This window comes from Pongo pygmaeus, chromosome 6 (genome assembly GCF_028885625.2).
Source record: "Pongo pygmaeus isolate AG05252 chromosome 6, NHGRI_mPonPyg2-v2.0_pri, whole genome shotgun sequence".
NCBI lineage: Eukaryota > Metazoa > Chordata > Mammalia > Primates > Hominidae > Pongo > Pongo pygmaeus.
This window is the reverse complement of record NC_072379.2, coordinates 151,716,827-151,788,915: the sequence shown is the minus strand read 5'-3', so window position 1 is coordinate 151,788,915 and position 72,089 is coordinate 151,716,827. Positions and strand designations below refer to the sequence as shown.

General features: G+C 43.6%; 1 protein-coding gene across 2 annotated transcripts; it reads left to right on the top strand.

Moving 5' to 3' along the window:
- The first annotated feature begins 35,718 nt into the window (after positions 1 to 35,718).
- XRCC2 (X-ray repair cross complementing 2) lies at positions 35,719 to 68,637 on the top strand. 2 transcript variants are annotated; one of them, XR_010127018.1, is made up of 4 exons: positions 35,825 to 35,879; positions 55,433 to 55,514; positions 63,784 to 64,044; positions 67,162 to 67,297. XR_010127018.1 is itself a non-coding variant. In XM_054495271.2 (3 exons), the coding sequence occupies exons 1-3, from the start codon at positions 35,841 to 35,843 to the stop codon at positions 67,881 to 67,883; spliced, it is 843 nt and encodes a 280-aa protein (XP_054351246.1). In that variant the 5' UTR covers positions 35,719 to 35,840; the 3' UTR covers positions 67,884 to 68,637. The 2 variants fall into 2 exon arrangements, 1 of the variants encoding a protein (XP_054351246.1); XM_054495271.2 differs by lacking the exon at positions 63,784 to 64,044 and having other exon boundaries at positions 35,719 to 35,879; positions 67,162 to 68,637.
- The last annotated feature ends 3,452 nt before the right edge of the window (positions 68,638 to 72,089 follow it).

Below are 72,089 nucleotides of genomic sequence, written 5' to 3'. Positions count from 1 at the left end.
CACAAACTCCTCTGGAGTTGGGAGGCAAAAGATGGGACAGATTTCTGTTACCATTGCCAAGACTCTTCTGTTTTTCTGGGTAAGGTTTAGGGCATAGCACCAAACCAAAAACACAGACAATGGGCAGGAAATAGGCAGAAGAGAACGGAAACAAAGGTGGCAAATTCTGTTACATCCGAGACCCGCCACATAATTCACAGTTCCCTGTGCAAAATGAAGATGCATGTCCCCTGGTCAGAAAGCATTCAGAATTTCAAGATAGCAACTGAAGTCTTGAACCAAGTGTGGGACTCCTAAGCATGGGGCCTGTTTGTAAGGGTCACATACCCACGAAGCCAATGGAGGTTATGAGAGCCCATGTCACCTATCGTGCTGTGGCACACACTGGGGAAAACAAGTATCTCATGTTCGCAAACTCAGTAGCAGAGTTCACTAGGTTTGGCAACTTCTTAGAGTTAACAAGAAGCTCCAAGAGAAAGAAAATCTCTTTTCTCCTATTTAAAATCCTTTAAATGTAAACTTGCGCCTTAGTGATGTGGTCCTCAGAAATGTTTCTGGGCTCACACGACGTTTTAAAAATTGAGGAAACTGAGCACCTTCACACGGGGCATGGCTTTGCCACTCCTGGGATGCCACTTCCACCTGCCAGGCTCACGAAGGCGTGTGAGTGTGTAGACCTGGTATGAATCTGGTCACAAAAAGTCAAAAGTTCCTTGCTTGGGATCCATTTTATAATTACACTTTTTTTTTTTTTTTGAGAGAGAGTTTCGCTCTTGTTGCCCAGGCTGAAGCGCAATGGCGCAATCTCGGCTCACTGCAACCTCTGCCTCCCAGGGTTCAAGTGATTCTCCTTCCTCAGCCTCCCGAGTAACTGGGATTACAGGTGTGTGTCACCACGCCTGGCTAATTTTTGTATTTTTAGTAGAGATGGGGTTTCACTATGTTGGCCAGGCTGGTCTCGAACTCCTGACCTCAGGTGATCCACCAACCTCTGCCTCCAAACTGCTGGGATTACAGGCGTGAGCCACCATGCCCGGCCATGATTAAACTTTTTAATCCATTGCTTGTGCTGGCCAGTTAATAGATATTCACATATACTGCAAAACCTCCCCTCCAACAAACCACAGCTTCACATCCAAATCCCTCAGGCAGTGTCTACCTTAGACACTAGGAGGCAGCGTTGGCTAGTTGTCTGTTTGCAAGGACTCAAGGAATTTTTTTTTTTTCTCTCTCCGTCCCACTTGCTGTGATCCCTTATTGTAAAAAGGTGAAGGGCCATGCTTAATTGTCTATCTCACAACCATTTAAATATATTAGCTTTAGGGACGACTGTAAAAGAAAAATGCAAAGGGACTTTTGACTGCCATGATTAATTTGGTTGCCTAAACCATTCAACCTAAACCCACTGCGTCAAATTCTAGTTTCAAGACTGGATGAAAGAGATTCTAAGGAATGACTGTATAAATACGGAATAAGAGCTCAAAAATTTTTTTCCAGGTAAACTTGCAATGCAACGAAGCCCAAGGCACTAGCTTTGCCTAAAAGGAGGGACATTTCCATTTGATTCCTATGGCCAGAGGCTTAACAGCTTTCTTTTGTTAGCAAAGCAAAGTAGAAGTGATACTGAAAGAAGCTAGTAATAGTCTAGCTTCCACTGCTATTTGCCCGAGCTTCCTTGATTCCACCCCCTCAGGGGCCACACCTCCCTACAGGTCCCATTTCTGGGAAAAGCTAGCAATCCATGTCTTTTGGAAATAATCCCTGAGCTCCCAAAATGGGTTTGGAAAGAGCTATACACAGCTTTCTATACATTGGTCTCTATCTTCTTATAGGATAATAAAGGAGATAATTCATGCACACAAATAACTATATGTAATATTACATTTAGGGAAATACAATAATTTCACTGTCCTTGCCTTAGGATTTCCATTTAGGTAGGCAGAGATCCCTGTGGACAGGAATAATCTGGTTTCACAAAAGGGTGACACGTGGCTGGGGGCCATGGCTCATGCCTGTCATCCCAGCACTTTGGGAGACTGAGGCAGGTGGATCACCTGAGGTCAGGAGTTTGAGACCGGCCTGGCCAATATGGTGAAACTCCATCTCTACTAAAAATACAAAAATTAGCCAGGCATGGTGGCAGGTGCCTGTAATCCCAGCTACTCAGGAGGCTGAGGCAGGAGAATTGCTTGAACCTGGGAGGCAGAGGTTGCAGTGAACCGAGATCATGCCACTGCACTCCCGTCTGGGTGACAAGAATGAAACTCTGCTTAAAAACAAAAACAAAAACAAAAAACAAACAAAAAAAACCCAAGTGTGGTGGCTCACGTCTGTAATCCCAGCACTTTGGGAGGCTGAGGAGGGCAGATCACGAGGTCAGGAGTTTGAGACCAGCCTGGCCAACATGGTGAAATCCTGTCTCTACTAAAAATACAAAATTAGCCGGGTGTGGTGGCTCATGCCTGTAGTCCCAGCTACTCGGGAGGCTGAGACTGGAGAATCGCTTGAACCCCCCAGGCGGAGGCTGCAGTGAGCCAAGATTACGCCACTGCACTCCAGCCTGGGCAAGACAGAGCAAGACTCCGTCTCAAAAAAAAAAAAAAAAAAGAGTAGGGGGGCAGGTGACACCTGAGAGGCTTTTCAGTAAGTTCAATTGACAGCACGTAAATCTCTAGGAGCTGTGTCTCCAAAGATGAATTGGAGCACATTATAAAAGGCCTTGAATGTCAGGTTAAAAAATGTGAAGTTTAACATAGGCAAATCAAAAGCTAGTTACAGTTTTTAGAAGAGAATCATCTGAGAAGTATCTTGAAAGAAGACCTGGCTGACTGTGTAAGGTAGAATAGATTGAAGGATGTACAAACAAGAAGGAACTTTACAAAAAAGTATACCAGAATTACCTCTGGAACGGGAGAGGCAAGGCTCAGGCTATTTGCATATGAATTTCAACTCTCTCTCAGGGTTGAGTGTCCATGGGCAAGCTGGTTAACCCCTCTGAGCCTGTTTCTCATCTGTAAAACAAGGTTAATAAAGGCATGAACCTCATAGGGTTGATGTGTAGATTACATAGATCATCTCTGTAAAGCACTTAGTACAGTGACTGGCATATAGTAAATGCTCACTAAATAGTTAATGATGATGATGACATTATGAGGAAACTGCAGTTCAAACACATTAAAAACTAAAAGAGGCAAATCTGGGACACAATCCCAAGTCTTCTGATTCAAATACAGTGTTTTTTACCCTTTGTTAGAAATGCAAAATGCTTATTCCTCGGTGCCACAAAGATATAGCACTCGAACATAAATTTAATTTTCTCAGCAAGGCAATTTTTACTTTCTGCAGAAAGGTTGCTTCTTGTAGATGGAACAACGGCAAGAACACATCTGGACAGGGGAGGGGCAGGAGTTCTTATTCCTGAAGCAGGTAGCCCCTACTGCTGTGTCATTCCCCTACTGGCTTGGGTTGGACCACACAGTCTAAGCTAATTCTGATTGGCTGTTTTAAAGAGAGCAGGAATACAAGCTGGAGTGGCAGGGTGAGTACTTTGGCAGGAAGGATGGTTAGGAACACGTAACCAAAGGTGACTGAGGTCAGAGCAGGTGACCAGGGTGACTTAGGTAAAAGCAGGTGACCAGGGGACAGCTGTGAACTACTGGTTAGGACTGGTGGGAAAGTTGTTTACTGAAAGTAGAAGCAAGGAGGTGAAGAGAACCAGGAAGTTAAACTTTAAAATGGAGAATCAAAGAATAAGAGAGCTGAACATACTGACATACTGATTCTTTGAAGAGAAACTGGGGTTCACTATATTTAACACCCTTGCTCATGCATTTTAAGAATTTAGGGAAGATGGCTGAATAGGAACAGCTCCGGTCTACAGCTCCCAGCATGAGTGACGCAGAAGACGGGTGATTTCTGCATTTCCATCTGAGGTACCGGGTTCATCTCACTAGGGAGTGCCAGACAGTGGGCGCAGGTCAGTGGGTGCGTGCACCGTGCATGAGCCGAAGAAGGGCGAGGCATTGCCTCACTTGGGAAGCGCAAGGGGTCAGGGAGTTCCCTTTCCTAGTCAAAGAAAGGGGTGACAGACGGCACCTGGAAAATCGGGTCACTCCCACTCGAATACTGTGCTTTTCTGATGGGCTTAAAAAATGGCGCACCGGAGATTGTATCCCGCACCTGGCTCAGAGGGTCCTATGCCCACGGAGTCTCGCTGATTGCTAGCACAGCAGTCTGAGATCAAACTGCAAGGCAGCAGCGAGGCTGGGGGAGGGGTGCCCGCCATTGCCCAGGCTTGCTTAGGTAAACAAAGCAGCTGGGAAGCTCGAACTGGGTGGAGCCCACCACAACTCAAGGAGGCCTGCCTGCCTCTGTAGGCTCCACCTCTGGGGGCAGGGCACAGACAAACAAAAAGACAGCAGTAACCTCTGCAGACTTAAATGTCCCTGTCTGACAGCTTTGAAGAGAGCAGTGGTTCTCCCAGCATGCAGCTGGAGATCTGAGAACGGGCAGACTGCCTCCTCAAGTGGGTCCCTGACCCCTGACCCCCGAGCAGCCTAACTGGGAGGCACCCCTCAGCAGGGGCAGACTGACACCTCACACGGCCGGCCAGGTACTCCAACAGACCTGCAGCTGAGGGTCCTGTCTGTTAGAAGGAAAACTAACAAACAGAAAGGACATCCACACCAAAAACCCATCTGTACATCACCATCATCAAAGACCAAAAGTAGATAAAACCACAAAGATGGGGAAAAAACAGAGCAGAAAAACTGGAAACTCTAAAAAGCAGAGCGCCTCTCCTCCTCCAAAGGAACGCAGTTCCTCACCAGCAACGGATCAAAGCTGGATGGAGAATGACCTTGACGAGCTGAGAGAAGAAGGCTTCAGACGATCAAATTACTCTGAGCTACAGGAGGATATTCAAACCAAAGGCAAAGAAGTTGAAAACTTTGAAAAAAATTTAGAAGAATGTATAACTAGAATAACCAGTACAGAGAAGTGCTTAAAGGAGCTGATGGAGCTGAAAACCAAGGCTCGAGAACTACGTGAAGAATGCAGAAGCCTCAGGAGCCGATGTGATCAAATGGAAGAAAGGATATCAGCGATGGAAGATGAAATGAATGAAATGAAGCAAGAAGGGAAGTTTAGAGAAAAAAGAATAAAAAGAAACGAGCAAAGCCTCCAAGAAATATGGGACTATGTGAAAAGACCTAATCTACGTCTGATTGGTGTACCTGAAAGTGACGGGGAGAATGGAACCAAGTTGGAAAACACTCTGCAGGATATTATCCAGGAGAACTTCCCCAATCTAGCAAGGCAGGCCAACATTCAGATTCAGGAAATACAGAGAACGCCACAAAGATACTCCTCGAGAAGAGCAACTCCAAGACACATAATTGTCAGATTCACCAAAGTTGAAATGAAGGAAAAAATGTTAAGGGCAGCCAGAGAGAAAGGTCGGGTTACCCTCAAAGGGAAGCCCATCAGACTAACAGCGGATCTCTTGGCAGAAACTCTACAAGCCAGAAGAGAGTGGGGGCCAATATTCAACATTCTTAAAGAAAAGAATTTTCAACCCAGAATTTCATATCCAGCCAAACTAAGCTTCATAAGTGAAGGAGAAATAAAACACTTTACAGACAAGCAAATGCTGAGAGATTTTGTCACCACCAGGCCTGCCCTAAAAGAGCTCCTGAAGGAAGCACTAAACATGGAAAGGCACAACCAGTACCAGCCGCTGCAAAATCATGCCAAAATGTAAAGACCATCAAGACTAGGAAGAGACTGCATCAACTAACGAGCAAAATAACCAGCTAACATCATAATGACAGGATCAAATTCACACATAACAATATTAACTTTAAATGTAAATGGATTAATGCTCCAATTAAAAAACACAGACTGGCAAATTGGATAAAGAGTCAAGACCCATCAGTGTGCTGTATTCAGGAAACCCATCTCATGTGCAGAGACACACATAGGCTCAAAATAAAAGGATGGAGGAAGATCTACCAAGCAAATGGAAAACAAAAAAAAGGCAGGGGTTGCAATCCTTGTCTCTGATAAAACAGACTTTAAACCAACAAAGATCAAAAGAGACAAAGAAGGCCATTACATAATGGTAAAGGGATCAATTCAACAAGAAGAGCTAACTATCCTAAATATATATGCACCCAATACAGGAGCACCCAGATTCATAAAGCAAGTCCCTAGAGACCTACAAAGAGACTTAGACTCCCACATATTAATAATGGGAGACTTTAACACCCCACTGTCAACATTAGACAGATCAACAAGACAGAAAGTCAACAAGGATACCCAGGAATTGAACTCAGCTCTGCACCAAGTGGACCTAATAGACATCTACAGAACTCTCCACCCCAAATCAACAGAATATACATTTTTTTTCAGCACCACACCACACCTATTCCAAAACTGACCACATATTTGGAAGTAAAGCTCTCCTCAGTAAATGTAAAAGAACAGAAATTATAACAAACTATCTCTCAGATCACAGTGCAATCAAGCTAGAACTCAGGATTAAGAATCTCACTCAAAACCGCTCAACTACATGGAAACTGAACAACATGCTCCTGAATGACTACTGGGTACATAATGAAATGAAGGCAGAAATAAAGATGTTCTTTGAAACCAACGAGAACCAAGACACAACATACCAGAATCTCTGGGATGCATTCACAGCAGTGTGTAGAGGGAAATTTATAGCACTAAATGCCCACAAGAGAAAGCAGGAAAGATCCAAAATTGACACCCTAACATCACAATTAAAAGAACTAGAAAAGCAAGAGCAAACACATTCAAAAGCTAGCAGAAGGCAAGAAATAACTAAAATCAGAGCAGAACTGAAGGAAATAGAGACACAAAAAACCCTTCAAAAAATTAATGAATCCAGGAGCTGATTTTTTGAAAGGATCAACAAAATTGATAGACCGCTAGCAAGATTAATAAAGAAAAAAAGAGAGAAGAATCAAATAGATGCAATAAAAAATGATAAAGGGGATATCACCACCAATCCCACAGAAATACAAACTACCGTCAGAGAATACTACAAACACCTCTAAGCAAATAAACTAGAAAATCTAGAAGAAATGGATAAATTCCTCGACACAAACACTCTCCCAAGACTAAACCAGGAAGAAGTTGAATCTCTGAATAGACCAATAACCGGAGCTGAAATTGTGGCCATAATCAATAGCTTACCAACCAAAAAAAGTCCAGGACCAGATGGATTCACAGCCAAATTCTACCAGAGGTACAAGGAGGAACTGGTACCATTCCTTCTGAAACTATTCCAATCAATAGAAAAAGAGGGAATCCTCCCTAACTCATTTTATGAGGCAGCATCATCCTGATACCAAAGCCTGGCAGAGACACAACCAAAAAAGAGAATTTTAGACCAATATCCTTGATGAACATTGATGCAAAAATCCTCAATAAAATACTGGCAAATCGAATCCAGCAGCACATCAAAAAGCTTATCCACCATGATCAAGTGGGCTTCATCCCTGGGATGCAAGGCTGGTTCAATATAAGCAAATCAAGAAATGTAATCCAGCATATAAACAGAACCAAAGACAAAAACCACATGATTATCTCAATAGATGCAGAAAAGGCCTTTGACAAAATTCAATAACCCTTCATGCTAAAAACTCTCAATAAATTAGGTATTGATGGGACGTATCTCAAAATAATAAGAGCTGTCTATGACAAACCCACAGCCAATATCATACTGAATGGGCAAAAACTGGAAGCATTCCCTTTGAAAACTGGCACAAGACAGGGATGCCCTCTCTCACCACTCCTATTCAATATAGTGTTGGAAGTTCTGGCCAGGGCAATTAGGCAGGAGAAGGAAATAAAGGGTATTCAATTAGGAAAAGAGGAAGTCAAATTGTCCCTGTTTGCAGACGACATGATTGTATATCTAGAAAACCCCATCATCTCAGCCCAAAATCTCCTTAAGCTGATAAGCAACTTCAGCAAAGTCTCAGGATACAAAATCAGTGTACAAAAATCACAAGCATTCTTATACACCAACAACAGACAAACAGAGAGCCAAATCATGAGTGAACTCCCATTCACAATTGCTTCAAAGAGAATAAAATACCTAGGAATCCAACTTACAAGGGACATGAAGGACCTCTTCAAGGAGAACTACAAACCACTGCTCAAGGAAATAAAAGAGGATACAAACAAATGGAAGAACATTCCATGCTCATGGGTAGGAAGAATCAATATCGTGAAAATGGCCATACTGCCCAAGGTAATTTACAGATTCAATGCCATCCTCATCAAGCTACCAATGACTTTCTTCACAGAATTGGAAAAAACTACTTCAAAGTTCATATGGAACCAAAAAAGAGCCCGCATTGCCAAGTCAATCCTAAGCCAAAAGAACAAAGCTGGAGGCATCACACTACCTGACTTCAAACTATACTACAAGGCTACAGTAACCAAAACAGCATGGTACTGGTACCAAAACAGCATGGTACTGGTACCAAAACAGAGAAATAGATCAATGGAACAGAACAGAGCCCTCAGAAATAACGCTGTATATCTACAACTATCTGATCTTTGACAAACCTGAGAAAAACAAGCAATGGGGAAAGGATTCCCTATTTAATAAATGGTGCTGGGAAAACTGGCTAGCCATATGTAGAAAGCTGAAACTGGATCCCTTCCTTACACCTTATACAAAAATCAATTCAAGATGGATTAAAGACTTAAACGTTAGACCTAAAACCATAAAAACCCTAGAAGGAAACCTAGGCATTACCATTCAGGACATAGGCATGGGCAAGGACTTCATGTCTAAAACACCAAAAGCAATGGCAACAAAAGCCAAAATTGACAAATGGGATCTAATTAAACCAAAGAGCTTCTGCACAGCAAAAGAAACTACCATCAGAGGGAACAGGCAACCTACAGAATGGGAGAAACTTTTCACAACCTACTCATCTGACAAAGGGCTAATATCCAGGATCTACAATGAACTCAAACAAATTTACAAGAAAAAAACAAACAACCCCATCAAAAAGTGGGCGAAGGACATGAACAGACACTTCTCAAAAGAAGACATTTATGCAGCCAAAAAACACATGAAAAAATGCTCACCATCACTGGCCATCAGAGAAATGCAAATCAAAACCACAATGAGATACCATCTCACACCAGTTAGAATGGCAATCATTAAAAAGTCAGGAAACAACAGGTGCTGGAGAGGATGTGGAGTAATAGGAACACTTTTACACTGTTGGTGGGACTGTAAACTAGTTCAACCCTTGTGGAAGTCAGTGTGGCGATTCCTCAGGGATCTAGAACTAGAAATTCCATTTGACCCAGCCATCCCATTACTGTAAAGGACTGTAAATCATGCTGTTATAAAGACACATGCACACGTATGTTTATTGTGGCATTATTCACAATAGCAAAGACTTGGAACCAACGCAAATGTCCAACAACGATAGACTGGATTAAGAAAATGTGGCACATATACACCATGGAATACTATGCAGCCATAAAAAATGATGAGTTCATGTCCTTTGTAGGGACATGGATGAAATTGGAAATCATCATTCTCAGTAAACTATCGCAAGAACAAAAAACCAAAAACCGCATATTCTCACTCACAGGTGGGAATTGAACAATGAGAACACATGGACACAGGAAGGGGATCATCACACTCTGGGGACTGTTGTGGGGTGGGGGGAGGGGGGAGGGATAGCATTGGGAGATATACCTAATGCTAGATGACGAGTTAGTGGGTGCAGCGCACCAGCTTGGCACATGTATACATATTTAACTAACCTGCACATTGCGCACATGTACCCTAAAACCTAAAGTATAATAATAATTAATTAATTAATTAAAAAAAAAAGAATTTAGGAAATTCCACCTGTCCTGAAATATCTCCTGCAATTTTGTGTCTTGATCTTTATGTCAAAGCACAAATTCTTTGATAAATACAAATCTTGAAGTAGCTCCACTTGCATAACTCTGAGGAAGAAAGCCTAATTTATTGATTGTTATTATTATTATTATTATTTTGAGATGGAGACTTGCTCTGTTGCTCAGGCTGGAGTACAGTGGCACGATCTTGGCTCACTACAACCTCCGTCTCCCAGGTTCCAGCGATTCTCCTGACTCAGTCTCCTGAGTATCTGGGATGACAGGCACCCACCACCATGCCTGGCTAATTTTTGTATATTTAGTAGAGACGGGGTTTCACCATGTTGGCCAGGCTGGTCTCGAACTCCCGATCTCAAGTGATCCACCCACCTCGGCCTCCCAAAGTGCTGGGATTACAGGCATGAGCCACTGCACCCAACAAATTTATTGATTATTATAGTTAGCCAATTTCAGGTTAATGGAGAGTTTATATAGCTGGGGATATATATTTTCTTTTCATTTAGTCCATGTATTTTCTTTTCAATTAGTAAATTTGATACTATCTATAAACATGCCATACCATAAAATGTATTGAAACTTTTTTCAATTTAGAAGGTGTACTCTATATATTTTTTAAGTTGGCCAGGTGCAGTGGCTCGTGCTTGTAATCCTAGCACTTTGGGAGGCTGAGGCGAGTAGATCACTAAGGTCAGGAGTTCAAGATCAGCCTGGCCAACATGGTGAAACCCCATCTCTACTAAAAATACAAAAAATTAGCCAGGTGTGGTGGCGGCGCTTGTAATCCCAGCTATTTGGGAGGCTGAGGTAGGAGAATCGCTTTAACCCGGGGGTCAGATGTTTCAGTGAGCCAAGATCACGCCACTTCACTCCAACCTGGGAAAAAGAGCAGAACTCAAAACTGTCAAAAAAAAAAGTTATCTTGATTTTTAAAGTTTACTTTTCCAGCTGAAAAAAAAAAATCACATGAGTATCTGATTATCTTATTTACACAGGCGAAATACAGATAATTCAGATATGGAAAGTCTTCACTCTATAACCTAGTGTTGTGGCATAATATATGCTATATAATAGCATAATGATGCTATAATAGCAAAAACAAACAAACAAACCTTTCACCAAAAGTAATTAACTTGTTTTATCTAACTCAAAGCAAACTTCCTATTCTGAATGTTATTCTTTGGCAAGAAATACATATAATTATTTCAATTCCACAATGCCACAGGAGGAATAGTTAAAAAAAAAAAAAACTGGAAATATTTTGGCTGGCAATGAATCATGTGGTACAGGGATGGGAGAGAGAGAAGTAGACGTTAGAGGAGAAAAGCAATCGCTGTCTTAAAATTTTGCAGAGCCATGACTGCATAGAAGAGCTCCACTCATTCTATGATGTTCTGGAAGCCAAAACAAAGACTAACCACTTGAAATCCACCAAGATTTTAGTTCAATTTTATTTATTTATTTACTTATTTGTGTATTTATTTATTTATTTATTTATTTATTTATTTTTGAGACGGAGTCTCACTCTGTTGCCCAGGCTGGAGTGCAGTGGCGTGATCTCAGCTCCCAGGTTCATGCCATTCTCCTGCCTCAGCCTCCCAAGTAGCTGGGACTACAGGCACCCGCCACCATGCCCGGCTAATTTTTTGTATTTTTAGTAGAGATGGGGTTTCACTGTGTTAGCCAGGATGGTCTCGATTTCCTGACCTTGTGATCCACCCGCCTCGGCCTCCCAAAGTGCTGGAATTACAGACGTGAGCCACTGTGCCTGGCCAGTTCAATTTTAGGTACAACTTTCTGTCAATTTGAGTGCTCAAAATGAAATTTAATACTAGCCTGGGCAACATGATGAAACCCTCTCTCTATAAAAAAATACAAAAATTAGCTGGGCATGGTGGCACACACCTGCAGTCCCAGCTACTCAGGAAGCTGAGATGGAAGGATCACCTGAGGCTGGGGAGGTTGAGGCTGCAGTGAGTTGAGACCACTGCACTCCAGCCTGGGTGACAGAGTGAGACCTTATCTCAAAAGAAAAAAAAATGGAATTTGATCCACAATTATGTTGTCATTTTTGTTGTTGTTGTTGTTGTTTGAGACAGGGTCTCGAACTGTCACCCAGGCTGGAGGGCAGTGGTGTGATCATAGCTCACGGCAGCCTTGAACTCCTGGGCTGAAGCCATCCTCAGTCTCCTGGATAGCTGGGACTACAGATGCGTGACACCATGCCTAGCTAATTTATTTTATTTTTTGTAGAGATGAGGTCTTGCTATGTTGCCCAGGCTGGTATGATCTCCTGGCCTCAAGTGATCCTCCCTCCTTGGCCTCCTGAAGTACTGTGTTAGCCACCATGCCCAGCCTGTTGTCATTGTGTATAAAAATACATGTGTGGTGCTGGTTGAAGGAAGTATGTTTTATCATATTCCACGTGTACAAAACCCTCCTATTAAAAACACATAGAGGCCGGGCGCAGTGGCTCACGCCTGTAATCCCAGCACTTTGGGAGGCCGTGGCAGGCGGATCTCGAGGTCGGGAGATTGAGACCATCCTGGCTAACACGGTGAAACTCCGTCTCTACTAAAAAAATACAAAAAATTAGCCGGGCGTGGTGGCGGGCGCCTGTAGTCCCAGCTACTCGGGAGGCTGAGGCAGGAGAATGGCGGGAACCTAGGAGGTGGAGCTTGCAGTGAGCCGAGATCATGCCACTGCACTCCAGCCTGGGCAACAGAGTGAGACTCCATCTCAAAAACACACACACATACACACACACACACACACACACACAGAGAAACGTGACAATGGTTCCCACAGGGAGACTGAAGAAGGGTGGGGAATGGCCTGCCCAGCACACTCTTTTGTTCTGCATGTATTTTATTTTATTTTACATATATATTTCTTCTTTTTTCTTTTTCTTTTTTTTTTTTTTTTTTTTTTTTTTGAGAGGGAGTCTTGCCCTGTCGCCCAGGCTGGAGTGCAGTGGCATGATCTCGGCTCACTGCAAGCTCCGCCTCCCAGGTTCACGCCATTCTCCTGCCTCAGCCTCCCGAGTAGCTGGGACTACAGGTGCCCACCACCACGCCCGGCTAATTTTTTGTATGTTTTAGTAGAGACGGGGTTTCACCGTGTTAGCCAGGATGGTTTCGATCTCCTGACCTCATGATCCGCCCGCCTCGGACTCCCAAAGTGCTGGGATTACAGGCATGAGCCACCGCGCCCAGCCCAGGAGATGCAAATTTTTAAAAGGAATTCCTACTTTGAGTAAGGATGGGGTCCTGATGGTATCACTAAGTTCCCTATTAATTTAGAGATGCTATTCGTAGGTTATTAGGTGGACGTAGAAGAGGCGAGAGACGCAGGGGAAGTGAGGTTGTCTTGTTCTGCCCCGTTTCCTTCCAGAAGAGGGTAGCAAGGGGCCTTTGCCTCTCAGGAGCACAGCAATGCTGGATGAGCAGTGCTTGTCGGACAGAGGCAGGAGAGAAGGCTGCGACCCTGTGTTGGTTTTTTCCTTATGCTTTTCTGCTTGTGCATTTAATCCCTTTTTCAGTTTCAAATCAGCACCACAGCAGATCTTATCAACAAGCATTATCCCTGTCCTGAAGCTGTTGTCAAGCCAGGGAGAGACATAGGATCCACTCTGGGGAAATACCACCCTGGCTTTGGCTTCTGGAGGCTGCAATTGCCTGTTAGGAGAGGTATCAAATTCCTCTTCCCGAGGCTGCAGCGAGCCGAGATTGCACCACTGCACTCCAGCCTGGGCGACAGAGCAAGACTCTGTCTCAAAAAAAAAAAAGAAAAAAAAAAACTCCACTTCCCTCTTTGCCTACAGAAGCCAGTGTGAAATCCCCTTCCCTTGCATTCCTTTGGGCTGGTCCCATCGAGAAAGGGGCTGGCACTGGACAAGGAGATGAAAGCAGACTGCCCCAGCTACAGTGTCTCACCAAGCTCCTTCCAGCTGCTGTGGCCCTGTCCAGGTCTGCTGACCTCTGGTGACAGCCAGTGCCATCTTGCCTCCTTAGCTCATGCCCACTTTGGCTGAGTTACTCTGGCCCAGGCTTAGAATGCTGTGTTTTGTTTTGATGCCTAACTCTGCACAGTCCTTTTTATGAGGTCACCTGCCTTGCTTGAATCTTCAACTTGGTGCTGCTGACATCCCTGATGTGACATATGCTGTGCACAACTCCAGGTCACAGATGGAGTAAAAAACAAGTTCTTTCCTACCTGATGAAATACCTGATTACTTTATGCTTTGCATGAAGAGACATTTGCCTCAGGGAACAAATAAGACATAAATACTGAAAATGAGATTGCCCTTTAAAAAGGAGGATGTCTGCTCAGTCTAATTTGGGGAATATCTCTTTTATCTCCATTGTTCAGGCTGACTACACAGTTTGTGAATTAACCTGATCTTTTCCTTTATCTTGTTTGGCCATCTGCCTTGCTTCTCAGTTATTTAGAAAGTACTTTAATAGCATCTTCACCAATGACTAAAGAAACAGAAAGTGACATTAAAAAAAAAAAGCAACCCTGTATTTTGCTTATTTACTATTAGCTTGTCTGGTAAGAATAAAATTTTCATAAGGATTGAGCTTGATATCTCTGAAAATGGCAGACTAGATAATGAGGAACCACCCTTCCACTGAAAACAACTGCAAAGCAGCAGAAAATCTAAGAATAATTTGCTTTAAGGCAATAGGGGAGCTCACAACACAATAAAGATTTAAAGAGTTACAGGACTGAGATCCACAGAAGAAGTAAATCCAAGAAGATGAGTCCAGCTTTAGGGCTACTGTTCTCACATGGCGTTTAACGAGGTCTTGAAAGATTGAGAAGCTGAGCAGATGTTTCGACAGCCTGGTGAGGAGGACCTACAAATGAGAGGAAATCTTAGGGGAAAAAAATCATGCTTTGGGTTGGGAAACTCAAGGGCTAGACCCTAGGAATAAGGGTGAACTAGAGCCCAGCTTCCAACCATCTCAAGGCCTATATTAAATTAACACTGGAATTACCAGTGTCCCTAAGCTCCTGCCAAAAGCATATGTAGATTTTCCCTAGCAAAAGATAACATCAGAGTACACTCAAATTATTTCTTCAATAATTAAGGCAATTATTACTTCTACTTATTTGACTCCTCATGAGCCTATTTATTATTTATTTTTACATTTTTACAGAATGTCTTGCACACAGTGAAAAGTAAATAGGCAGGCCAGGCGCCTATAATCTCAGCACTCTGGGAAGCTGAGATGGGTGGATCACTTGAGGTCAGGAGTTTGAGACCAGCCTGGGCAACATGGCAAAACCTCGTCTCTACTAACAATACAAAAATTAGTTGAGCATGGTGGTGGGCACCTGTAGTCCCAGCTACTTGGGAGACTGAGGCACGAGAATCACTTGATCCTGGGAGGCGGAGGTTGCAGTGAGCCAAGACTGCTCCATTGCACTCCAGCCTAGGCAACAGAGTGATACTCTGTCTCAAAAATAAATAAATAAATAAATAGGTTCATGAGGAGTAAAGTAAGTAGAAATAATAGTTGTCTTAATTATTGAAGAAATAACTTGAGTCTACTATGTTATCTTTTTTTTTTTTTTTTTGAGATGGAGTCTCACACTGTTGGCTGGGCTGGAGTGCAATGGCACCACCTTGGCTAACTGCAACTTCTGCCTCCCGGATTCAAGTGATTCTCCTACCTCAGCCTCCCAGGTAGCTGGGATTACAGGTGCACGCCACCACACCAGGCTAATTTTTTGTATTTTTAGTAGAGACGGAGTTTCATTATGTTGGCCAGCCTGGTCTCGAACTCCTCACCTCGTGATCCACCCACCTTGGCCTCCCAAAGTGCTGGGATTACAGGCGTGAGCCACCGCGTCTGGCCATGATGTTATCTTTTGCTAGAGAAGATCTACATAGGGTTTTTGCAAGAGCCTGGGGACACTGGCAATTCCAGTGTTAATTTAATATAGGCCTTGAGATGGTTGGAAGATGGGCTCTAGTTCATTCTTATTCCATTTAATATTCAACACATTCATTCTTTATTGTTTTTGAGACCGAGTTTCAGTCTTGTTGCCTAGGCTGGCGTCCAATGGCACGATCTCAGCTCACTGCAACTTCTGCCTCCCTGGTTCAAGTGATTCTCCTGCCTCAGCCTCCCCAGTAGCTGGAACTACAGGGACACACCACCATACCTGGCTAATTTTTGTATTTTAGTAGAGACTGGGTTTTGTTTTGTTTTGTTTTGTTTTGTTTTTTTTGAGACAGAATTTCACTTTGTTGCCCAGGCTGGAGTTGCAGTGAGCTGAGATCGTGCCATTGCACTCCAGCCTGGGCGACGAGTGAAACTTCGTACGAAAAAAAAAAGTCTTCATATTTGAGTTCATGTCCCATATACTTTGTAAAACCAGGTTATTTGCCATTTTTGCTTTGCTATTGAATTGTAGGAGTTCTTTATATATTTAGAAATCAACCCCTATCCAATGTTCACTGCAGCATTATTCACAATGGCAATGCTATGGAAGCAACCTAAATGTCCATGGATGGATGAGTGGATAAAACGAGGGTGGTATATACATACAATGCAATATTGTGGAGCCTTAAAACAAAAGGAAATCCTGCAATATGCAAGGACATGGACAAAACTGGAGAACATTATGCTAAGTGAATTAAGCTAGTCACAGAAGGACAAATGCTGCATGACTGCGTGCATATGAGACATCTAAAATAGTCAAACTCAAAGAATCAGAGAGTAGAATGATGGCTGCCAAGAGCTGGTGGAGGGGGAATGGGGAGCAGCTAATTAACAGGCATAAAGTTTCGATGATGGGGGCTGAGTGAGTTCTGGAAATCTGCTGTGCAACATTGTCCCTATAGTTAACAGTACCATATCCTACACTTAGAATATATTAGGAGCGTAGTGCTCATGTTAAGTGATCTTATATTAAAATAAAGTTTTTAAAATTTTACTTTTTCTTCAATTCATTTTGAAGTTTCTGCTTTTTTTTGGAAATGGAGTCTTGCTCTTGTGGCCCAGGCTAGAGTGCAGTGACATGATCTGGGTTCACTGCAACCTCCGCCTCCTGGATTCAAGTAATTCTGCCTCAGCCTTCCCAGTAGCTGGGATTACAGGCACATGCCACCACCCCTGGCTAATTTTTGTACTTTTAGTAGAGATGGGGTTTCACCATGTTGGCCAGGCTGGTCTCAAACTCCTGTCCTCAAGTGATCCGCCCCCCTCAGCCTCCCAAAGTGCTGGGATTACAGGCATGAGCCACCGTACCTGGTCTGAAGTTTCTGCTTTCAACACAATTTTGTGAAATTAGAAGGGAAGATTCTGCTCTCAAAGAGGTTATAGTCTTTTTTTTTTTTTTTTTTTTTTTTTGAGACAGAATCTCGCCCTGTGGCCCAGGCTGGAGTGCAATGGCTCAATCTCGGCCCACTGCAACTTCTGCCTCCCGGGTTCAAATGATTCTCCCGCCTCAGCCTCCTGAGTAGCTGAGATTACAGGTGCATGCCACCACACCCGGCTAATTTTTTGTATCTTTAGTAGAGGCGGGTTTCACCGTGTTGGCCAGGCTGGCCTCGAACCCCTGACCTCGTGATCCGCCCCCCACAGCCTCCCAAAATGCTGGGATTACAGGCGTGATCCACCGCGCCTGACCTGAGGTTATGGTCTTATCAGAGAGACATTTAGGGAATTTTTTTTTTTTTTTTTTTTTTTTTTTGAGATAGTGTCTCACTCTGTCTCCCAGGCCGGAGTGCCAAGGTGCGATCTCAGCTCACTGTAACCTCTGCCTCCTGGGTCCAAGCAATTCTCCTGCTTCAGTCTCTCGAGTAGCTGGGAATACAGGCAGCTGCCATTACACCCAGCTAATTTTTGTATTTTTAGTAGAGACGGGGTTTTACCATGTTAGTCAGGCTGGTCTCAAATCCTGACCTCAGGTGATCAGCCCGCCTCGGCCTCCCAAAGTGCTGGATTACACCGCGCCTGGCCCATTTAAGGAATTTTTAAAAATACAGCAAGGTAGACTGACTGTTGAAGTCGCAGTGAAACTGACAACTGCTATTCCTCTGGTTGCATTTTCCATTTCATAGTTCTAATCTATACTGTCACTCCACTTCCCAATTTCCAATTGACACCCTTTGGATGTACATTTTGGGTTGATGCCTGAGGACATTTAAAAATAGTTTAGTGCTGAGCATAAGCTAAATATATTCCCATAATTCCTATGCTAATCAATTATTTATCCCTTACAAATGCTAAGATCAAAAATGAAAAAAAAGTTATATATTTCAGTTTGACAGGAGGTCTTAGGAGACTAGCAAGAATAAAAAATACGTTCAAGTCTAAAGTGAGTAAAATGGGTAAAAATCAGCTTCCCAACTCAGTTATACTTTAAACAAGGCAAAGAATACTCTTTTGCCAGTAATTAAAATTAAATGTATAAATTATGAGAAATTTATAATTTATATGAAATGTTTTAGTCCTTTAACGAGAGAGTCGTTGGGATTCTGTACTATATCTGGTAAATATACTGTGATATCTGCCACACTTTACCCTTCATGTTTGCTTTAATACAAAAGGTGATAAAATGCACTAAATTACCACTTTAAATAGAATCTTTTTATCCTTAAACGTTTCATTTGTGCTTTTATATATATATATATATATATATATATATATGGTTTTTTTTGTTGTTTTTTTTGAGACAGGGTCTCGCTCTGTCACCCAGGCAGGAGTGCAGTGGTGCGATCTTGGCTCACTGCACCCTCTGCCTCCTGGGTTCAAGCGATTCTCATACCTCAGCCTCTCAAGTAGCTGGGACTACAAGCGCACGCCACCACGCCCGGCTAATTTTTTTTTGTATTTTTGGTAGAGACGGGGTTTCACCATGTTGTCCAGGCTGGTCTCCAACTCCTGAGTTCAAGTGATCCGCCCGCCTTGACTTCCCAAAGTGCTGGGATTGCAGGCATAAGCCACCACGCCCGGCATAATTCTATAATTTTACTTTTACAAAAAAAAGTGGAGACAATCGTGCAGAGTTCCCATATACCCAGCACCCAGTTTCACCCATGAATGGCATCTTACGTTGGTATGGTATATTTGTTACATTTAAAAATATTAAGCCGGGCACAGAGGTTCACGCCTGTAATCTCAGCACTTTGGGAGGCCGAGGCTGGCGGATCGCCTGATGTCGAGAGTTCGAGAGCAGTCCGACCAACATGGAGAAACCCTGTCTCCACTAAAAATACAAAATTAGCCGGGCGTGGTGGCGCATGCCTGTAATCCCAGCTACTCAGGAGGCTGAGGCAGGAGAATCGCTTGAACCCGGGAGGCGGAGGTTGCAGTGAGCTGAGATCCCACCATTGCACTCCAGCCTGGGCAACAAGAGCAAAACTCCGTCTCACAAAAAAAAAAAAAAAAAAAAAAGAAAGAAATACTCCAGACTGGGCATGGTGGCTCATGCCTATAATTCTAGTGTTTTGGGAGACCAAAGCAGATGGATTGCTTGAGTCCAGGAGTTAGAGAACAGCCTGGGCAACATGGTGAAGCCCCATCTCTACTAAAAAAATACAAAAATTAGCAGTCATGGTGGTGCACTCCTGTAGTCCCAACTACTCAGGGGGGTGAGGCAGGAGGATTCACTGAGCCCGGGAGTTCGAGGCTGCAGTGAGCAGAGATTGCACCACTGCATTTCGGCCTGGGTGACAGAGCAAGATCCTGTCTCCAAAAAAAAAAAAGCTTCAGACTCATTTTGTATACTTCTGCCCCAGTTCTAGAATAAACCATTTCTCTGAGGAGCCCTGATTCCTTTTGTAGGAAAATGGTATTAGAAATCATGGTCTTAGCCCGGGCGCTGGGGCTCATGCCTGGAATCTCAGCACTTTGGGAGACCAAGGTGGGTGGATCACCTGAGGTCAGGAGTTTGAGACCAGCCTGACCAATATGATGAAACCCCATCTCTACTAGAAATACAAAAATTAGCCAGGCGTGGTGGCATGCGCCTGTAATCCCAGCTACTCGGGAGGCTGAGACAGAAGAATCGCTTGAACCCAGGAGGCAGAGGTTGTGGTGAGCTGAGATCGTGCCACTGCACTCCAGCCTGGGAAACAAGAGTGAAACTCCATCTCAAAAAAAAAAAGAAAAAAGAAAAGAAATCATCGTCTGGATGCTGTTGTATTCTAATAGTATCAGAAATCATGGTCTGGATGTGCTCACTATTACCGTGATATCATTTCTCCTAAGACCTCTCAGATGACAGAGCACATAAATATGCGTGAGTATAGTAACCCTCCCCATATCTATAAATATTTATATATGTTACTATGTGTATCTATATTAAGCAAAATACAAGTTCTTACTAATCCATCTAACTCTATTCCATTACCATATTGATTGTTCTAGCCTACTTCCCTTGCTTATCTGTAAATTCCCACCCCAACAGTGAGACACCTTGCTTCCATCATTCTCTATCTATCTATCTATCTAACTATCTATCTATCTATCTATCTATCATCTATCTATCTATTTATTTATTTTTATCTTTTGAGATGGAGTCTGTCTCTGTCGCCCAGGCTGGAGTGCAGAGGCATGATCTGGGCTCACTGCAACCTCCACCTCCCAGGTTCAAGCAATTCTCTTGACTCAGCCTCCTGAGTAGCTGGGATTACAGGTGGGTGCCACCACCCCTGGCTAATTTTTATATTTTTAGTAGAGACAAGTTTTTACCATGTTGGCCAGGCTAGTCTTGAACTCGTGACCTCAAGTGATCTGCCCACCTCAGCCTCCCAAAGTGCTAAGATTACAGGCATGAGCCACCAGGCCTGGCCTTTACTGAACAATATTCCGTCCATACCTTTTTCACACCTATATATAGATTTACATCCGCTATGAGAGCTATGTACTATTTTGTTACATGGAATCACCGTAATTTATTAAGCTAAGCATTTATTTACAGACATTTGCATTATTTTACTTTTTCTAGTACAAGGATACAGTACACATCTTTGCAAATATTTGTTTATGTATGTGTGCTATTATTTCTTCATTTTATTTGATTTTTTCTTGTATAGATGGAGTCTCACTGTGTTGCCCAGGCTGGTCTTGAACTCCTGGGCTCAAGCAATACTCCCACTCAAGCCTCCAAAGCACTGGGATTACAGGCATGAGCCACTGCACCTGGCCAGTGTGCTAGTATTTCTGATAGAAGGATACTTAGAGGGGCATTGAGGAGTCTAAGGTTATTGGCTGTAGTCTTTTAAGCCTTCTAGAAATAAAGATTTTGAAATAGTGAATCTGTTTTTTTAGTCTTATTTCTCCATCTTATTCACAAACTATTAAATGCTTGGTTTAATAAAAATATATCATGTCTATGACAATTGCATGATATAAGGACTTACTCATTTTTAGAAACTTATCTTTCTTTGACCCTATTCTCTTTTAAATTATCTATCCACACAGTTTCAGCTCTATTTTTTTCCTTCTCTGAAATTCTACTATTCTTAGGTCTAGGACATATCTGACTGGACCCCATGCTTCCTCTAAGATTATAAGCTTATTTTCCACTGCCCTTTCCACTCTGTCAGAATTAAGTTGTTGCAGAATTAAGTTTTTTTTAAGATGGAATCTTGCTCTGTCGCCCAGGCTGGAGTTCATTGGCATGACCTCGGTTCACTGCAACCTCCACCTCCTGAGTTCAAGTGATTCTCCTGCCTCAGCCTCCCCAGTAGCTGGGATTACAATCACATGCCACCACCCCTGGCTAATTTTTTTGTATTTTTAATAGAGACGGGGTTTCACCGTGTTGGTCAGGCTGGTCTCGAACTCCTGGCCTCCAGTGATCCACCTGCCTCAGCCTCCCAAAGTGCTGGGATTACAGGCATGAGAATTAAGTTTTGTATAACAATTCCTCTCATTTAACATCCTTTTGAACAGTTTTTAAATTTTGTTACATCCAAGTAAAGTTTGTATCGGATGCTCTGCTTCCAACAGAATGAGATATCCACCAATAAGCGGACGGCTTAACCCCTTGTGTGCTCCCGTGCTGGCTTTGCCTCTCATTTTCCCCATGAGCCTGGCAGTCTCTGGCCAGCTCTCCCTATAATCACCTCCCTTCCCCATTTCTGCTTTCCTAAGCTTCCCACTGTCTTCTCCACCAGGATGTGTGTTCCCATAATAGGTGCACAGGTTTTTTTGTTGTTGTTTATTTTTTATTTTTTAATTTGTTTTTATTTTATTTTCATAAGTTTTTGGGGAACAGGTGGTATTTGGTTACATGAGTAAATTATCTAGTGGTGATTTGTGAGATTTTGGTGTACACATCACCTGAGCAAGTACACATTGAACTTGTAGCCTTTTTTTTTTTTTGAGACGGGAATCTCACTCTGTCGCCCAGGCTGGAGTGCAGTGGCGCGATCTCGGCTCACTGCAACCTCCACCTCCTGGGTTCAAGTGATTCTCCCACTTCAGCTTTTCGAGTAGCTGGGATTACAGGCATAGGCCACCACACCTGGCTAATTTTTCTATTTTTAGAAGAAACGGGGTTTCACAATGTTGACCAGGCTAGTCTTGAACTCCTGACCTCAAGTGATCTGCCCACCTCAGCCTCACAAAGTGCTGGGATTACAGATGTGAGCCACTGTCCCTGGCCTTAACCAGTGGTTGTAAAAGTGTGATCTAAAGACCCCTGGGACCTGGGAGGCGGAGGTTGCAGTGAGCCGAGATCGTGCCACTGCACTCCAGCCTGGACAACAGAGCCAGACTTCGTTTCAAAAAATAGTAAAAAAAAATAATGACCCCTGGAGACTTTTCAGGGTGACTTTTCACGGGGTTCACAAGATCAAAACTATGTTCGTAAAAATACTGAGAGGTCATTTTCTTTTTCTGTTGCGTTGGCATTCGCATTATGTTGGTATCATGACAGATTGAGTTCAGAAGCTGACATGAGCTTGCAGCTAACCATTCAAGTAAGCCAGCCATTAAAGAGATTTGCAAAAATGAAAAGCAATGCTACTCTTCCCAATATTTTATTCCAGAAAATAAAGTTTTTGATAAAATAAGTTTTTTATGTGCACATGTAATTGGTCGAATAAATAAATTGTCATTTCTCCATTTTATTTGTAGTATGGTAAATATCGGCTGATATAACCTTCATGAACAAAAACCTTGTGGGGTCCTTAATATATATATATATTTTGAGATGAAATCTTGCTCCGTTGCCTAGGCTGGAGTGCAATGAACTCACTGCAATTTCAGCCTCCTGGGTTCAAGGGATTCTCCTACCTCAGCCTCCCGAGTAGCTGGGATTATAGGCATGCTCCACTGAGCCTGGCTAATTTTGTATTTTTTAGTAGAGACAGGGTTTCGCCATGTTGGTCAGGCTGCTCTCGAGCTCCTGACCTCAGGTGATCCACCTGCCTCCGCCTCCCAAAGTGTTGGGATTACAGGCGTGAGCCACTGCGCCCGGCAATAATTTTTTTATTTCTTTTTTTTTTTTGAGACGGAGTATTGCTCTTGTTGCCCAGGCTGGAGTGCAATGGTGTGATCTCAGCTCACGGCAACCTCCGCCTCACGGTGAGAGACAGGACTAGCTGGATTTCCTAGACCAACTAAGAATCCCTAAGCCTAGCTGGGAAGGTGACCGCATCCACCTTTAAACACGGGGCTTGCAACTTAGCTCACACCCAAACCAATCAGGTAGTAAAGAGAGCTCACTAAAATGCTAATTAGGCAAAAGCAGGAGGTAAAGAAATAGCCAATCATCTATTGCCTGAGAGCACAGCGGGAGGGACAATGATCGGGATATAAACCCAGGCATTCGAGCCGGCAATGGCTACTGTCTTTGGGTCCCCTCCCTTTGTATGGGAGCTCTGTTTTCACTCTATTAAATCTTGCAACTGCACACTTTTCTGGTCTGTGTTTGTTATGGCTGGAGCTGAGCTTTTGCTCGCCATCCACCACTGCTGTTTGGCACCTTCGCAGACCCACCGCTGACTTCCATCCCTCCGGATCCGGCAGGGTGTCCGCTGCTCTTCTGATCCAGTGAGGCACCCATTGCTGCTCCTGATTGGGCTAGAGGCTCGCCATTATTCCTGCACGGCTAAGTGCCCGGCTTTGTCCTAATCGACCTGAACACTAGTCGCTGGGTTCCAAGGTTCTCTTCCATGACCCACGGCTTCTAATAGAGCTATAACACTCACCCCACGGGACAAGATTCCATTCTTTGGAATCTGTGAGGCCAAGAACCCCAGGTCAGAGAACATGAGGCTTGCCACCATCTTGGAAGCAGCCCGCCACCATCATGGGAGCTCTGGGAGCAAGGACTCCCGGTAACACTGGGTTCAAGCGATTTTCCTTCCTTAGCCTCCCAAGTATCTGGGATTACAGGCATGCGCCACAACGCCCGGCTAATTTTGTATTTTTAGTAGAGATGGGGTTTCTCCATGTTGGTCAGACTGGTCTCGAACTCCCGACCTCAGGTGATCTGCCCACCTTGGCCTCCCAAAGTGCTGGATTACAGGTGCAAGCCACCATGCCAGGCCAACAATAATTTTTAAGAGTACAGAGTTCCTGGCCCAAAAAGTTTGAGAACTGCTACACTAAAATAGTTATTCAAATCCAGTCTGGATAGTTTTTTGTTGTTATTTTGATTTTTTTGTTGTTGTTTGTTTTTTTGTTTTTTGAGACAGAGTCTCGCTCTGTCGCCCAGGCTGAACTGCATTGGCGCGATCTCAGCTCACTGCAACCTCTCCTTCCTGGGTTCAAGCTATTCTCCTGCCTCAGCCTCCCGAGTAGCAGGGACTACACGCATGTGCCACCATGCCCAACTAATTTTTGCATTTTTAGTAGAGATGGGGTTTCACCATGTTGGCCAGGCTGGTCTCGAACTCCTGACCTCAAGTGATCCACCTGCTTCGGCCTCCCAAAGTGCTAGGATTACAGGCGTGAGCCACTGCTGCAATATTTTTTTTTTTTTTTGAGGCGGAGTCTCACACTGTCGCCCGGGCTGGAGTGCAATGGCGCGATCTTGGCTCACTGCAACCTCCACCTCCTGGGTTCAAGTGATTCTCCTTCCTCAGCCTCCAGAGTAGCCGGGATTACAGGTACCCGTCTCCACGCCCAGCTAACTTTTTGTATTTTCAGTAGAGATGGGGTTTCACTATGTTGGTCAGGCTGGTCTCGAACTCCTGACCTTGTGATCTGCCCACCTCGGCCTCCCAAAGTGCTGGGATTACAGGCGTAAGCCACCGTGCCCGGTCCCCGGCAATAATTTTTAAGAGTACAGAGTTGTTGGCCCCAAAAGTTTGAGAACTGCTACACTAAAATAGTGATTCAAATCCAGTCTGGATAGTTTTTTATAGTTGTTGTTTTGTTTTTGAGACAGAGTCTTATTCTGTCACCCAGGCTGGAGTGCAGTGGCACGATCTCAGCTCACTGCAACCTCCATCTGCCAGGTTCAAGTGATTATTGTGCTGCAGCCTCCCGAGTGGTTGGGACTACAGGTGCATGCCATCACGCCTGGCTAATTTTTGTATTTTTAGAGATGGGGTTTCACCGTGTTGGCCAGGCTGGTCTCGAACTCCTGACTTCAAGTGATCTGCCTGCCTTGGCCTCCCAAAGTGCTGGGATTATAGGCATGAGCCACTGCGCCCGGCCTGTCTGGATAGTTTTGTTAGATCTTCCTCTGAAATGTTTTTTACCTCACAAAGATAAGAAAATTATCTTAATTCCATCCCCATGTATATAATAGGTTTTTATTCTAAGGACTGTTAATCATATATATATATGATTATTTATATATATATGATTATTTACATATATATGTAAATATAAATAAAAAGAGAAAGAGAATAGGAAGTCTTATATCACAGAACCCAAGAGACATATATATATGACCAAAAAAGCTGTCTCTAAGAAGTAAAAATTTATTCTGATATGACTGACGTGTGCATAATTGTGTTTAAAAAAATTTTAAAAGGCTGGGCGCAGTGGCTCACGTCTGTAATCCCAGCACTTTGGGAGGCTGAGGCCAGGGGATCACAAGGTCAGGAGATTGAGACCATCCTGGCTAACATGGTGAAACTCTGTCTCTACTAAAAATACAAACAATTAGCCAGGTGTGGCGCTGGGTGCCTGTAGTCCCAGGTACTCGGGAGGCTGAGGCAGGAGAATGGCGTGAACCCGGGAGGCGGAGCTTGCAGTGAGCCGAGATTGTGCCACTGAACTCCAGCCTGGGCGACAGGGCGAGACTCCGTCTCAAAAAAATAATAATAAAAAAATTAAAAAAAAATGTTTTGGCCAGGCGTGGTGGCTCATGCCTATAATCCCAACACTTTGGGAGGCCAAGGCAGGTGGATCACCTGAGGTCAGGAGTTTGAGACCAGCCTGACCAACATGGCAAAACCCCAACTCTACTAAAAATACAAAATTAGCCGGACATGCTGCTGCATGCCTGTAATCCCAGCTACTCGGGAGGCTGATGCGGGAAAATCACTTGAACCCAGGAGGCAGAGTTTGCAGTGAGCTGAGATCGGGCCATTGCACTCCAGCCTGGGCAACAAGAGTGAAACTCCATCTCAAAAAAAAGAAGAAAAAAACCAAAGTTTAAAAACAATTTTTTAAAAAGGGAATGTCATTGTAGCCCATTTCAAAACCTCATAGCTTTTTTCTTTTTTTTTTTTATTTCTTTATTGTATTTTATTTTATTTTATTATTATTTTTTTTTTGAGACAGAGTCTCACTCTATTGCCCATGGCATGAGCATGGTGCATTGCAGCCTTCAACTTCTGGGCTCAAGTGATCCTCATGCCTCTGCCTCCCTAGTAGCTGGGGCTACAGGCGTGAGCCACCATGCTGGCAAATTTTCTTCTTCTTCTTATTTTTTTTTGTACAGACAGGGTCTTGCTATGTTGCTCAGGCTGGTCTCAAACTCCTGGGCTCAAGCTCTCCTCTGCCTCAGCCTCCCAAAATGCTGGGATTATAGGTGTTAGCAACTGTTCCTGGCCTCACAGCCTTTTTTTATGCAGCTTTACTGAGATATGATTCACAACCTATATAACTGACCTACTTAAAATGTATAATTAGGCCTGGTGTGGTGGCTCATGCCTGCAATCCCAGCACTTTGGGAGGCCAAGGCAGGCAGATCACTTGAAGTCAGGAGTTCGAGACCAGCCTGGCCAACATGGTGAAACCCCATCTCTAAAAATACAAAAATTAGCCAGGCATGGTGATGTCCACCTGTAATCCCAGCTACTCGGGAGGCTGAGGCAGGAGAATCACTTGAACACAGGGGGAGGAGCTTGCGGTGAGCCGAGACCGAGCCATTGCACTCCAGATTGCATCTCAAAAAAAAAAAAATTATCTGGGTGGTAGTGATGTGCGCCTGTAATCCCTGCTACTCAGGAGACTGAGGTGGGAGAATCCCATGAGCCTGAGATGCAGGGGTTGCGGTAAGCCGAGATTGGGCCACTGCATTCCAGTCTGGGCAAGAGAGTGAGACCCTGTCTCAAAACAAAATAAAATAAAACAAAACAAACATTTTTGTTACCCTAAAAAAAACCAAACCCATTAGCCATCACCCCCAAGTTTCCTATCTTCTCTGGTCGTAGGGAGCTGCTAATCTCCTTTCTGTCTCTAAACTGATCTATTCTGGACATTTTATGTAAATGAAATCGTACAATAGGCTGATGCCAGGAGATGAGGCTGAGGCAGAGAGGAAATGTCGTCTCCATCCTATACAGAAGTGTGGTAGGACTTAGTCAAGGTGGGCATGTGTGTACTCTGTGACCTAGCCATCCCATTCCAGAATACAGATTGCAGAAACATTTATACAAAAGGTCCTTAGGGCTCATGTATCCAAGAATGTTCCTCAGAGAGTTGTGCACAGTTATTGGAGTTGGGGGCACTTTTGTTTTAGGGGATGTGGGAAAGTGAAACGTGGATGATGCACAGCCCGGATGCTCCATGGCAGTTAGAGAGCGGTATATGTGCACACAGAAAAGCACAGTTAGGCCTTAAAATATGGTGTCCATAAAAAGGGGGAAAACTAAACGTATCAGCAGGGGATTAATCAGGAAAACAGAAACTACTTTAAGTTTTTTTTTTTAGACGACGTTTCACTCTTGTCAAGCTGGAGTGCAATGGCACATTCTCGGCTCAGCACAACCTCTTGCCTCCTGGGTTCAAGCGATTGTCCTGCCTCAGCCTCCTAGTAGCTGGGATTACGGGTGTGCACCATCACACCCAGCTAATTTTTTTGTATTTTTAGTAGAGATGGTGTTTCACCATGTTGGCCAGGCTGGTCGCAAACTCCTGACTTCAGGTGATCCTCCCGTCTTGGCCTCCCAAAGTGCTAGGATTACAGGCATGAGCCACTGCGCCTGGCCCCTTTAATTATTTTTTATCATAAATATTAACTCATTTAGACTTTAAGTACTTTTAAAATAGAATTTAGACTGCTCCCAGAGAGGGAGCATCTGCTGCCTTCCTCTTCCTCCCTCCTTTAGGCTCCCCACTGTGCCTCCCACCGTAAGCTCAGAAGGAAGCTCACCTGGGAACCTGGAAAGGTCAGCCCACGCCTCCCCTCCTCCCACCCCACTCTGCCCACTCTCCCGTCCCCTGCCATCTCCTGTGGTACAAAGCAGAGCGGGGAAAGAAGAAGAGAATTTGAGATAAAAGGTACCAGCCTGAACACCGAATGATCACAACTCTTCATACAAATTACAAATAAGTACGCATTCAAAACAAAACTACTTTTTTTGGCAAGGAAGTTACAAACACAAGTAAATATTTAAAATACATTAAGAGTAATTGCTTATGCAGGGATGAGATAGGGAGTAAGAAATGGGACTAAAAGGGAATAAATAAATGAAGAAGAGCAGGGCCTGCAGGAGCAGAGGACTGGCCACAAATTGAAAAGTGCAATTAACTAACCCCAAGTACATAAAAAAGAAAAGAAGTTCAGTGAGAATGACTTTAGCATAAGGGAATATTCATTTAGCTGATACTCATTTAGCTGTTGTTATTCCCCTGGGAAAAGGGAATGAAAATTTAGGTTATAACCTATTGGCACCTTAATAAACATGCCCATTTCCTCTATCTTCTTGCTTCCTCATACTAAAGAATCGTAGAATCTAGCCTTGTAAATGGCCTTAGATCCTTGGAATCATCTGGAAGCAACTTAACATGTTAGAAAGACCACAGGCCTTATAGTAGTGATGGAAGATCTGTCATCTCATCCAAATCCCCAAGAAAGAAGTGGAGGCCATCATGTCCCAGAGGCTGGGCCCAGAATCACGTAGGGAGAGCAGAGCTGATTACAGATTTTGAGTCTGCTATTCTGCTTCTATTTGTCTATTTGACCCTGAACTGTATTGATTGAAAAGCCAGCGATTGAATGACTCTTTAGGCATAGGGTTTTTTTTGGTAGGTTTTTTTGTTTTGTTTTGTTTTGGTTTGGTTTTTTGAGACGGAGTCTCGCTCTGTCACCCAGACTGGAGTGCAATGGTACGATCTCGGCTCACTGCAACCTCCACCTCCCGGGTTCAACCGATTCTCCTGCCTTAGCCTCCCAAGTAGTTGGGATTACAGGCGCCCACCACTACGCCTGGCTAATTTTTGTATTTTTAGTAGAGACGGGGTTTCGCCATGTTGGTCATGCTGGTCTGGAACTCCTGACCTCAGGTGATCTACCCACTTCGGCCTCCCAAAGTGCTAAGATTACAGGCGTGAGCCACTGCGCCTGGCCTTTTTTTTTTTTTTTTTTTTTTAAGACAAGGTCTCACTATGTTGCCCAGGCTGGTCTTGAACTCCTAAGCTCAAACAATTGTCCCACCTTTGTCCCCCAAAGTACTAGGATTATACGGATTAGCCACCATGCCTGACCAGGTGTAGCTTTGTAGATTGACTTTCTATTTGTTTCTGATGATTTTAAGTAAGTGAATTTGAAATTCATTCATACTAATAGAAATATCTTTAGGAAAAAATCGTGGCCAGCCGTGGTGGCTCATGCCTGTAATCCCAGCACTTCAGGAGGCTAAGGTAGGTGGATCACCTGAGGTCAGGAGTTCGAGAGCAGCCTGACCAACATGAAGAAACCCTGTCTCTACTAAAAACACAAAAATTAGCTGGGCATGGTGCTGTGCCCCTGTAGTCTCAGCTACTCAGGAGGCTGAGGGAGGAGAATTGCTTGAACCTGGGAGGCGGAGGTTGCAGTGAGCCGAGATGGCGCCACTGTACTCCAGCCTGGCGACAGAGCGAGACTCTGTCTCAAAAAAAAAAAAAAAAGATGTCTAAAGACATCAGTGTATATTTTCTTGAAACAAGGGCTTTCTCTCAGAACATTAGAGCATAATTTCAAAATTATGAAATTAATATTGATAAAAAATTATCTAAATTACATGCATGGCCAGGTCCAGTGGTTCACACCTATAATCTCAGCACTTTGGGAGGTCAAGATGGAAGGATCACTTGAGCCCAGGAGTTCGAGACCAGCCTGAGCAACATAGCAGGACCCAGTCTCTACAAAAGTACAAAAACTAGCCAGGTGTGGTGGTGCAGGCCTGTAATCCCAGCTACTTAGGAGATTGAGGCATGAGGATCACTTAAGCCCAAGATGCAGAAGTTGCAGTGAGCCTAGATGGTGCCACTGCACTCCAACCTGGGTAACAAAGACCCTGTCTCCAACAAATGAATAAATAAATAACAGACGTATTCAACTTTTACCAACTGTCTCACTAATGTATTTTTCTGGTTCAGAATCCAGTTCAGGATCACACGTTATATTAATATATAGGTGTCATGCCTCTTTAGTCACCCTTAATCTGGAATAGTTCCTCAGTCTTTTGTTTGAGATGGAATCTCACTGTGTTGCACAGGGTGGAGTGCAGTGTCATAATCTCTGCTCACTGCAACCTCCATCTCCCAGGTTCAAGCGATTCTCCTGTCTCAGCCTCTGGAGTAGCTGGGATTACAGGCACCTGCCACCTTGCCTGGCTAATGTTTGTATTTTTAGTAGAGATGGGGTTTCACCATGTTGGCCAGGCTGGTCTTGAACTCCTGACAACAGGTGATCCACCCATCTCAGTCTCTCAAAGTGCTGGGCTTACAGGCGGGAGCCACTGTGCCCAGCCACGTTTTTGTTTTTGTTTTTTTTAATCTAGATTTTAAAAATAATACTGGTTGGTTATATTCTAGAATATAATGTACCTCAGTTTGGGTTTGTGTAATGTTTGTGCATGATTAGATTTGGGTTATGCATTTTCGGTGGGAATACCACAGAAGGGATGCTGTGTTCTTCCCAGTGAACTGTATTAGGAGGCATGTGATATCTATTTTACTCATTACAGGTGATGTTAACTTGGATCACTTGGTTAAGGTCATGTTTAATAGGTTTCTCCGTGGTGCAGGGCATGGTGCGTCACACCTGTAACCCTGGCACTTTGGGAGGCTGAGGCAGGTGGATCACCTGAAGTCAGGAGTTCGAGACCAGTCTGGCCAACATGGTGAAACCCCGTCTCTACTAAAAATACAAAAAAATTAGCTGGGCGGCCAAGCACGGTGGCTCACGCCTGTAATTCCAGCACTTTGGGAGGCCAAAGCGGACAGATCATGAGGTCAGGAATTCAAGACCAGCCTGGACAATATGGTGAAACTTGGTCACTACTAAAAATACAAAAATTAGCCGGGTGTGGTGGTGCGCGCCTGTTGTCCCAGCTACTTGGGAGGCTGAGGTAAAAGAACGTCTTGAACCCAGGAGGTGGAGGTTGCATCTCGCCACTGCACTCCAGCCTGGGTGACAGAGCAAAACTCTCTCTCAATTAAAAAAAAAAAGTTTCTCCATGGCAGGGTCACTCTTTTCTTTGTAATTAACAAGTATCTTGTAGGGAGATACTTTAGGCTATAGTCTGTCTTTAATTATACTTTTATCCAGTAATTTTAGTGTCAATTGATTACTCTTAATCTCCTCCTCCAAACTATTGTTTGTTTTTCTTTTCTTTTTTTTTTTTTTTTTTTTAGACAGTCTCACTCTGTCACCAGGCTGGAGTGTAGTGGCGCCATAGGCATGAGCCACCATGCCTGGCCTACTGTGGCAATTTTTAAACATTTTAATTTTAGGTTCAGGGGTACATGTGCAGGTTTGTTATACAGGTAAACTCATGTCGTGGGGGTTTGTTGTAGGAATTATTTTGTCACCCAGGTACTAAGCCTAGTACCCAATAGTTATTTTTTCTGCTCCTCTCCCTCCTCCCACCCTCCAGTCTCAAGTAGGCCCCAGTGTGTGTTGTTCCTTTCTTTTCGTGCATGAGTTCTCATCATTTAGCTCCCAATTATAAGTGACAACGTGGTATTTGGTTTTCTGTTCTTGCATTAGTTTGCTAAGGATAGTGGTCTCCAGCTCTGTCCATGTTCCTGCAAGGACATGATCTTGTTTTTGTTTTGTTTTTTAGTTTTTTGAGACAGAGTCTCACTCTATTGCCCAGGCTGGAGTGCAATGGCATGATCTCAGCTCACTGCAACCTCCACCTCCCTGTTCAAGCAATTCTCCTGTCTCAGCCTCCCGAGTAGCTGGTATTACAGGCATGCACCACCACACCCAGTTAATTTCTGTATTTTTATTAGAGGCAGTATTTTGCCATGTTTGCCAGGCTAGTCTCAAACTCCTGACCTCAGGTGATCTACCAGCCTCGGCCTCCCAAAGTGCTGGGATTACAGGCGTAAGCCACTGATGATTTCTTTTTTAGGAGGTAAAACATTATGTGATTCTAAAAGTTAGAGCTGGCCAGTCATGGTGGCTCATGCCTGTAATCCTGGCACTTTGGGGATGCCGAGGTTGGTGGATCACCTGAGGTCAGGAGTTCCAGACCAGCCTGACCAACATGGTGAAACCCCATCTCTACCAAAAATACAAAAATTAGCCAGGCGTGGTGGCAGGTGCCTGTAATCCCAGCTACTCGGGAGGCTGAGGCATGAGAATCACTTGAACCCGGAGACAGAGGTTGCAGTGAGCCAGGATTGTGCCATTGCACTCCAGCCTGGGTGACAGAGCAAGACTCCGTCTCAGAAATAAAAAATAAAAAAAAATTGGAGCTATCAAAAAAAGTTACATGTAGAGAAGTGTCCCTCACCCCATCTCTTTTACCCTATTTTCATCCTCCATTTTTTCCAACCTATTTTTATCTACCCTCTGTAGATAAAGAACCCGTTTGTTTCTCATGTATTCTTCCTGTGTTTCTTTTTACCCAAATGCGCAGAGACATGTGTATCTTTTTCTTTCCCCCTCCCTTGTTACAAGAAAGCTAGCAAATTGTAGACATCCTTTCCTCTTTGCCTTTTTCACTTAACGCTATATCCTGGAAATCATTCCTTACAGATGCATAGAGATCTTGGCCATTCTTTGTTGCAGCTGCATAGTGCTCCATTTTGTGGCAGTGCCATATCGTTTTCAACCACTCTCCCATGTATAAACATTTAGGCCATTTCCAGGATTTTGCAATTACAAACCATGCTGCAATATGCTTTTTTTGCATACATGTTTTTGCAATGTTGGAAGTATGACTTCAAGCTAAATTCCTAGAAGTAGGATTGCTGAGTGAAAAAGTTAATAAATGTGTCATTTTGTTAGATATTGCCAAATTCGGCCAGGTGCAGTGGCTCATGCCTGTAATTCCAGCACTTTACGAGGCAGGAGGATCACTTGAGCCCAGGAGTTGTAAACCAGCCTAGGCAACATGGCAAAACCCCGTCTCTATTAATTAAAAAAAAAAAAAAAAAAAAAAGACATTGCCAAATTCCTTTCCAAAAAGACCGTATGTTTTCATGTCTACCAGCAATTTGTGAGAGCGCTTCAAGTATCCTTTTAAATGAGAAGTGATGTTTCTGGAGCATTAAAACTGAAGTAATTTCAAAACCATGTTGCGCTCACACAAACAGGTGTGCACTTAATGGACTAAACTAGTTCAGCTGACATGTCTTCTTCATTAGGAACAGTGTGGAGACTGAAAAACTAATTTAGCCTAGAGCAGCTATTTAATTGTAAAGTCTCCTTTCTCAAATATTGATTTACTATGTGAGGAAATATTTACTTTGTATAGAAGTGTGTGGAATTGGACGAGGAGGTTGACCTACACATGTGGTTTGGTATACACATATCCTCATTACAGAGGGTGTAATGAAGATAGAGGTGGTTCAGCACCATAGGAAAGGGAAAAAAGAAAAAAAAAAGACAGTAGAGGTGGCCTCCCAAGCATCCACTCCCACTCCTCTTGTTAATGATTCACAATTTGTTGTTATTGTTGTCATTTACTGTTCTCCACACCTTTCTACAGAGCCTATGTGCTTTGAAAAAATATGTCTCTACTCCGGATAGAAGTGGGGCACACAGGGCCGGGTGCGGTGGCTCACACCTGTAATCCCAGCACTTTGGGAGGCCGAGGCAGGCAGATCACAAGGTCAGGAGTTCGAGATCAGCCTGGCCAATATGGTGAAACCCCGTCTCTACTAAAAATACAAAAATTAGCCGGGCGTGGTGGCACGTGCCTGTAGTCCCAGATACTTGGGAGGCTGAGGCAGAAGAATCACTTGAATCCGGGAGGCAGAGGTTGCAGTAAGCCGAGATTGCGCCACTGCACTCCAGCCTGGGCGAGAGTGCAGTGAGACTCCGTCTCAAAAAAAAAAAGAAAGAAAAAAACAAAAGTAAGTGGGGCACACGGCTCAGGCCTAAGCTAACCAGACCAACCTCATTCCTGATGGTTGTTAATGTTTCAGATATGGGCCCGCAGCCCTACGTAGAGAAGAGGCCAAGGCAGAAAATATGAATCTGAGGTAAAAAGAAATGAGGTACTTGTTTGCCTATTCAAGCCTCTCAATTAAAACTAACCTTGAAGCCTGTCTTACCTTTGGACTTCTAGTGATGTCACCCGGTAAAGCCCATTTGTTTCAGTAAATAAGAGTTGGGTTTTCTGTGACTTGCAACCAAAACCATTCTAATTTACAAAATGAGCAACTTTAACATTACCCATGAGAAATACTTCATTGGTATATGCTCTTTCCTAGCGTTTTTGAAAACTAAACTAGGTGGGTGAAAAGTATATCTTTGCATGAAACTTTTTCATTCCAGAAAACATTTTGTCATCTTGATAATAATGGCCAATGCTACTATATCCAAATTTTTGTCTTTTTTTTTTTGAGACGGAGTCTCGCCCTGCCGCTCAGGCTGTAGTGCGGTGGCGCGATCTCGGCTCACTGCAACCTCTGCCTCCCTGGTTCAAGCGATTCTCCTGCCTCAGCCGTCCTGAGTAGCTGGGATTACAGGCATGCGCCACCACGCCCGGCTAATTTTTGTATTTTTACTGTAGACGGGGGTTTCATCATTTTGGCCAGGCTGGTCTCGAACTCCCGACCTCAAGTGATCATCCTGCCTACCTCAAAAAGCAACTTGATAAATCCACAGGCTCGGTATATTTTAAAAATTCTTTTAAATACAGTATACTTTTCTCTTTTTTTCCAGAATTAACCATGAATCGCACACACAGCCAGAGGCTTTTAACCCGAGAACGGACAAAGGGGACTGCTTGTGCAGTACAATTATTTTTAATGGTTAAACAAATTAAGTACATAAGACCAGCTTTACCTAATATAATAATAACGAACCAAAGTTTACAACAGACAAGAAAAGAAAAGCACCAGCTGTCCCCGCCACCCCAGCTCGATCTCCAAGGGGGACGCGGAAGTCTGACGTCATAGGAACTGGGGGCGGGGCGGGGTGGCCCGCACACCCTATTGCGCATGCTCCCGCCTCCCCGGCCGCGGCCTGGCGCAGTGCGCACGCGCACGGGTGGGCGGGTTTGACTGGCTGTAGAGTCTTCGCCGTTGGTGAATGGCATTGGTGGCGGGAAAGTTGAGTCTCTTCTGCGCCGAGCCTTCGGGGCGATGTATAGTGACTTCCATAGGGCTGAGTCTGGGACCGAGGTGAGAGCCGCCGGGATGGGAGTGAGGGAGATGGGAACAAGGCCGCCGGTGGGCGAGGGGAGCCGAGGGAACCTGGGGGGCTGGGAGGCTTGGGGCGGCGCGGCCTGGCCGGGCTGGGACCGGGCTCTCGGCCTGGACGCCGGCGATGCTGGCACCCTCTGCCACCTCTCACCTGGGCCCCAGGGGTCCGCCCCTGGGCAGCCTGGAGTCCTCCGAGGTGGGAGGACCGGGCGGAGGTGGAGGAAGTCTTTCTTTGGAAGACTTGCTGCCTGCCCAGATCGATACAACATACGAGGTCTCTCCTCCCAAGAGTTATGGTCTAAAAACCCCTCATAAATTAACTACCGTTGGAAATGTCAAGCTATGCAAGAAAAGCTAGAAAATGCGCCCGTTGGAGCATTTGGAGCTTTTATGGAACAGGTGGTGTTTGCGGAGATTGCCTCACCTCCCTGTAGCCCACGTGTCTCTGCTTAGAGCAGCTGGCCCTCGCCACCCCCCAGTATTCGTTTCCAGCCCAGGTAGCTCCAGAGCCACACAAGCCGGTGGATGCCCCTCAAGAATTGAACCAAGTGTCCAGCACTTACTATGTGTCAACTACGGGTTAAGGGATAGGAGTAAGCAACAAAGACATAATTTCTGCCATTAAAGAACTAGTAAGGGAGGCTGCTGTAAGAATTACAGTATTGCACAAAAGTTTGTTGTCCATTAGAGGGGCGGGCATCATGGAAGATGCAGGAGGAGATGACTGAAGTTTGAAGGACCATTTGAAGTGGTTTGGCAAGGAGAGGATGACATTCAGAGCGGAGACAGTCGGGAGTACATGGATTCTGAATTAAGCAAGAGCATGGCTTATTTAGATAACTGCAAGTATTTCTGTAGAATTGGAACAAAGGGAGTGAGGGACAATAGGTTGGGAAGTAAGCGCTGAGCAGTGGGCCGGGTATGAAGGATCTTTTATTCAGATGAGAGAGGAAGCAATCTCAAAAGAGTCAGCAAACATTTTTGTGGAGGGCCATGTGGTAAATATTTAGGCTTTGCAGGCCATGCCGTTTCTGTCACAACCACTCAACTCTGCTGTTCTAATGGGAAGGCGGTCATAGATAAATAAAGGCACATGGCAGCGTTCCAATAAAGCTTTGTTTTTTGGATTTAGCCTGCTGGCCATAGTTTGACAATCCCTGTTCCTAAAGAGTAGAACCGAGGTACAACAGACTCTGGGAAACACACCAGAGATATGGGGAAAATGGTAAATCAATATAAACTAGAGGGGCAAGGAAGACTTGAAAGTGTTCTCAGGAAATAAGCTAATTTTTATAATGATGAGATAACAAGATATTCAGTGGAGGAAGATAAGCATAACCAAAGGCATAACAAGTGAAATATTTGTGTAGAAAAAAATTTCATAAGTTATATTCCAGGAAATTGTGAGATATTAAAACACTCAGATTCATGCAAAATTCTGAAAAGAAAAAAAAAAAGAGGAGAACCACTGCTTAGTATAAGAACGGCTACAGTTAAAACCATAGTTGTATATATTTAAAAATATATTTATATATAATATATATTTTAAAATATATTTATAATATATATTATATAGAAAGTGTATAATACAGATAAACTTTTTTTATATATAAATATATATTTTTTGAGATGAAGTCTCACTTTGTTGCCCAGGCTGGAGTGCAATGGTGCGATCTCAGCTCACTGCAACTTCCGCCTCCCGGGTTCAAGCAATTCTCCTGCCTCAGCCTCCCAAGTAGCTGGGATTACAGGCACATGCCACCACACCCAGCTAACTTTTGTATTTTTAGTAGAGATGGGGTTTCGCCGTGTTGGCGAGGCTAGTTTTGAACTCCTGACCTCAGGTGATCCGCCTGCCTCAGCCTCCCAGAGTGCTGGGATTACAGGTGTGAGCCACTGCACCCAGCCAAAACCTTATATTTAAATGATTATTTGAAACCCAGGTTAAGGTCCGATGATTTTTGCAATCAGAACAAGCCTCGTATCCAAAAAATGGAAGTCTAGCACAGTTAAGTCATGGAACAAAGAATTTAACATCATATCCTTTGCCTACCTTGTCTGTGCGGCAATCCTAAAGCCTAGCTCATACTGCTCTGGAGTAGAGTGGGGTGGAATGGTGAATAGGAAGCTAGGCAATTGGCGCTGCTCTATTTTCCTTTTTATTAACAAAACCAGTTAAGCCAGTCTCTTTCCCTTTAAGTGTCTTGGGAACTATGTGGCCACTGCCAAACTTGTTTGAACTCTAGCTTCTTTGCACATTCATCTACTTGGAGTTTACTTGGAGGGATTGTGTTCAGGAATATATCTGAAGCCATAAGCTAACCCAAGAAACTGAAATAAACTACTTTAAATTTTTGTTTTTTTTGAGACAAGAGTCTCACTCTGTTGCCCAGGCTGGAGTGCAGTGGCGTGATCTCGGCTCACTGTAACCTCTGCCTCCCGGGTTCCAGCAATTCTCCTGCCTCAGCCTCCCGAGTAGCTGGGACTACAGGTGCATGCCACCATGCCCGGCTAATTTATTTTTTATTTTTATTTTTTTAGCAGAGACCGGGTTTCACTATGTTGGCCAGGCTGGTCTTGAACTCCTGATCTCGTGATCCGCCTGCCTCGGCCTCCCAAAGTGCTGGGATTACAGGCATGAGCCACCACGCCTGGCCTGCTTTAAAATTCACTAGAATTAGAACCTAATAAAATAGTTAACCTTTCTTGTGGGTATCAGAGAAAAGACATTTCATACGGGGGTCTTCAAGAAAATAAAGTTGTAAGAATATATTTTTAGGCTGGGTGCGGTGGCTCATGCCTGTAATCCCAGCACTTTGGGAGATTGAGGTGGGCAGATCACCTGAAGTCAGGAGTTAGAGAGAAACCCTGTCTCTACTAAAAATAAAAAAAATTAGCTGGGTGTGGTGGTGGGCGCCTGTAATCCCAGCTACTTGGGAGGGTGAAGGAAGAGAATTGCTTGAACCCGGGAGGTGGGGGTTTCAGTGAGCCGACATCACGCCACTGCACTCCAGCCTGGGTGACAGAGCAAAACTCTGTCTCAAAAAAAAGAACATATATATATTTTTTTAGCAGATTCTAGGGATGAAGTTTATGGTAAGCCAGGTGGAGCGTGGAAAACATATGTGCCCTTGATTTAAAGAAGACAAGCATTTGACTACAGTTTACAATAGAACAATCCATTTTTCCCTTTGCACAGTAGCAATGGGATTTTTACTTTTATATCTCACTGAGATTGTGAGAAAAGATTCAGTGATTTGGGCAGTATTTTGGTATCATCCACCAAATGGCTTCATTTGAATATAGTTGTTAATGGTGTACTTTGCATTTTTTCAAGAATGCTAATATGCCTTGAATTTAAAAATAATTGGTAAATAAAAAATTGGAAGTGTCTGTCCAGTTTTGGTTGCTATGCACAGCATACCATGTTTTTTTTTCTTTAAAAAACTAACCCCATTATATGTATTATTAAAGCAGTTCATGTACATGGCAGAAAATTCCAATAGCACTGAAGTGAAAAGTAGGAAATGTCTCCACTCCCATTATCATTACCCAAGGATAGCCCTGTGAATATCTGCACATTCTTCCAGGAATTTTCTAATGACATATTTTGGAGGCTGAGATCTAGAGAATATAGGACTGGAAGTTCAGAAACCTTGGTTCTGCCAGGAGCAAGCATTGTGATTTTGGATAAGTCATTTAACCTTTGCTGTACTTTTGTGAAACGAAGGTGGTAGACTGATTTCTCAGTTCCCTTACAGCTCATATACTCCTTTGTATCGTTTGAACTAAACACAGTGTCTGCATAGTAAATGTAAATATTTACTGATAATAAAGGTTGGTTTTCTTGAAAAGCTACAGGGTGGTCTTTTTGCTAGAGGCAAATATTACATAAGATAAATATTTAATGTTTCTTATAAAATAATAATTGGTGTTGTATAATCACAGAGTTTTAGAATAATGCTTATCACCTTTTATCTTTGCTTCCCTTTTACCCAGAATAGAATCCATGTTCCTGCATTATAATTATTCCATTATTATTGCCATCAAATTACTTGCCTCTTAACACCTCTAAGCTATTTACCTACGCATGGTGAAAACCAACTGTCTACTTCCACTCAGCTGAATATTACTAGAGAAAATCACAACTAGGCTGACTTGATTTTATTTTAAATTTATATATTTATTTTCATGTTTTTGAGAAAGGGTCTCACTCTGTCACCTAGGCTGGACAGCAGTGGCACAATTACAGCTCCCTGCAGCCTTGACCTCCTGGGCTCAAGTGATTCTCCCACCTCAGCCTCCCGAGTAGCTGGGACTAAAGGGACACACCACCATGCCTGGCTAATTTTTGTATTTTTTGTAGTGATGGGGTTTCGCCATGTTTCCCAGGCTGGTCTCAACTCCTGGGCTCAAGTGATTCACCTGCCTTGGCCTCCCAAAGTGTTGGGATTACAGGCATGAGCCACTGTGCCTGGCTCCATTTTAAATTTATAATCATCAATCTTAAATGGGCACCCGGTCTAACTATATTTCTCTAGTAATTCACTTTCTCACTACAAAACATCCAACCTTATCCCGGAATTCCAGACTCATGTTCTATCATCTTGACATCACTATGTGTATGTTTAACAGGCATCCCAGATTTAACATATTTATCCTCAATTGCATCTAGATCCAGGGAAAATATAATAAAGAGTATAAGAGAAGAGTATTGTATGTATCAATGTTAAATTTATGATTGTGATTGTAATGTGACTATGCAGAATACCTTTTACCTCTTTTTTGAGTTTATTTTGGTTTTATTTTTTGTTTCTGTTTCTTTGTTAGGAATATCTTTTTGCTTAGGAGATACATATTAAAGTATATGAGGGGAAGTTGTTCAACAAAAAAAGTTAACTCACATTTGGCAAAATGTTAGCAATTGGTGGATCTAGGTGAAGGTATTGGTTGTTCAGTGTACTATTCTTACGCTTTCGCTGGAGGTTTTGAATTTTTCAATTTTTTTATTTTTATTTTTATTTTTATTTTTTTGAGACAGTCTCCGTCGCCCAGGCTGGAGTGCAGTGGCATGCTCTCGGCTCACTACAGCCTCCGCCTTCTGGGTCCAAGTGATTCTCCTGCCTCAGTCTCCCTAGTAGCTGGGATTACAGGCATGTGCCACCATAGCTGGCTAATTTTTGTATTTTTAATAGAGATGGGGTTTCGCCATATTGGCCAGGCTGGTCTCGAACTCCTGACCTCGTGATCCACCCGCCTTGGCCTCCCTCCCATAGTGCTGGGATTACAGGCGTGAGCGACTGCACCCCGCCAAATTTTTCAAAATTTAAAAATTGGGGGCAAAAACTTAATGTGCCTCAAACTGAAGTCTTGATTGACCACCACACACGTGCACTCACCCCCAGCCTGCTGCTTTTCAGATCTTCCCTATTTTGTTAAATGGCGGCTTTATTCTACCTGGTGCATAAGCCAAACACCTTGGAGTCCTCCTTGACTCTGCTTGTTCTCACATATCTCCTGTCAGTCCACTTGATTCATAAGCAAATTCTGTCTCCTGTACATTCAACATACTTTGTGAAATTGACCACTCCCCACTGTCTTTACCACAACCATCATTCCTGCTGCTGTCACCAGCACCTCCTTTTATTGCAGTAACCTAATTGGTCTCTGCTTCCAACCTTTCCACACTTACCCCAGGCTATTTTCTACATAATATCCAGAGTGATTCATTTTAAACATAAGCAGACTGTACTGCCGAAAGCTTCCGAGAGGCTCCCATATTGTTTACAGTAAAATCCAGAGTCCTTATCCTCTCCTACACGGGTACACGCGTTGCCCTGTAGCCCCACCCATACCCTGTGTCTCAATCTCCTGCCCTTTTGTTCTTGTCTCCTGCCCCCTCAGTCGTCTTCAGACATTGTCCCTTGAATATGCCAAACGTGGTTCCATGTCAGAGCTGTTTGCACTTCCTGGTCATTCTGCCTCGATTGCGCTTCCTCAGAAATTCACATGGCTCACTTCCTCAGGTGCTTCCGGTTTCCGCTCAGATGTCAGCAAACAGGAGAAGCCTTTCCTGCTCATCCGTGTGGAGCAGCCCTCCTCCTGTCAGCCCTGACTCCTTTACCCTGTTTATTCTTTTTTTTTTTTTTTGAGATGGAGTCTCGCTCTTGTCCAGGCTGGAGTGCAGTGGCGCTATCTCGGCTCAAGGCAACCTCCGGCCTCCTGAAATCAAGCGATTCTCCTGCCTTAGCCTCCGGAGTAGCTGGGACTACAGGCGTGCGCCACCATGCCCAGCTAATTTTTGTATTTTTAGTAGAGACGGGATTTCGCTATGTTAGCCAGGCTGGTCCCGATCTCCCAACTTCAGGTAATCCTCCTGCCTTGGCCTCCCAAAGTGCTGGCATTACAGGCGTGAGCCACCGCACCCGGTCAAGTGTTCATTTTATATTTACGCAAATACCATGATTTTTCAGTTAACAGGGTTGCTCCTAAAAAAAAAAATCATGATTTTATCCTTCTGAAAATTACATATACTGATTTCTTTTTCAGAATTTCCTCTTCCTAAAATAGAGTAATAATTTTTTCTCTTCTTGGGCCAAAAAAAGATAAAAGTAAATAATAGAGTCATAATTTTTGCTCCTAGGAAAGGGCAACTTCTGCACTTGTGAGATAGATTCCCTCCATCCCATGCCACCTCCTCAAGGACATCACACCTGCTGTCCTTCCCGCTTCAGTTATTTTTCTCTGTCTTGTGCATTTTTTTCTCCCAGTCTTTTCCATCAGGATCCCAACCTAAAACAATGAAAACAAGACAAAAGACCTCCCTCTCCGCCACCCCCCACCCCAGTTCTGTACCCTTCATCACAACGATGAGTTGTCTGTGCTCTCTGCCTCCACTTCCTCCTCTCACAGCAACCTTAGCCCACTGTGTTATGGCTTCCCACTCCACCCTGTTCATTGAAACCTCCCGTCAAGGTTATCAATGACTAGTTGCCAGTGCAGCACTCATTTCTATGTCCTCCTCAAACTGGACCTCACAGTTGATCATGTATCTCCGTAAAACATCTCCTTCCCTCAGGACTCTTAAGGGCCCGCCTCAGTCAAACTTAGGGCCTGAAGGAACACAGGAAAATGCAGGCTTCCTGCAGGCAAGCTGTCTGAGGAGGGGGCAGATTCATGCATGTCTAGTTTCTGCTCTTAAAATTAACCGTAGAAAAATCTCTTTCCTGGAGGAAGAGAGAAGGAAGAGATGGGAGAAAATACCAGAAGTATTTTTCCAGCAGAATTCTTCCCATACAAATGGAGTAATGAGTGTTTCACCATCAGAAAGCTCCTGCAGTTTTGATTTTGTGCTTTCCTGCCTCTTGCTATGATCTTGCATAAAGATTATTTTTATGTCTAAATGAAATTTTGAAGCACGGTCAGATAAAATTTTCTAAAGGATTCATTTAATGGAATTAACAATTTGGGAAACTTCTTAAGTTTAAAATTTAGTACTACAATCATGATAAACTGTCCATGAAAAAAACTTTTTAAAAATGTTAGTGCTTACAAATTGTTAGAAATTGATGCTGCTTAAATAGTCACGTATAGATAATTTTCGCTTGACTTTTTATGTATTCTTCTATTTTCCCTTTCCTCTTACAGAATGATTGCTTTTTAAAAAGTAATTATAAAAGCAGCAGCCCTTCAGGGAATATACTTAGAAACAATGGTATTTGAGTAATAGTTGGCTTTTCCATAAAATTTAGAGAAATGCTTTATTGAAGAGCCAGTACCATGCCTTGAAGGACAACTGAATTTTCAAAGTGGCAGAGAAGTCTGATTTCACATGTGATGGATAATTAGTCCTCTGAATCTAGGAAATGTGGTGATAAGGGCCAAGCTTTACATTGATCCCACACGTCCTCACATCGCTGCAGCTCTCCTCTGCCTCCTACTCATTCCAGCTGCTCTCTGCTTTCCCTGTGCTACCAAGCTGCACACACATTTTTGCTTGAAGTGAATTTCCTCTACATATCAGTAGTACAACTATTAAGACTTGTATTCAGTCGGGCTCAGTGGCTCACGCCTGTAATCCCAGCACTTTGGGAGGCTAAGGCAGGCGGATCACCTGAGGTCAGGAGTTCGAGATCAGCCTGGCCAACATGGCGAAACCCCATCTCTACTAAAAATACAAAAATTAGCCGGGCGTGGTGGCTCACGCCTGTAATGCCAGCTAGTCAGGAGGCTAAGGCAGAATTGCTTGAACCTGGGAGGCGGAGGTTGCAAAGAGCCAAGATCCTGCCACTGCACTCCAGCCTAGGCAACAGAGCGAGACTCCGTCTCAGGGGAAAAAAAAAAAAAAAAGAATTCATTCTTTTGTATTCAGGGGTAAAAAAGACAAAGGAAAAAAAACTATTCAACTTATAGGTGGAAATCCAGGCCTCTTATAGAGCAAGGTTGGGAATATTTGGTTTAGCATGTTTGCTTCTTTAGGTAGCCTTTTCCACTGCTTAAACTGGTTTGAAACCTTGCCAGTGGGGTCCATTTCCAAGCAGATTTAATCACAAAAGGGGTGAGGAGATAAACTTTTATCCAAATGGGTTTTGTATTAGGCCATTCTTGTGTTCCTATAAAGGAATACCTGAGTCTGGATAATTTATTTCAAAAGAGGTTTAATTGGCTCCTGGTTCTGCAGGCTGTACAGGAAGCATAGTGGCATCTACTTCTGGGGAGGCCCCAGGAAGCCTCCAATCATAGTGGAAGGCACAAGAGCAGGCGTCACATGGTGAAAGCAGGAGCAAGAGGAGAGAGAGAATGGTGGAGGGAGAGGGAGGGGTGACACTCTTTTAAGTGACTAGATCTCTTGTCATGAGCTCACTTATCAACAAGGGGATGGGCCCAACCCATTCATGAAGGATCTGCCCCCATGATCCAAACACCTCCCACCATCAGGCCCTACCTCCAACAGTGGGGATTACGATTCAACATGAGATTTGGGCGGGGACAAAGAGACAAACTATATCAGGTCTTATATACATGTTTGTTTTATACATGTCATTCATTTCTGGTTAATTTAAGCACTCCCTGCTTTAGTGTAGGCTTTTTTTTTTTTTTTTTTTTTTTTGAGGTGGAGTTTTGCTCTTGTTGCCCAGGCTGGAGTACAGTGGCATGATCTGTGCTCACTGCAACCTCCACCTCCTGGGTTCAAGCAATTCTCCTGCCTCAGCCTCCTGAGTAGCTGGGATTACAGGCACCTGCCACCACGCCCAGCTAATTTTTTGTATTTTTATTAGAGAGGGGGTTTCGCCATGTTGTCCAGGCTGGTCTCGGACTCCTGACCTCAGGTGATCCGCCCGCCTTGGCCACCCAAAGTACTGGGATTACTGGCGTAAGCCATCACGCCCAGACTAGTGTAAGCTTTTCTAAATGATGTTTAAAAACATCTATATGGGCCGGGCATGGTGGCTAACACCTGTAATCCCAGCACTTTGGGAGGCTGAGTCGGGCGGATGACCTGAGTTCAGCAGTTCAAGACCAGCCTGACCAACATGGCAAAACCCTGTCTCTACTAAAAATACAAAAATTACCGGGCATGGTGGCACACGCCTGTAATCCCAGCGACTCAGGAGGCTGAGGCAGGATAATTGCTTGAACCCGGGAAGACAGAAGTTGCAGAGAGCTGAGATCACGCCACTGCACTCCAGCCTGGGTGACAGAGTGAGACTTGGTCTCAAAAAAAAAAAAGTCTATATAATATGTATTCTACTAAATAGGCGATATACTGATTGCCCTAAAACAGGGCAATGTTTTGTTAGTACCTTGATGGTAGTCATAAGGATGTGTACTCACGGACTTCTGTGTAATAGAGGTTTGTATCAGTTATCCAGACCTGAACATCTAAATAGTTGGAGGTTTTTTTTTTTTTTTTTTATGAGACGGAGTCTCGCTCTGTCACCCAGGCTGGCATGGAGCGGCGCGATCTTGGCCACTGCAAGCTCCGCCTCCCTGGGTTCATGCCATTCTCCTGTCTCAGGCTCCCAAGTAGCTGGGACTACAGGCGCCCGCCACCACGCCCGGCTAATTTTTGTATTTTTAGTAGAGACCGGGTTTCACCGTGTTAGCCAGGATGGTCTCGATCTCCTGACCTCGTGATCCGCTTACCTCGGCCTCCTAAAGTGCTGGGATTACAGGCATGAGCCACCGCGCCCGCCCTAATAGTTGGAGGTTCTTTACATTCCCCATTCTTCTCCCAGTTCTGCCTGTGCATGCCTTGTTTGCCTGTAGTTTAATAGGCAGCTATTAAGTTTCTGCCAAGCATAAAGCATTGCATTTTGGAATTGGTAACCAAGCCAATATTGATCCCTTTCCTTTTAAATGTTTATATCCAGATGAGGGAGAGTGGCTGGCAATGTGTTCTTAAGGACAGTAATAGCTTCATGGAGGGAAGGAGCCTTTGAAGAATGTCCAGAATTTTCATTCATTCAGTAGGGAATTTAGTTGGAGGAAATAGGGTAAAGATATTCCAGGTAGGAGGAAAAAAGGCATTTCTCTATCAGTACACAATTTATATTTACCTGAAAGAACTATGTACTAAAATCTCTCACTCATAATTAAAAGTCACTCTCACGCAGATTAGAATTGGCCAACTCTCTTTTATGCTCTCAGTGCCCCATGTGTATTTCTGTTACAGCACCTGCCTAATTTTATTGTACTTTGTTTTTTACAGCCTTTTGACTCTTTAAATAGGTCACACTATGTTGCTAGTGTTGGTCCAAGCATCCTTTCACCTTGGCCTCCCAAAGTGCTGGCATTACAGACATGAGCCACGATGCCTGGCCTCCCCATCAGTTTCGTTGAAAACAGCAACTGTGTTGGCTCCATCTTTATATCCCTAGCACTTACCTCAGTTCCTGGAACATACTTGACTTGCATGAAATGTTAACCGACCAGTAAGTGGCTGGGCATGGTGGCTCACGCCTCTAATCCCAGCACTTTGGGAGGTCGGGGCAGGCAGATCACTTGAGGTCAGGAGTTTGAGACCAGCCTGGCCAACATGGTGAAACTCCGTCTCTACTAAAAATAGAAAAAATAGCCGGGTTTGGTGGTGGGCGCCTGTAATCCCAGCTACTCAGGAGGCTGAGGCAGGAGAATCGCTTGAACCCAGGGGCTTGCAGTGAGCCGAGATTGTGCCTCTGCACTCCAGCCTGGGCGACAGAGTGAGACTCTGTAAAATGTTTACCATTAAATGTCTGTATAATTGAGCATTATCCCTTTTGCAGACTACATGCTTGCTCCAGCAATGCTGCTGCTGCTGCTGAAGACGTTTGGGACACCTTGTTAGTGTTCAAGTTTCAACTAAAGGAATGGTTGAAAGAAGTCAGATAATTGCCCAGACAGGACCCCAGATGGCTTTCCTCCTGTTTTTTAATTTTTAACTTTTATTTTTCTGTAGAGGTGGGATCTCACTATGTTGCCCAGGCTAGTCTCAAACTCTTGGCCTCAAGTACTCCTCCTGCCTCAGCCTCTCAAAGTGCTTGGATGACAGGTGTGAACCACTGCACCTGGCCTGATTTTCAGTTTAATAGGTCCAAAAACTCAGTTTAGTCCTTGTACTCATATTTGATTAGTCTCAGTGATACTGAGGTTATATAGCTTAGTAGAAAAATTCCAGGCTTTGAGAATCACAGAGATCTTGATTAAATCCTGGCCCTGGCATTTACTAGTTTTCTCATGTGAAAAATAGAATAGTAACAAGTAGGGTTGATGTAACAATTAAAGGGTATAATATAAAGAATGTACTGCTGGTACCACAGTAAGCTCAAATAACTATTATTAGATAGCTATTGTTACGATAATAGAACTTAGCAGATGCTGATTTACAATCCAAATATCAAATCTATTGACTCACAATATTAGTGAAACTGTCAAATAGATTAAAATTGTTATGTCCACTGTGTATTCTTTTCTAGTTAGGGAATTTTGCCTCGGAAAGGTTGCTTAGAGAATTAAGAGAAACAGTTTGTCACAATTGCTACCATCACCAACCTCTGATGCCTGATGTATTAGTCTTCCCTAAGAGGATTAAACTGTCATGTCAAGCAGAATTTACTTGGGTTCCCTTTACCCTGGACACTTAACAAACTCTTCTTTCACTTCTGAAACTGCAGGTTGACCATACCTTGCTTCTATTGACTCTTTCCTTGAATCTGGACATCATTAATTTTAATTTTCTATAATAGGCGTATGTCAGATTTTTGGAGTACCTCTTTTCTTATCCATGGAGGATATGTTCCAAGACCCCCAGTGGATGCTGAAACCACAGATAGTAGTGAACCCTGTATACACTATGTTTTTTCTCATACAGTAATCAACAGGTAGTGTGTACAGCATGGATATGCTGGACAAAGGGATGATTCATGTCCCACGTGGGACAGAACAGGATGGTATGATATTTTATTATGCGACTCAGAATGACATGCAATTGAAAACTTGTGTATTTATTTCTAGAATTTTCTGTTTAATAGTTCCGAACTGTGGTTGGCTATAACTGAAACCACAGAAAATGAAACTGCAGATAAGCGGGGACCAGTGTATGTGTATTTTCTGTCTATGTTTAGAATTTTTTTTTTTTTTTTTTTTTTTTTGAGATGGAGTCTCGTTCTGTCTCCTAGGCTAGAGTGCAGTGGTGCGATCTCGGCTCACTGCAACCTCCACCTTCTGGGTTCAAGTGATTCTCCTGCCTCAGCATCCCGAGTAGCTAGGATTACAGGCGCCCGCCACCACGCCTGGCTAATTTTTTGTATTTTTCATAGAGACAGGGTTTCACCATGTCGGCCAGGCTGGTGTCGGACTCCTGACCTCAGGTGATCCACCTGCCTCGGCCTCCCAAAGTGCTGGGATTACGGGTGTGAGCCACAATTACAATTGTTAATTGTAGTATTAACAGTTCGCTCGGCTTGTGAATTGTTAATATTATCCATTACTTGTAAATTTAAATCCATTTCCTATTTCTGGGAGGTTCTTTCACCCCTTTTATAATTCAGTATACTCTGCTTTGACGTAAAACATTGCTTTGGATATTCTCAATGGTGGGCGGTTTTTCTCCTTTGAAAATAAATTTGATTTTCTGAGTAACAGTGGAAAGTCTGATGCAGATTGCCTAATCCTTGTGGGTAACTAAAAGGAGTAATACCATCTTCGCCCAAAAGAGTCCCATCAATAAAATTATTATTATTTTTTTTTTGAGATGGAGTTTTGCTCTTGTTGCCCAGGCTGGAGTGCAATGGTGCGATCTCGGCTCACTGCAACCTCTGCCTTGGATTCAAGCGATTCTCCCGCTTCAGCCTCCCCAGTAGCTGGGATTACAGGCATGTGCCACCACGCCTGGCTGATTTTGTATTTTTAGTAGAGACAGGGTTTCTCCATGTTGGTCAGGCTGGTCTCGAACTCCCAATCTCAGGTGATCCACCCACCTTGGCCTCCCAAAGTGCTGGGATTACAGGCGTGAGCCACCGCACCCGGCTTATAATACTTTCTTGAATACTATTTTGCCAGGATTTCTCAGGGGTGAGGATTCTAAAGTGTTTTCAGCAATGACAGTAAGAGTTAAACAATTGGAGTGTCTTCCCAAGTTAATCTAATGAGGATGTTATTCATTCGTATACATGCCTTTGAAGATATTTTATAGTTGTTTCCACGTGCTCTTTCTTGGCCATTAAAGTCTCTGTCTTGCCCGGTGCAGTGGCTCACGCCTGTAATCCCAGCACTTTGGGAAGCTGAGGTGGATGGATCACCTGAGGTCAGGAGTTTGAGACCAGCCTGACTAACATGGCGAAACCCCATCTCTACTAAAAATACAAAAATTAGCCAGGCATGGTGGCACATGCCTGTAATTCCAGCTACTCCGGAGGCGGAGGCAGGAGAATCGCTTCAACCCAGGAGGCAGAGGTTGCAGTGAACTGAACTCGTGCCACTGCACTCCAGCCTCGGCAACAAATCGAGACTCTGTCTCAAAACAAAACAAAACAAAAAGAATCTGTATTTTTCTTTGAGTTATACTCTTTCAGTCTTGTAGCCCAGTGGTTCTTATATGTTTTAGTCTTAGGACTATGTAACACATTTAAAAATGGGAGATTCCACTGGGCATGGTGGCTCATGCTTGTAATCCCAGCACTTTGGGAGGCTAAGGTGGGAGAATTGCTTGAGTCCAGGAGTTCGAGACCAGCCTAGACAACACAGGGAGACCCTGTCTCTGCAAAAAGTAAAAAAATTAGCCGGGTGTGGTGGCACACACCTGTGGTCCCAGCTACTCAGGAGGCTGATATGCGAGGATTGCATGGGCCCAAGAGGTCAAGGCTGCAGAGAGCCATGATGTCATCACTGCACTCCAGCCTGGGTGACAGAGCAAGACCCTGTCTCAAAAAAAAAATTATTGAAGAATCTAAAGAGCTTTTGTTTATGTTATATGTGTCCATGAAACAGAAACGTAAAATTTTAAAATATTTACATACATGTACAGTGACACACACATTGAATATTTTCATAAAACATTTTTATGAAAAATAGCTGTATTTTTCTAAGAAAAAACAGTGAGAAAAGTGACGTTGTTTTACATATTTGCAAATATTTTTAATATCTGGCTTAATGGAACTGGGTTCTTATGCAGTCTGTTATCATATGTTGGTTGGGTTAAAGTATACAAAGAACATCCTCTCAGAGAAAATCACGTTGGGAAAGGGAGGAGTATTTTAAGACCTTTTCAGAGAATTATAGATACTCTTCTTGGTTTCTGTACCAAACCTTGACAAGTAGTAGTTTTCCTAAAGGCTAACTACAATATGGGATATAAAATCTTAAGACCTTGGCCAGGTGCAGTAGCTCACACCTGTAATTCCAGCACTTTGGGAGGCCAAGGCAGGTGGATCACTTGAACCCAGGAGTTCAAGACCAGCCTGGGCAACATAGTGAGACCCTGTCTCCTAAAAATAACAAAAAATTAGCTGGACATAGTGGCACGAGCCTGTAGTCCAGCTACTTGGGAGGCCGAGGTGGGAGGATCACTTGAGCCTGGGAGGTTGAGTCTCATCGTGCCATTGTACTCCAACCTGGGTGACGGGAGTAAGGGAGTAAGACCCTGTCTAAAAAAAAAAAAAAAAAAAAGGTTTGTCTTACAGTTGAAGTGAAATCTTTTACCCAGGAATGATTTCACACCATGCATCTTTTGGATGGTTCACTGAGTTATGTGTTAGGCACAGTTCTCCAGAGGAGAAACACATCCAATAGGATACATGTAGATATATAAGAGGAAATTTATTATGGAAATTGGCTCACATTGTTACCAGGGCAGCAAGTCCGGTTGGGTCCACAGTCCTTAGTTCTTGTCTTCTTGGAAGAAAGAATTCGGCCAAGACAGAAGTAGATTCAAGGCAGGAGTGAAGGGTTTTTGAAGTAACGTTCACTTGGAAGGGACCAAATGGGCAACTTGAAATATTGAATGCCCCTATTTCCTTATCCTTCCTGGTCTCCTCTCATCCTTCTCCTTGGGTGGGCTGCTGGCTAATTGCCTCGTGTGCAGTGACTTGCCAGCATCTGAAAGGGGCCACGAGTGCCATTTGGTGTTTGGAGTTCTGTGCATACTTGCATAGGGCAATTTTCCCGTACTGGTCTAGTGCTCCCAGAGGAAGGTCATATACTGGTCACACTCTACCATTTTGCTCCTTACTGCACATTCCTGGACATGTTTGCTCAGTTCCTAGGATCTTATCAGGAAGTTGTTGCCCATAAGCCCAAGATGTTTCCTGTTAGGAAATTTTCCCCTCCCTGGTGCCAGCTGCAACCAGTTATCACTCCTGAAGCAGCCACCTGGACATTCCTTGGGGCCTGTCCTGCCCCACTCACACCTGCCTGTCTACCTACTCTAACAGCGTGATTATGGAGGCCAAGAAGTCCCAGACACACCATCTGCAAGCTGGAGAAGCAGAAAGCCTGTGGTGTAATTCAGTCTGAGTCTGAAGGGCTGAGAGCCAGGAAAGCCCATGGTGGAACTCCCAGTCCAGGGCTTTAAAGGCTCGAGAATGGTGTAGGGTTGGGGGACAGGCAGCACTGGGGTAAGTCCCAGAATCAGGGGCTCCAATATCTGAGGGCAGGAGAAGATGGGTGTCCTAGCTCAAGAAAAGAGGGATTGGAGGATGCCCGTCCGCATTGGTGAGGATGGATCCTCTTTAATCAGTCTACTGATTGAAATGCTCATGTCCTCCAGAAACACCCTCATGACACACCCAGAAATAATGCTTTACCAGCTATTTGGGCATCTCTTAACCTAATCTAGTTAACCATACAATTAACCATCACAGCCACCTTCAGCCTTAATAAGTCTCTAGAAGAACTCAGAACTCAATGAAAGCTGTTATGCTCATGGTTATGGTTAGCAACAGCAAAAGGATATAGATTAAAATCAGCCAAGGGAAGAGACACAATAGGACAAAGTTCAGGAAGTTCCAAGTACAGAGCTTCCAGCTATCCTCTCCCAGTGGAGTTATCAACAGTGCTAAATTCTCCCAGCAACAATGTGTGACAATAGAATATTGGCAAGCAGGGAATCTCAACTAGATTCTGGTGTCCAAAGGTTTTATTGGGGCTCTGCCATGTGGACATAGTCAACCGCCTGCATAGCTGACCTTAGCTTCCAGCACCTCCAGGTTGGCCTGACACTGCATGACCCAAAGCCCCCACCATAAATCACATTCCTGTGTGGCTCAAGGTTCCCTTGTAAACAGACACTATTTTTTGGGGGGTGGGGACAGAGTCTTGCTCTGTTGCCCAGGCTGGAGTGCAGTGGCACCGTCTTGGCTCACTGCAGCCTCGACCTCCTGGACTCAAGCAATTCTTTCCTGTCAGCCTTCTGAGTAGCTGGGACTACAGGTGTATGCCACCATGCCCAGCCAATTTTTGTATTTTTTGTAGAGACAGGGTTTCACCATGTTTCCCAGGCTGGTCTTAAACTCCTGGGCTCAAGCGATCCTCTCGCCTTGGCCTCCCGAAGTACTAGGATTACAGGCGCGAGCCACTGTGCCCGGCCCAAAGACACTTTTATCAGGCAAGACATTCCAAGGGTTTAGAATTACCTCTCAGGAGCCAAGGACAAAAACCAGACCTCCCTTTGGGTAAGGTTAAATTGTTCACTATACAGTATGTTTCTCATGTCATCACAAAGAATATTTTTTAAAGTGTACTCAAGAGTCATGATTTAGTAAAAGCAGTCATTTTTTTTTTTACGTCATCAAAGACATTCTTACATAAAGCTAATTTTGTTCTGCCTGAGTGCAGGTAGTGCTTGGCGATGTGTGCTAATACATTTCCACACCACTGCCTTGATTATGCTTGCTGTCAGTAGGTACCCGCTATTGCTTTTAGGACCTTAGTGTCAAACTAGGCAAATAACATCTTAATTTTTACTTTTTCTGTTTATGAAAATAGTTTTGGCCACGGGTATGCCCTCAGAACCTCTGCTCTAATTAAGCACCCTGTAACTTTACCTTGTTTTATGACATAATCTCATCTAGAGGACCGAGACTGCACATTCTTTGAGGATAGGTTGTCATCTTCATCTTTGTAGTCAACATTTTACCTAGCACAGTGCTTCATACACAACAGAAATTCAACAAACGCCTGTTAAATTAATGCATAGAACTTTTTCATCACTTGAGAAAGTCTTTCCACAACTTGATTTGGTTTAAAAAATGCAAATAAAAGATGACTTTTTCTTCCCATTTGTGATAGATTTTTTTTTTCTTTTGTCACATAGAAGGGTTGTCAAATCTGTGCTGATTCCCGAGAAACTTGAGAATCAGTTTTGATTCCCTTGAGAATCAGTTTTGTCTCCCTTGTGACAGTTAAATCCTTCACCGAGGTTGCCCCCTGTGATCCTAATGACTTCTGTCATGGTGCAGACACCCCTCCTCCAGATTAGGGTGACAAACCCCAGCCCTCTCTCCACATATGGTTTTACTCTCCTCACATCTATCCCCTAGTAACCACCAAGATGATCTGTTTGAAATGCAGATAGGCTGGGCGCGGTGGCTCACGCCTGTAATCCCAGGAGATTGGGAGGCCGATGGGGGCAGATCATTTGAGGTCAGGAGTTTGAAACCAGCCTGGCCAACACAGTGAAACCTTGTCTCCACTAAAAATACAAAAATTAGCCGGGCGTGGTGGTGGGTGCCTGTAATCCCAACTACTCAGGAGGCTGAGGCAGGAGAATCACTTGAGCCCAGAAGGCAGAGGTTACAGTGAGCAGAGATCGCACCACTGAACTCCAGCCTGGGCGACAGGGCAAGACTCCACCTCAAAAAAGAAAAAAAAGCGGATAATATGCCAGGTACTCTTTTCCCATATTTAATCCTCATCAGCCTTATGAGGGAGGGTGCTGTTTGTTATCCTCACTTTACAGATGAGAAGCCTAAGGACCTCAGTGACCTAGCAGGTCTGGCTCTGGGGTCCCAAATGTCTACTCTTAACTATGTGCTAAATACTTCTCACTGCTTAGTGTCACACCTGTTGGCTGTTGTCTACAAGCCAAAGATAAACTCCCAAACATGGCATCCGAGCCCTTCCATGCTCTGACTTCTGCTCTCTTTTAGGGCTTCCCTGGGTCCTGCCTGTTTGGTGCTGTTACAGTATCTAGGAGTTCAAACCTGCTTGCAGTGTCCCTATGCACAATGCTATTTATAACCTCTGCACTGTGGCTGCTCCTATTTCTGCTAGCAGGTCTGCTAGGCCTGCCTGTGCCCCATTCACCTGGCGGAGTCTTACTTAGGAGAGAGCCCAGGTGGTGGTTCCTCAAGAAGTTCTCCTCCACCGTTCTCCTTTGTCCCCTTCCCCAGTGAAATAAAGAGCTCACAATGAATGGGGCACACAAATGAAGGCAGATAACTGTGTAATAAGTGTGGTAAGAATTAACAGTGTGAAAGTTAATTATAAGGAAGGTGAAAATTTTGCCATAGCAGTTTGTCATGTATCCTAAACTAGACTATCCATTCCTTTGAGGGTACAGACTCATTTTATACTGTCAGTATTTGGTAGATAAACAAAAAGTAAAATATCTGAAAAATAAGTAAACACAACATTTCTCCTAAACTATATTTCCTATTTCATATTTTCTTCCAAATCCACAAAATTATGAAAAATTTTTTTTTGAGATAAGGCCTCACTCTGTCACCCAGGCTGCAACCTCTGCCTCTTGGACTCAAGTGATCTTCCCACCTCAGCCTCCTGAGTAGCTGGGATTACAGCGTGTGCCACCATTCCCAGATAATTTTTGTATTTTTTGTAGAGTTGGGGGTTTCACCATGTCGCCCAGGCTGGTCTGAAACTGGACTCAAGCGATCTGCCCATCTTGGCCTCCCAAAGTGTTGGGATTACAGATGTGAGCCACAGCACCCAGTCTAAAGTTATGAAATCTTACAGACTTTCGGAAAATGGTGTAAATATAGATGTCTAAGATTTTATATTTTTAAATAATAAGTTTTCCTTCTCTCTTCTTTTGTAAGCTCCTTGCCCGACTTGAAGGTAGAAGTTCCTTGAAAGAAATAGAACCAAATCTGTTTGCTGATGAAGATTCACCTGTGCATGGTAAAAATACAACCTTTATAAAAATATATAAGTAAATGCAAATCTTTATAAAAGGATTTTTCACATAAGCTCACATGTATACCCATACTCCTCGCAAGAGTTTATACAGGTTAAACTGAACAAGTGGAAAATGAGACACAGGTTATGACAGAAAGCTTTTAAGCTTTCCTCATCGGTGTCAGACAAGATAAGTTTGCTTCTCTGCAGTAAATCTTCAGAATATGCCTTGACCTCTGTCTTATTCCCAACACATAATATTTACGCAAGTCCTGTTATTATAGTTTATTTTGAAATTCTTTTTCTTTAGAAGTTTGCGGCGTTGTAGGGAAGTCCTTAGGTACCCACTTGTTATCTTAGTATTTCTACAACAGGGAAAACTTACAAAGGGCGTGTGCTTAGGTTGATTTTTTTTTCTTTTAATGTAGCGGCTTCCTAGAGATAAAATTCACCCACTGAAGTGTGCAGTTAAGTGATGTTTAGTTTATTACACAGTTGTGCAACCATTACCACAGCTGACTTTAGAGCATTTTATCTCCCCATAAAGAAGCTCATTTCTAGTAATCGTCATCTCCCATGTTTCCTAGCTCTAGGCAACTACTAATCTACTTTTTTTTTTTTTTTTTTGAGATGGCGTCTCGCTCTGTCACCCAGGCTAGAGTGCAGTGGCACGATCTCGGCTCACTGCGACCTCTGCCTCCCAGGTTCAAGGAATTCTCCTGCCTCAGCCTCCCAAGTAGCTGGGACTACAGGCGCCTGCTACCACGCCCGGCTAATTTTTTATTTTTAGTAGAGACAGGGTTTCACCATCTTGGCCAGGCTGGTCTCGAACTCCTGACCTTGTGATCCATCCGCCTCAGCCTCCCAAAGTGCTGGGATTACAGGTGTGAGCCACCACGCCCGGCCACTAATCTACTTTCTAAGTATAGATTTGCCTTTTCTGGACATTTCATATAATTGGAATCATGTAATATGTGATCTTCTGTGACTGGCCTCTTTTACTTTGAATAATTTGCATTGAATTGTATAATTCAGTGTCACCATATCATAACACGTATCAGTAGTTCATTTTTTGTTAAATATTTCATTGCATGGTTGTACATGTTGCTTATCCATTTGTTAGCTGATGGACATTTGGGTTGTTTCCATTTGCTGGCTGTTATGCATAATGCTGCTGTGGTTATCTGTGTACATGTTTTTCTGTGGATAGATGTTTTCAGTTCTATTGGGTAATACCTAGGATAGGCATTGCTAGGTCATATGGCAATTCTACATTTAACCTTTTGAGAAACTGCCAGACTTTTCCAAAGGAGCTTCACATTTTACTTGCACCATGATTGCATTGCCAGCAATTCCCATATTCTTGGAATATGGTTCCAATTCCCATATTCTGGAAATAATTGTTATTGTCTGTCTTTTTGATAATAGCCATCCTAGTTAGTATGAAGTGTTATCTCTTTGTGGTTTTTGATTTACATTGTTCTCACGGCCAATAATGTTGGGTTATCTTTGCACAGGCTTATTGGCAAATTGCATATCTTTGAAGAAACATCAGATCCTTTGCTAATTTAAAAAATCAAGTTATAGCGGAGCGTGGTGGCTCACGCCTGTAATCCCAGCACTTTGGGAGGCTTAGGCAGGCAGATCACGAGGTCAGGAGTTCGAGAGCAGCCTGGCCAATATGGTGAAACCCCATCTCTACTAAAAATGAAGTATCCAACTGTTATTGTTGAATTGTCTGTTTCTCTCCTGAGTTTTATCATTTTTTGCTTTTGTATTTTGGGGCTTCATGTATTGTTAAGCACATATAACTTTTTATTTTGTCTTATTGCTGGTTAACCCATTTATCATTATAAAATGTTCTTCTTTGTCACCTCACATCCATTAGGAAGGCTACTATCAAAAAAACAGGAAATATCAAGTGTTAGCAAGGATGTGGAGAAATTGTAACCCTTTTGCACTGTTGGTAAGATTGTAAAATGGTGCGACCATTATGGAAAACAGTATGGAGGTTCCTCAAACAATTAAAGATAGAGCTACCATATGAGCCCATAATCTCACTTCTGGGTATTCATCCAAAAGAACTGAAAGCAGGATCTTGGAGAAATATTTGCACACTCTTGTTTATAACAGCACTATTCACAATAGCTAAGAGGTAAGACCAACCTAAATGTCCATCAGTGTACTTATAACGAATTCCTGGGGGGAAAAGTATCCATCAATGGTTGAGTGGTATATACAAAATGTGATATATACATGCAGTTGATATTATTCAGCCTTACAAACGAAGGGAATTCTGTCACGTGCTACAACATGGATGAACCTTGAGGACATTGTGCTAAATGAAATAGGCCAGACACAAAAAGACACACTGCTTGATTCCACTTACATGCAGTTTCTAAGGTAGTTAAATTCACAGAAAAGAAAGTAAAATGGTAGTTACCAGGAGCTGGGGAGGCGGGGGAAGGGAGTCATTGTTTAATGGGTGCAAAATGTGAGTTTTGCAAGATGGAAAAGTTGTGGAGTTCTGCTTCATTGCTTCGTAGCAATGTCAGTGTACTTCACACTGCTGAGCTGTACACTTAAAAATGGTTAAAGTAGGGGCCGGGCACGGTGGCTCACGCCTGTAATCCCAGCACTTTGGGAGGCCAAGGTAGGTGGATCACCTGAGGTCTGGAGTTGGAGACCAGCCTGTCTGACATGGTGAAACCCCGTCTCTACTAAAAATAGAAAAAATTAGCCAGGTGTATTGGCGGGTGCCTGTAGTCCCAGCTACTCGGGAGGCTGAGGCAGGAGAATGGCATGAACCCGGGAGGGATTCAGTGAGCTTGCAGTGAGCCAAGATCGTGCCACTGCACTCCAGCCTGGGCGAGAGTGAGACTCCACCTCAGAAAAAAAAAAAAAGAAAAAGAAAAATTACCCAGGTGTGGTGGCTCATGCCTGTAATCCCAGCTACTCGAGAGGTCAAGACAGGAGAATCGCTTGGGCCTGGGAGGATTGCGCCACTTCACTCCAGCCTGGGTGACAGAGCAAGACTCCGTCTCAAAAAGAAAAAAAACAAAGACAAAAAGTTTATGATTGCATTTTGCTGTCTGTTTTTTATATATGTCTTATATCTTTTCTGTTTCTTTCTCCTTTACTGTTTTCTTTTGTGTTAAATAGTTATTTTCTAGTGTACCATTTTAATTCCCTTATCATTATTTTCACTATATTTTTCTGAATTATTTTTCTAGTGATTGCCCTGGGATTACAAGTAACATTGTAATTTCTAACAATCTAGTTTGGATTAATACAAATTTAATTTCCATATTTTGTAAAAAGCTTTGTTTACTGTATAGGTATTCCTTACATCTTTATACATTGTATGGTCATCAGCACATTTAATATTATTTCAGACTGAATTAAAGTAATTAAAATGATCACTTAATACTTTCTGGCCAGGTGCGGTGGCTCACACCTGTAATCCAGCACTTTGGGAGGCTGAGGTCTGTGGATCACCTGAGGTCAGAAGTTCAAGGCCAGCCTGGCCAACATGGTGAAACCTCCTCTCTACAAAAATTAGCCAGGCATGATGGCGAGTGCCTGTAATCCCAGCTACTTGGGAAGCTGAGACAGGAGAATTGCTTGAACCTGGGAGGCAGAGGTTGCAGTGAGCCAAGATCGCACCACTGCACTCCAGCCTGGGCAATAGAGCAAGACTCTGTCGCAAAAACAACTTCCTTCTTAAATCAGATAGATGAAAAAACAGTTACAAATATAAAAACACGTTTATACTATCTTTTTTTTTTTTTTTTTTTTTTTTAGATGGAGTCTCACTCTGTCGCCTAGGATGGAGTGAAGAGGTGTGATCTCGGCTCACTGCAACCTCTACCTCCTGGGTTCAAGCAATTCTCCTGCCTCAGCCTCCCCAGTACCTGGGACTACAGGTGTGTGCCACCACACCTGGTTAATTTTTTATTTTTAGTAGAGACGGGGTTTCACCATGTTGGCCAGGCTGCTCTCAAACTCCTGACCTCAGGTGATTCGCCCACCTTGGCCTCCCAAAGTATTGGGATTACAGAGGTCAGCCACCGTACCCAGCCTGTACTGTCTTTTATATGTACCTAGATAGTTACATTTCCCTTTGTTCTTTATTTTCTCATTTGGATTTCAGGTACTGTTTGTGTCCTTTCACTCAGCCTGAAGGACTCCCTTTAGTATTTTTTGTACAGCAGATTTGCTAACCAAAATTCTCCATAATAAAACACAAATTTTGATCAAATATGTAAGACAAAAATCAGAATGGTCTTTGTACTCTCTCTATAGTGAAGGATATTATTAAGGTGAGCCTTATGAAACTGACAATATGTTAAAATGGGTTTGTGGAACAACTTCTACATTAGAATATTATATTATAGAAACATTGAAAAACACCATGTTTAGTTACTAACAAAAAAGTTTACTGAAAACTACTGACGATCCTATAGCTGTAAAACTAGTTAGATGAGTACTCCATTGGAACAGTAGCAGATAGAAGACTGGGATTATAAACATTATTTATCAATAATAGAAGTTTATCAGAGCTTGTTACAGAAAAGCTTAAGCTGAAGTAGTAAGAGATTTAGGGGTTGTAGAGTCTCGATACCATTGTAAACTTTTTTTTTGAGACAGAGTCTTGCTCTGTCTCATCTGTATTTTTAGTAGAGATGGGGTTTCACCATGTTGGCCAGGCTGGTCTCGAACACCCAACCTCAGGTGATCCGCCCACCTTGGCCTCCCAAAATGCTGGGATTACAGGTGTGAGCCACTGCACCCATCCGAACTTTTTTAAAAGTTTATTTTAATTTAATTTTAAATTCTAGGATACATGTGTAGAACATGAAGGTTTGTTACATAGATAAACGTGTGCCATGGTGGTTGGCAACACCTATCAACCCGTGACCTAGGTTACTTGTACTAGCTATTTGTTCTGATGCGCTCCCTCCCCTCTTGCTTTCGGCAGGCCCCGGTGTGTGTTGTTTCCCTCCCTATGTCCATGTGTTCTCATCCAAACATTTATTTTTATTTTTGTTTTGTTTTGTTTTGAGACAGAGTCTCACTCTGTCACCCAGGCTGGAGTGCAGCTCGATCTCGGCTCACTGCAACCTCAGCCTCCCAAATAGCTGGAATTACAAGCGGGTGCTACCATGCCCAGCTAATTTTTTGTATTTTTACTAGAGACAGGGTTTCAACATGTTGGCCAGGCTGGTCTTGCACTCCTGACCTCAAGTGATCCACCTGTGTCAGCCTCCCAGAGTGCTGAGATTACAGGCATGAGCCATTGTGCCCAGTGCCAAACTTTTCAAGACAGGGTCTCACTCTTGTTGCCCAGGCTGGAGTGCAGTGGCGCAGTGACGGCTTGCTGCAGCCTCAACCAACCCCCGGGCTCAGGTGATCCTTGCACCTCTGCCTCCTGAATAGCTGGGATCACAGATGTGTGCCACCACACCCAACTAATTTTTGTGTATTTTGTAGAGATGGAGTTTTGCCATGTTGCCCAGGATGGTCTTGAACTCCTGGCTCAAGACATCTGCCCACCTCAGCCTCCCAAAGGGCTGGGATTATGGGCGTGAACCACCACGCCCAACCTGTAAACATATTTTTAATGCTTTTTTGGATAGGAGTTATTCAGTACCATGTACCAATTCATTACTTCTTTACTTCTGTAATGATTATAATCGGCAAATTCAACATATTTGTTATATAGTTGGTAGGCTGGTACCAAGATGATAGATTTTTTGGCTTTTCCTTTCTTTTCCTTATTTTGAAGGATCTTTAGATTCATAACTCTTTCTGACAATCTGTTACCCAAACTCCTTACAGCGTTCTATTTGTAAGAGTAACTGTCGAGGCCAAATCATCCAGATTTTCTGATTTAGTTTAATATCTTCAAGTGCCAAACCTTAGGGATTTTTTTACTGTGAGTTGTCACGTTCCATAATTTGGCTGGACAAGGATGCTGCAGCAGCCACAGAAACATGAGATGGTGACTTCAAGTACATTGAAAAGGATGATGTCCCTTTTGTAGGACATAATATTTGATTACAGGTTTTGATCTTGAGGATCAAACAGTAAATGTTTATAAAATCAGTAAAACTGATTTCAGTTCATCATTAAACATATTTGTGAGGAATTTAGTTCAAGGACCTTAATGATAATTCATGTGTCTCTTGCAAGTTTGCAGTGTCTTCCCGGTTGTTATAAAAGCCTTTTTTATACCTGCTTTGCTATTAATGTGTAAAAGAAAAAGAGTATCTCTTAGGCAGGGATTTAACCTTCAGCTTCTTTGCCTCAGTTTCACTCTTCGGGAATCCACTCTGTCCTTGCTGTTACTCTAGAAGCAGTGAACGCCTAGGCTAGTGTCATTGTCTCCTGTCTTCTGAGTATCTCAGTTTTAAAAGTTCGGTTCACAACATGAGATGTTAAATGTGCTTTTGCAGACTACACAATTAATGCTCCAAGGTCACTATTTTGGACAAACTCAGTGATCTTTTCCCTGCCGTTTTTCATTGTCATGACTTTTCTGCTGCATTTATTATTTAGTACTGTTTCATTTTCTTGAAACATTCTCTTTTGCCCTGTAATGTTTTTCTTCCTGGTTTTCCTATTAAATTTCTGTTTTAGCTATCTTCTAATGCCTCTTCCAACTGTGGATATATCTCAAAAATTTAGTTTTGGCCTTAATTTTAGGTCCATAATACCCACCCATCAAAGAGATTTTTGTTTTTTCTCTATTATTTCTATGTGGATTACTCCCAGACTGCTATAACCAGCCCCTTATTACCATCTTGAATCTTTTTTTTTTTTTTTTGAGATGGAGTTTCACTCTTGTTGCCCAGGCTGGTGTGCAATGGCGCAATCTCAGCTCACTGCAACCTCTGCCTCCCAGGTTCAAGCAGTTCTCCTGCCTCAGCCTCCCAAGTAGCTGGGATTACAGGCACGTGCCACCATGCCCAGCTAATTTTTATATTTTTAGTAGAAGCAGGGTTTCTTCATGTTGGCCAGGCTGGTCTTGAACTCCTGACCTCAGGTGATCCACCTGCCTCAGCCTCCCAAAGTACTGGGATTATAGGTGTGAGCCACCGCACCTGGCTTACCATCTTGAATCTTAAATTTTAGTGGCTGTAGGACATTTTCATTTTGTGACACCTAGAGATACATTTTTAAAAACCCATACCATTTTGAAAGCTAAATTTTTGCTGGAATACTCAATGTGAATTATGTGAACTAAAAATTTCTACTTTGGGCTGGGTGTGGTGGTGCATGCCTGTAATTCTAGCACTTTGGGAGGCTGAGTTGGGTGGATCACTTGAACCCAGGAGTTTGAGACCAGCCTGGGCAACTCAGCAAGACTCCGTCTCTACAAAAAAAATACAAAAATTAGCCAGGCGTGGTGGCACACACCTGTGGTCTCAGCTACTCAGGAGGCTGAGGTGGGAGGATGGCTTGAGCCTGGGAGGCGGAGGTTGCAGTGAGCTGAGGTCACGCCGCTGCACTCTTGCCTGGATGACAGAATAAGACCTGTCTCAGAAAAAGTCTACTTTATGTCTATATTTGATTTGTGCAGGTACTTCCAAGCCTATCTTTGAGAAGAACTTTTAAATCACCACATTAGGTTTACGTACTGTATTAGTCCATTTTCACGCTGCTGATGAAGACATACCCAAGACTGGGCAATTTACAAAAGAGGTTTAACTGGACTTACAGTTCCATGTGGCTGGGGAAGCCACACAATCACGGCAGAAGGCAAGGAGGAACAAGTCCCATCCTACATGGATGGCAGCAAGCAAAGAGAGCTTGTACAGGAAAATTCTCCCTTATAATGAGCATCAGATCCCATGAGACTTACTCACTATCACGAGAACAGCACAGGAAAGACCTGCCCCCATGATTCAGTTACCCCCACTGGGTCCCTCCCACAATACGTGCGAATTCAAATGAGATTTGGGTGGGGACACAGCCTAACCATATCACCTGCAGGACTGAGGCCCTCACCACGCTAAGTGTGAGCACCCTGTGGTCTCTGGGCAGCAGGCCCCACACCTGGCAGTTTGCTCCTCTTGCTTTGCCTCCTGTGTTGGTCCCTGTGTCAACCCTGGTCTAGGACTTTCTTATCTGCTGAACTCTGCCACCAAAGCCACTCACCCCACCTGTCATTCCCTACCAGACCTGCTTCTGTTTAAAATGCCAGTTTCACAATTGGCTTTTAGGCCCTTAACCCTCACAAACCAAGACTTATATTTTTATTCCTTAGATGTCTCTCAAGAGGATCTTGAGAAGAAGGTAACTGATGAAGCACATTCAGAAGATCCTGGGTTTTGTGCTGGGGACAGAATACTCAAGTCCCAACCTTAGAGAAGCTAGCAAGAAATGTAATCAAGTAAATAGTGATTACATAGTGTGATCTGTGTGATGATGGGAGATGATAGAGTTTGCTTTCTCTACCTCAGTGTTATTAGGAGCAAATAGGACATGTCTGAAGCAGCCTCTTTAAGGCATGCAGTACTCTAGAAAGGTGAGTAGCTGTGGGTCAGCCTCTCTGGCTGCCTCTCTGGGAGTGGGAGAGGGAGGATTTGCTGTGGTCTGCTTCTTGGTTTCCCCATCTGCGCTTCTGCATGGTCCCTCGTTCTCTATCACATAGGGCAGTAAAAGATGCTTGGCAGGAGTGGCGGCTTCAGCATAGCTCCTCAGTAACATAGTAAGAGAGGGCACACTGAACATCTGGGTGGAATACAGGTTTAGTTGCTATGTTAATGTTTAATTAGATGGACAATTGTTAATATGAAAATAGTTTTACTCCTTGAACCTGGAATCTTTTTTTTTTCTTTTCGTTTTAGAGACAGGGTCTCCCTCTGTTGTCTGGGCTAGAGTGCAGTGTCATGATCACGGCTCACCGTAGCCTCAACCTCACAGGCTCCCACTTCACCCTGAGTAGCTGAGACTGGGACTATAGGCACATGCCACCATGCCCAGCTATTTCTTTTTTTTTAATTTTTTGTAGAGGCAGGGTCTCCCTATGTTGCCCAGGCTCGTCATGAACTCCTGAGCTCAAGTGATCCTCCCTGTTCAGCTTCCAAAGTGCTGGATTACAGATGTGAGCCACTATGCCCAGCCATGTGTAGAATTCTTAAATACAAAAGAGAAGTCTATGAGAACTGATAACATACTATGCTATAAGAAAGCCAAAGCCAGGCGTGGTGGCTCATGCCTGTAATCCCAGCACTTTGGGAGGCTGAGGCAGGCAGACCACTTGAGCCCAGGAGTTCAAGACCAGCCTGGGCAACATGGTGGAACCCAGTCTCTACAAGAAATACAAAAATTAGCCAGGCATGATGACACATGCCTGTAGTCCCAACTACTTGAGAGGCTGAGGTGGAATCATTTTTTAAAGTTCTTCTTAAGGTAAATTTAGAATTGCAAGTTATATGTAAGATTATGGTGGAAATTTGGTGCAGTCTTGGCTCACTGAGCCTCTACCTCCTGGGTTCAACTGATTCTCCAACCTCAGCCTCCCAATTAGCTGGGACTACTGATGCACACGACCATGGGTGGCTTTTTTTTTTTTTTTTTTTAATTGTAGAGTCGGGGTCTCACTATATTGACCAGGCTGATATCGAACTCTTAGGCCCAAGTGATCCTCCTGCCTTGACCTCCCAAAGTGCTGGGAGTTACAGGCATGAGCTACTATACCCAGCCTAGATTTCTTATACATTATTTGTGAACACTCCAATATACAACAGTTTGTTGATAATAATAAGAAAGGCCAGGTGCAGTGGTTCACACCTGTAATCCCAGAACTTTGGGAGGCCGAGGTGGGTGGATCACCTGAGGTCAGGAGTTTGGGACCAGCCTGGCCAACATGGCAAAACCCCATCTCTACCAAAAATACAAAAATTAGCTGGGCGTGGTAGCGCACGCCTGTAATCCCAGCTACTCGGGAGGCTGAGGCAGGAGAATTGCTTGAACCCAGGAGGCGAAAGTTGCAGTAAGCCAAGATTGCACCACTGCACTCCAGCCTAGGCAACAGAACAAGACTCCATCTAAAAAAAAATTAAAATTAAATAATAAGAAATAAAGTAATTGAATTCTTTGTTTTTGTTTTTTGAGACAGAGTTTCACTCTTGTCGACCAGGCTGGAGTGCAATGGCATGATCTCAACTCAGTGCAACCTCTGTCTCCCAGGTTCAAGTGATTCTCCTGCCTCAGCCTCTCAAGTAGCTGGGATTACAGGCGCCCGCCACCACTCCCAGCTAATTTTTTGTATTTTTAGTAGGGTTTCACTATGTTGGCCAGGCTGGTCTTGAATACCTGACCTCAGGTGATCCTCCCGCCTCTGCCTCCCAAAGTGCTGGGATTACAGGCATGAGCCACTGTGCCCAGCCCTTGAATCCTTATTTAGACCATCATTTGGTTGGGGCTAATAATCGGCATTTTAACATAGTGTTTCCAATCAGGTAGTTCAGCCGTAAATTAATAATGACAAGCAAGAGTTGAATGCCACTGTGAGTGCATTTTGAAAAGCTCTGGAAGCAAGGCAACTTCCCCAGTGTCGTTTGATTTAACTTCTGCTGTCCTCAGTGAGTTATTCGAGCCTATATAGAAGGAGAGTTGGAGTCTTTAATGTTCAGAGTAGTTGACTTTGATTTTTAATGCCAGGAAAATAATTTCTAATGCAGCTGGACATGGTTTCCAGAGATAATTCAAATAGCAAAGAATAACTGAAGGCAATTTGGGAACATGTAAGGTTGTTTTCAGTTGAAGGATGCTGTTGGCATTTAGGGCCTGAGAGCCATGGGTTCTTGCCTCAATAATGTGTGAAACCACAAAGTCCAGAATTGTTCCCGCCATAACTGCAATAACATTGAGAAACCTAATTAGGGAGTGCCTTCACCTGCATGTCATAGAAGTCCAATTTAGTGGCTTGCCCAGGTGGAGGCTTGTTTTCCTCACATCCTGAGTGGCACAGAGGCAGGCTGTGTGTGGCTGGTGGGGGCTCCATATGCCCAGAGTCCTGGGCACCTTCTGTCTTCCACGCCACCATCCTGAGGGTGGGCTTTCATCCTCACTGCTTCCAGATGGCTGCTCCACCCCTACAGGAGGGCGCGGCAGGGCAGAAGGGGTCCCTGGATAGGAAAGAATCATCAACAGAGAGCAGCCTGCATCTCACTGGTGACAGCTGTGTTACCTGGTAACCTTTCTTTTCAAAGGAGACTACGAAAAATAGTTTTAAAGTGGACACATTTCCCTCCCCGTCAAATTAGGTTTTATACTTTAGGAAGAGGGGAAGAATGGATATAGTGTAATCAACTACCAGAAAGGGTGTATACTGTAGTCATCAGATTTTGGAAAGGCCCTAGATCTGTGGCTGTTTATTTTTGAATCTCACAAATTGAAGTGGCAGTGCATGTGAGCCTGGCCCGAGGAGAGTCCCCTAGTCTCTTCCAACCTTCCCACCAGGCTCTAATTTCCTTGTTTATTGTATTTGCTTGTACAGCTCCATTTTGGCAAAAGTGAATTTAGATTTTCTTTCACATTCCAGTAAATGTCTTTTTAAACTTTTTTGCAGACTTTGCATTTTGTAGCCTACCCTTGAGCTACTGCATTTTGACTGAGATTTTTAAATTTTACACAGGTGATATTCTTGAATTTCATGGCCCAGAAGGAACAGGAAAAACAGAAATGCTTTATCACCTAACAGCGCGATGTATACTTCCCAAATCAGAAGGTGGCCTGGAAGTAGAAGTCTTATTTATTGATACAGATTACCACTTTGATATGCTCCGGCTAGTTACAATTCTTGAGCACAGACTATCCCAAAGCTCTGAAGAAATAATCAAACACTGTCTGGGAAGATTTTTTTTGGTGTACTGCAGTAGTAGCACCCACTTACTTCTTACACTTTACTCACTAGAAAGTATGTTTTGTAGTCACCCGTCTCTCTGCCTTTTGATTTTGGATAGCCTGTCAGCTTTTTACTGGATAGACCGTGTCAATGGAGGAGAAAGTGTGAACTTACAGGAGTCTACTCTGAGAAAATGTTCTCAGTGCTTAGAGAAGCTTGTAAATGACTATCACCTGGTTCTTTTTGCAACGACACAAACTATAATGCAGAAAGCCTCGAACTCGTCGGAAGAATCTTCTCATGCCTCTCGACGACTGTGTGATGTGGACATAGACTACAGACCCTATCTCTGTAAGGCATGGCAGCAACTGGTGAAGCATAGGATGTTTTTCTCCAAACAAGATGATTCTCAAAGTGGCAACCAATTTTCATTAGTTTCACGTTGTTTAAAAAGTAACAGTTTAAAAAAACATTTTTTTATTATTGGAGAAAGTGGGGTTGAATTTTGTTGATATATATCATAAAATAGTCTTTTGCTGGGTAGTATGCAAGCCTTAAAATTTTTCTTTCTTAAGACAGAGTCTTGCTCTGTCTCCCAGGCTGGAGTGCAGTGGCACAATCATGGCTCACTGCAGCCTTGAACTCCTGGCCTCAAGGGATCCTCCTATGTGTGCCTCCTAGAGTGCAGGGATTACAGGCGTGAGCCACTGCTCGTGGCCAAAAGTTTTCTTTTTTTTTTTTTTCTTTTTGAAACAGAGTCTTACTCTATCTCTCAGGCTGCTCTCAGGCTGCTGGAGTGCAGTGGCATGATCTCGGCTCACTGCAGCCTCCGCCTCCTGGGTTCAAGTGATTCTCCTGCCTCAGCCCCCCAGGTAGGTGGGATTACAGGCACCCACCACCATGCCTGGCTAATTTTTGTATTTTTAGTAGAGACGGGGTTTCACCATGTTAGCCAGGCTGGTCTCGAACTCCTGACCTCAAGTGATCCACACGCCTCGGCCTCCCAAAGTGCTGGGATTACAGGCCCGTGCCCGGCCCTAAAGTTTTAAACTCTAGGGGAATTAACAGTATTTCTTTACAGAATGGATTTGTTAAACTAGCACAGTAAAAGTAAAGACTATTCTGTTTCTAGGCTGTTGAATCAAAGTGATTTTAGCAATTAAACTTTGTATTAAGCTTGCTTTAAAAGGAAATAAATAATATATACATATATCTGCCTAAATAAAATGGACGTGTATAACTTTGTGTCACATTTTTGGAATTCAGTTAAGTCTTTTTTTGCTTAATAAAGTTTAAGTGCATTTCTTTCTTTTTTTCTTTTTCTTTTTTTTTTTGAGATGGAGTCTCGTTCAGTCACCCAGGCTGGAGTGCAGTAGCGTGATCTTGGCCCACTGTAACCTCTGCCTCCCAGGTTCAAGCAATTCTCGTGCCTCAGCCTCCCAAGTAGCTGGGATTAGAGGCATGCGTCACCATATCCAGATAATTTTTGTTTTGTTTTTGAGATGGAGTCTCATTCTGTCGCCCAGGCTGGAGTGCAGTGGCGCAATCTCGGCTCACTGCAAGCTCCGCCTCCTGGGTTCACGCCTTTCTCCTGCCTCAGTCTCCCGCGTAGCTGGGACCACAGGTGCCCGCTACCACACCCAGCTAATTTTTTGTATTTTTAGTAGAGACAGGGTTTCGCCGTGTTAGCCAGGATGGTCTCGATCTGACCTCGTGATCTACCTCGGCCTCCCAAAGTGCTGGGATTACAGGCGTGAGCTGTAAAAGCCTGGCGTCTTTTCTTTCCTTTTCTCTCTGACATCTTTTTTTTTTTTTTGAGACAGGATCTCACTCTGTTTCCCAGGGTAGAGTGCAGTGGTGCAATCACAGCTCACTGCAGCCTCGACCTCCCGGGCTCCGGTGACCCTCCTATCTTGGCCTCTTGAGTAGCTGGGACTATAGGCATAGGCCACCACACCCAGCTAATTTTTGTATTTTTTTGTAGAGATGGGTTTCACCACGTTGGCCAGGCTGGTCTCAAACTCCTGGGCTCAATCCATCTACCTTGGCCTCCCAATGTGCTAGAATTACAGGTGTGAGCTACCATGCCCAGCCAATTACTAGTATTTTCTTACCTATTTAGAATAGTCAGGCATACCTCAAAATGGATTGAATCATTTCCAGCTGAGAGCTGGACAGGCACTTTTTTTGTTGTTTTTGAGATGGACTGTCTCCCTCTGCTGCCCAGGCTGGAGTGCAGTGGCACAATCTTGGCTCACTACAACCTCCACCTCCCAGGTTCAAGTGATTCTCCTGGCTCAGCCTCCCAAGTAGCTGAGATTACAGGCATGCGCCACCACACCCAGCTATTTTTTGTATTTTTAGTAGAGATGGGGTTTCGCCATGTTGGTCAGGCTGGTCTTGAACTCCTGACCTCAAGTGATCTGCCTGCCTCAGCCTCCCAAACTGCTAGGATTACAGGCGTGAGCCACCGCACTCAGCCTGGACAGGAACTTTGGTGCAGGGATGGCCCAAACAGGAGCATGCACCTCAAGGGGTATATATACGAGGTGATGTGGAGGAAGAAAATTTTAGAAATTCTATGAATTTTAATTCAAGAAAAGATCAATTTATATTGGTTTGATATCTAGATTGACTTCAGCAGTCTCCTTCAATCTGTATGTCAGAATGTCATAGGTCACATATGTATCTGAGTTACTCCATGGGAAAAATGGAAGGGATTTAGAGTAGTGTTCTCATAGGTTTGTTCATTTGTATGTTACCTATCAGTTAAAACTATTTCACTGTAAATGCACTTATCTAATGAACATTCTTTTCAAGGGTTTAAGAGGAACACTGAAAAGAAACTGAGCTGGAAATCATGTTCTTCATAACGCAGCCTGGCAGATGTAGCAGGTGCCATCTGTGCCCACCCACCAGTCCTGGGCCTGCTACTCTGGCCCACCACAGTTTCCAAACATCCAGGGCTTCTGAGGGTGTCTTCTTGACGCCACAGCCTGCCGGGCTGCATGTGGGGCAAGCTGGGCCGTCCTTAACCAACGAGGTGCATTTGGTGCATAAACACCTGGATTTCCTCAGCTCTCAGTGAGAGGACACTGAGCTGTTTCTCAGAGTGGCCCCAGCAGGAGGCATTCCCAGTTGCATACAGCGATAACCTCTTCATGGACACATCACTTACTGCCTCCCTCCCTTCCATTCCTCACTTCCCCACTTTCTCAGGGGCCTCCTGGGATGTCTCCCTTGTGAACAGGCCTGTTTTAGGAACGTGTCACCAGACAGTAAAAAGTCATCAGACTAACAGCCCTTCAATGGTGTTTGCCCTTCAGCCACATGAAGAAATTAAACATGATGGCAGTTGTTCACACCCACACACCTGTATGCTCCCACTAAATAATTTTACCATGAAAAAAAATGTGTGTGTGTGTGCATATATATATATATATATATATATTTTTTTTTTTTTTTTTTTTTTTTTCTTTTGAGACAGTCTCACTCTGCCACCCAGGCTGGAGTGCAATGGTGTGATCTCGGCTCACTGCAACCTCCACCTCCCGAGCTCAAGCGATTCTCCTGACTCAGCCTCCCAAGTAGCTGGGATTACAGGCGCCTGCCACCACGCCTGGCTAATTTTTGTATTTTTAGTAGAGACGGGGTTTCACCGTGTTGGACAGGCTGGTCTTGAACTCCTGACCCTGGGTGATCCACCCACCTCAGCCTCCCAAAGTGCTGGGATTAATACTTTAGCCACTGCGCCTGGCCACGAATATATATATATTTTAATAGTTCATCTTTCTAAATTTTGTGTACTTTTATTATATGCAATACATGTTATGCATAAGTAATTTATAAACATTTGTAAGTTGGGGAAATATGCTAATTTCCCCCATCAGTGTGTATGGTCAGTACAATTCAGAATCTTCAGCTCTAGAGAAAAGATGTGAATATTCAGTTACCTTCCCTTTCAAGCTCTGTAAATTGTGTGTGCCAAGCGTGTAGGAAAAACTCAGCAACTCTCAGCAGAAGTCTAGCCATGAATATGATAGGATTTTCCATTTCCTCTTTCTATAAATGAAGTGTTAATTTAATGGACTGTTATTCACAGATTTATAACTTATTCTTCAGGAACATGATTAAAAATAATGAACTTTCATATTAAATTATCAATTATATATTAATGTATCAGACTAAAGACTTTGTTATCTTAAAAAGATTTGTTAATTTGACACGTTGGAAGGAATTAAGAATACTGGCTAGGCTGGGCGTGGTGGCTCACACCTGTAATTCCAGCACTTTGAGAGGCCGAGGTGGATGGATCACTTGAGGTCAGGAGTTCGAGACCAGCCTGGCCAACATGGTGAAACTCCATCTCTACTAAAAATACAAAAATTAGCTGGGCGTGGTGGTGCACACCTGTAATCCCAGCTGCTAGGGAGGCTGAGGCAAGAGAATTGCTTGAGCCCTGGAGGCGGAGGTTGCAGTGAGCTGAGATTGTGCCACTGCACTCCAGCCTGGGCAACAGAGCAAGACTCCATCTCAAAAAAAAAAAATAATAATACCGGTTAATAAAAAAAATTTAAAAGTTATACACTGGAAATGTTAAGGCTGGCGTGGTGGCTCACACCTGTAATCCCAGCACTTTGGGAAACTGAGGCAGGTAGATCATTTGAGGTCAGGAGTTTGAGACCAGCCTTGCCAACGTGGTGAAACACTGTCTCTAC

Coding starts and splice junctions, on each gene's coding strand:
- XRCC2 (XM_054495271.2), top strand. CDS start 35,841: ATGTATAGTGACTTCCATAGGGCTGAGTCTGGGACCGAG. Junction 35,880..55,432: donor GGGCTGAGTCTGGGACCGAG/GTGAGAGCCGCC, acceptor TTCTTTTGTAAG/CTCCTTGCCCGACTTGAAGG. Junction 55,515..67,161: donor TGAAGATTCACCTGTGCATG/GTAAAAATACAA, acceptor AATTTTACACAG/GTGATATTCTTGAATTTCAT.